Here is a 72089-nt window from a genome sequence, read left to right on the forward strand (position 1 = left end):
TGACACTGAATTTGACTTGGTGATCTTGGGCTAAAAACTGATGATTGAGTTGGATGCGATACCTTACCAATATTAAGTACCCCCACAATACCTGATTATGGGTAAGGCTTAGCTGGAAATTTATGTGTCTTAGTATGGGTTCCCTCTGAACACACATCATAGGGGTTACGCTTGAGGCTGCCTCCGTTGTTGAGAAATGATGTGAATTGAGGTGAATTGTACGGCCAAGCCCTGTGCAGTTCCCGGGTTAACAGTTGGTTTTCACCGGGAGGCCAAGCTCATGGGGAGAGGTGCCTATACTAGGGTGTGTAAGTGAAAGGTTAACGGTTGATGATCCGCGTACTGAGTTACGATTATTCGGGGTTTTATGCCTGACGGATGTAATCAAATGTTGTGGCACAAGTGTGCAACCTCTGCAGAGTGTAGAACTATTTGAATAGCCGCGTCCGCGGATATGGACAATTGGAAAGGCCATACTGTTTCCGTCATCAGAATTTATATCTATGTGACTGGTGTTTTTGAAAAGGGAACTTGAACGGTGATTTGGAATTTCTGAATCACAACTGAGTTGTGGGAATGACACTAATGTTCCCACTTGAGTTAGTTAGCACATGAGGAGTTGTTTACGAAAAGGTTTATCAATTAAAATTGGCTTTATGCAAATAAACTTAGAGCTTAGAACACTCTCAATAGTAATGTTAGTACTTACTTTAGTATTGGTTTGCGAGTACTTAAAGTACTCACGGCTTTGTCCCTGGCTATTCAAATGGCCAGACTATGAAGCCGAGCAGCAGTACGAGGATGATGATCAGCAGGACGTCTACCACAACTAGGAGCTTCTAACGTCAAGCGTTGGCCTGTGGACTAGAGAGTCCTTGTATCTTACGCTTCCGCTATGAACTTGTGTTTGTTCGTTGATCATTAGATCAACTATTTGTGTAACATGGATCATGTGATTCCAATTTGTAAGACATTATGGTTTGTAATGAATGATGACTGTGATACTTAACTATTATGCCTCGCAACAACAACTTCCTGGGATTGCGATGTATGACATAATAGGCATCCGGACTTTAAAAATCCGGGTGTTGACAAGTTGGTATCAGAGCCATTATTTGACCTTAGGAGACCCTAGTTAGAAATGGACGTTCTGAAAAATTAGTTTCAAAAAGGAATGAAGTATTTCTGAAAATTTAAGTCTTTGTCTTCTCCTTGAGTTCTTTGGAAAAACAAGAAGTCATGCTCTTCCTTAGAAATATAACTAAAATTTTGCCACACTTGTTCACGTCTCTAACTTAATCCTTTACTTCACTTTCAGATGGAGCCCGTGAACACGAAGTTTTACCAGCTTGGGAATGGGGGAAGCTTGATCTTCGAGCACGACCTCAACGCTCTGTCCGACCACCTTGGTCGCCCGCACCCGGAGTTCCACGGAACCCAGATCGCGAACCAGCCAGGAGGCGAACTGCAGTGGATCATCACTGCGGATTTGAGGGGCAAGATGGAGCCTCCCACTTCTGAGAGGATCCTCTTCTCCTTCATGGAGAGCAACTGGCTGGACGGACTTGCCCGCGCCCTTCAGGAGGGACTCGCACACTTGTGCGGGATGAGCGGGGAGGCACTCAAGCACCCTCGCTTTTCTCACCTCGCGAGGCGTAATTCTGCTGGGGAACCCATGGACATGTCATCCCACCCGGAGCTGAAGCACCATGTGGAGCATCTCGACTTCATGCTGTACCACACGCAGCAGGATCTCGACCACTCCCGTGAGTACGCCAACCAGACTCACGCCCGCATCATCGAGCAAGGAGACGCCATCAAGATGCTCGCCAACGACCGCAGGACCCTCCGCCAGCAGCGGGCGAAGAGGGATGCCACCATCACTCGCCTCCGCGCGAAGATAGCCGCACTCGAGGCCACTGTCAAGGCCCAGGAGGAGCAGATGAAGAAGATGGAGGAAGATGGAGAAGACATTCAGGGAGGAAGCAACTACCTGAGTGACGACAACAACTTCGAGGAGGATGAGAACACCGAGGGGGAAGACTACGACTTCCTGGACGACGAAGAGGATGATCACACCCCCATCGATGTTGATGAGGATGAGGAGTAGTTCACTTATGCACTATCGTAGGTGTGAGTTGTATCCCGCCCCATGTATCGTAGCTTGGAGAAGAAGGGTTCTTAAAACCCTTAGTGTGTTAGCTTGTAATGTGTGTTGTTTGCTATGAATGAATGTATGTTTGTATCACCATGAAAAGACTGCAAGTTTTAAGCTTTTGAACTCAAACACAAAACAAGCCATAGAAAATTTCCCTCTTATCTCATGATCAATCTAAATGCTCAGATGGCCCCTCCAACTCGCAACGCGAATCAAGACGCTATGATGCAGATGTTGCAAGTTATGCTGGAAGATAGAGAAGCAGAAAGAGCTGAAAGGCAAGCCAACATTGCAGCACTTCAACAGCTTGCCAACAACAATCAAGGCCACCATGACCATCCAGGATCCAAGCTCAAGAACTTCCAGAATACCAACCCGCCAGTTTTCAGCAAGACTGAGGAACCACTTGACGCAGATGATTGGCTCCAAACTATGGAGAACAATCTAGAAGTAGCTGGAGTTGAAGAGAATGAGAAGGTGTTGTTTGCCACACACTACTTAGCAGGACCAGCAAGAGCTTGGTGGACAAGCACCCGTGCCATGAACGTGGGACAGTTTATCACTTGGACTGATTTCAAGCTCAAATTCAGCAAGTACCATGTGCCCCCGGGTCTGATAAAGAAGATGAGAGATGAGTTCCGTGAACTGAAGCAAGGCCGGATGTCCGTGGTGGAATACCGCGACAAGTTTCTCACCCTGTCAAGGTACGCCCCGGATGAGACCGACACTACTGAGAAGAGGAAGGAAAGGTTCCTGAACGGACTGCATGATGAGATGCAGACTGTGTTGATCAACATCCCCTTTGCCGACCTTGAAGCCCTTGTTGACTTCGCCATCCAAATGGAAGGCAAACTGCACCAAGCCAGCGAGAACCGCAAGCGCCGCATGATGAACCAGAGTGGATCAAGCCACCCACAGAAGTATCGCCCTAGCTCAAGCGGAGGTTTCACTCCGAGGAACAACAAGCCACCAATGCAGAACTCGCGCCCCGGTTATCAGAACCGGAGCGGAGGAAACTCGAGGCCAGGAGGCCACTACAACAACAACAACTACTACAACCGCGCCCCGCCGAGAGCCCCCAACCACAACAACAGCAACAACAACACCAACACCGCACCAAGGACCGGGAGCAATGCAATCCCCGTCGCGAACAAGCAGGACAAGACCACCATCACTTGCTATGAGTGTGGTGTAGTGGGGCATTACTCCAATGAGTGTCCCAAGAGGCTCGCCAAGCTCGCAGGCAACCCCGCACCACCAGCTCAGCAGCAACGCCGTGTCTCCACCGGCAAGATGTTCGCCCCCAACAACCCGCACAACCGCGGAGGTCGCCTCTACCACATGAATGCTGAGGAAGCCCAGGAAGCACCTGACGTGGTGCTGGGTATGTTCTCTGTTAACTCAATACCAGCAAGAGTGTTGTTTGATTCTGGAGCATCGCATTCGTTCGATTCTGAGAAGATTTTGTGTGCACTAGTAAGATTCAACCAATCAGCTTGAAACATGTCATGGTAGTTCAAATACCTGGATCAACAACTAAAGCTAGAAAATTTTGCAAAGATGTACCCATCAGAATCCATGAAATAGACTTTTATGCAAACTTGATTGTTCTGGGAACAAAAGGATTGGAAGTAGTCCTAGGTATGGATTGGATGGCGAAACATCATGGATTGATAGACTGCGCCAAGAAGGCCATCACCATGACAAGTAGCACCGGAATAATAATAGAACACTTGTCTGAAAAGCTACCCAGAAATTTCACATGCAACCAAAGTGTAGCTAAGCCAACTTTGGATCAAATCAGGGTCGTTTGTCGATACCCTGATGTGTTTCCGGATGATCTACCCGGTATGCCCCCGGATCGGGATATCGAGTTTATCATTGAGTTAATCCCTGGAACAGGACCTATAGCCCAGAGAGCCTATAGCATGAACCCTGCAGAGTTAATGGAACTGAAGAAGCAACTGGATGATATGCTGTACAAAGGTCTGATTCGAACAAGTGCGTTGCCTTGGAGATCACTAGTTTTGTTTGTGGATAAAAAGGACGGTGCCACTCGTTTGGTTACGGACTATCGTAAGCTTAACGATGTCACCATCAAGAACAAATACCGCTTGCCAAAGATAGAAGACCTGTTTGACCAGCTAACCGGTGCCCAAGTATTCTCAAAGATTGATCTGAGGACAGGTTACCATCAATTGAAGATCCGAGCAACAGATATTCCCAAGACTGCCTTTACCACCAGATATGGACTGTATGAGTACAATGTCATGTCCTTTGGACTGACCAATGCCCCCGCTTATTTCATGAATCTCATGAATAAGATCTTTATGGAATTCCTGGATAAGTTTGTCGTTGTCTTCATTGACGACATTCTTATCTACTCTAAATCAGAAGAAGAACATGAGCAACATTTGGAAGTGGTTCTAGAAACCCTTAGGCAACATCAGTTGTACGCCAAGTTTAGCAAATGTGAGTTTTGGTTGAAAGAAGTGGGATTCCTGGGACACATCTTGTCTGCAGGAGGAATTGTTGTAGATCCCGCAAAAATCAAAACCGTTGAGGAGTGGACAGCCCCAACCACCCAGACTGAAGTCCGAGCATTCCTGGGATTAGCGGGATATTACCGCCGATTCGTTGAAGGATTTTCAAGCATCGCAAGACCAATGACTCAACTGCTGAAGAAGGACCGGAAATTTGACTGGAATGACAAATGTGAAGAAAGCTTTCAGCTACTCAAGCTCAGATTAACCACAGCCCCAATACTGATCATGCCCGATGTCACCAAGCCATTTGATGTCTATTGTGATGCATCCAAGACTGGTCTTGGATGTGTGTTGATGCAAGAAGGCAAAGTGATATCTTACCTATCAAGGCAACTGAAGCAACATGAACAGAACTATCCAACTCATGACTTGGAGTTAGCAGCCGTAGTGTTAGCCCTGAAGGTTTGGCGTCATTACCTCATGGGTAATCGATGCGAGATATATTCAGATCACAAGAGCCTGAAGTACATTTTCACCCAGAAGGAGCTGAACATGAGACAGCGCAGATGGATTGAATTAATCAAAGATTACGACATGGAAATTCACTACCACCCCGGCAAGGCCAATGTGGTAGCGGATGCCTTGAGCAGACTGCCGTGTCAGTTGAACTCCATGATCGCAATAGAGCAACCAAGCTTGTACCAAGAGTTTGAACAATTCAGACTAGAGCTAGTGAGCGAAGGATTCCTCGCCAGCATCGAGCTCCAACCCACTTTGATGAGCCAGATAAAGGAAGCCCAGAAGGGAAATGCCAGCATTGACGGAATCAAGAACCAGATAGCTGCAGGAAAGGCACCAGGATTCACCGTAGATGAAGAAGGAGTTCTTTGGTACAACGAACGCCTGTGTGTACCATCAGATTCAGAGTTGAAACAAGTCATTCTGAAGGAAGCTCATGATACACTGTATTCCATTCACCCCGGAGGAACCAAGATGTACCAAGACCTGAAGGAACAATTCTTGTGGCACGGAATGAAGCGAGAAATAGGAAGCTACATCGCCAAGTGTGATATCTGTCAACGAGTCAAGGCAGAACATCAACGACCCGCAGGACTGTTGCAACCTTTACAGATTCCTGAGTGGAAATGGGACTCTGTCGGTATGGATTTTATTACAGGATTGCCCAAATCTAGCCGAGGAAATGACTCCATTTGGGTAGTCATCGATAGGTTGACCAAGGTTGCACATTTCATCCCTGTCAAGACCACATACCAAGGCCCAAAGCTAGCTGAGTTATACATCTCCAGAATAGTCAGCCTGCACGGAACCCCGAAGTCAATTGTGTCGGATAGAGGATCGCAATTCACCTCAAGATTCTGGCAGAAAGTGCATGAAGGACTAGGAACCCATTTGAATTTCAGCACAGCCTATCACCCGCAGACTGACGGACAAACCGAGAGAGTAAACCAGATACTGGAAGATATGTTGAGAGCCTATGTGCTAGAGTACGGATCCAAATGGGAAGACTGCCTACCATATGCAGAATTCTCCTACAACAATAGCTACCAAGCCAGCTTACAGATGGCCCCCTTTGAAGCCCTGTACGGAAGAAAATGCCGTACCCCTCTGAACTGGTCGGAAGTCGGAGATAGTCAAGTCTTCGGCCCTGATGTTCTCCGCGAAGCCGAAGAAAAGGTGCACAAGATCCGCGAGTATCTCAAGACCGCTCAGTCAAGACAGAAGAGTTACGCCGACAAGAGACGCCGAGAGATGACATTCGAGATCGGAGATTTTGTGTATCTCAAAGTATCACCCCTCAAAGGAATGCAGAGATTCCAACTCAAAGGAAAGCTCGCCCCCAGATATGTCGGACCTTTCAAAATTCTGAGTCGCCGAGGAGAAGTCTCATATCAGTTGGAACTGCCGGAAGAGATGTCCGCCATACACAATGTGTTTCACATCTCACTGCTACGGAAGTGCCTAGAAGTGCCGGAAAAGACCGAAGTATTCAAGAACATCGACCACAGAGCCATTGATATCAACAAGGACCTAACCTACCGCGAAGTGCCGATTCGCATCCTTGAAGAAGCATTCAGGACCACTCGCACCAGAAGTATCAAGTTCCTGAAGATACAATGGAGTAATCACACCGAAGAAGAAGCCACTTGGGAACGTGAGGAAGATATGAAGAAGGAATACCCAGATCTCTTTAGTACCTAGTTTTCTCTAGATCTCGGGACGAGATCTTTTGTAAGGGGGAAGGGTTTGTAACATCCCAAGTTTCAATAAAATGAACAAGAAAGAGAGAGTTCAAGAATCCAAATTTCAGAGCCAACAAAAACATTTTCACATCATATAGGACTATGCATATTAGCTCACCTTATATTTTTTTTTTTGAGTGTGCTTTTGCCATGATGCTTGTTTATGTGTTACTCTCATTCTAAAACCCTAGCCATGATCACTTGATCACCCATATCCAAATAAAAATAAAATAGAAAGAAATTCTAAAAATCCACTTCACACTCACATAAGGCCTATGCCATTTTTACCAATCCTTGATCTAGGCCAAATTGGTTTGCACCATTACTTGTAAATGGTTACTAAACACTTATTAACCCCTTTGGAATCAAGCCAACTCAATTCAAAACAAATTTGAATCAAAATGGAGCTCACATGTGATTATGGTCATATGTGCCATTTTTACCCTGATGCCCACTTTGAGCCCCTGGATTTTTACTTTTCACCTCTACACTTTGTCAACTCTCTGCACCTCATCCAAGACAACATCAAGCACTTCAACTTTGCCCAAAACCATCACCCCAAATTCTTTACCAAATTCAAATGAGAGGCAAGCAAAGTTGGAACAAACTCACATATGCAAGATCATATGCAAAATGTGATTTTGCATCTCAATTCCATTTTGACCACCACCACCACCAAAATTCTCCATTTAATATATGATTGCAACCCACCAAAAAGATTTGCAAAATTCAAAAATTAATTTCTTGCGGGCATTCTATCAAACACCTTGCTGGCAGGGTGAAAAATTGAGCCCATACCTCATTTCTACCTTGGACTTGGTCCAACCTTGACCCTCCCTGCACCCTGGCACCTCCACTTATCCCTCAGCATCAGTACCAGCCACTGTACTCCCTCCACTTGACCTCCATGACCATGGCAGGGCCATGCCCGTGCTCACCATGCCATCCCCATGTCACCTCCCTCTCTGGTCAGCTCAGCACCACACCACCATGTCTGGCCGCTCCCTCTCACCTCCCTGAACACGCCCGTGCACCCCCTTGACCAAGACCACGTGTGCACATGCGGGCATTGGCGCGCCCAGTGGCGCCCAGAACGCGCCCATGCCGCGCCAGAGCGCGCATGGCGCCAACCCTGGACACGCCCGGGGCGTGACGACGCCCACGGCCCTGCGTCCCCTCCACCCTTCCTCTCAGCGCCAGTCGACGCACGATGACTCGCTGAAGCGCCTGGACACGTCCACTAGCCCGCGGGAACGTCAGCCGTGACGACCACGACGACGCCTGCCCGCCATGGCCCGAGCACTCCCATCAAGCGCGCCAGCGCCACAGAGCCTCTGCGGAGCCACGATCACGCTCGTCACCCTCGCCAGTGCACCAGCAACACGCCGCGCCCATCACTTGCCCCTTGGCGCCCTTGGAACGACGACGCCGTCGACGACTGCCGCTCCGCCCCACGGCCACCCTTCACTGCTATAAAAGGGGAGCTCTTCTTCTCAATTTGGACACACCATTCGCTTCTCCTCCTCACACCACCCCTCCTCGACCTCTCCATTCACTCGATTAGCCACTCCACCGCCCCAATCGCTACCTCATCGCCGCCGCCAGTACACGGAGCCCGCCGGCGAAGGAGGCCACCCCTGGAGGCGAGACTGCTTCAGGCTGCTTCCTCTACCTCGCCAACGTCTTCTCCGCGCTTCGCCGACCCTCGCCGCGCCACCGGTGAGCCGTCGACCCCCTGCCATCGCCGCCAGTGCTCGCCCTTCTCGCCGGAGACGACGACGTCTGTCGTTCGTCCGATCCGATTCTAATCCTACGGTCCACCTCCCTCGTACCGATTCGGTGTTTTAAAACACACTGACGTGTGGTCCCCGCACTGTCAGCTAGCCCGCTGCGCTGGACGCAGTACTGGGCCGGCCCATTTCCCTTTTTCTCTGCAGCCAGTTATTTCCCGCGCGAGCCCACGGTTTGAATTCAAATCTGGAATTTAGAAAAATACACTAATCTGATGCAAACTTTGAAATTCAATAGGGATAAATCTACTTGGGCAAATTTTACAAACTTGATATTGTTGGAAAGCTTAGGATTTTATCTACACAATGCCACTGGATAGAACCCTAGATCTATTGTAGAATTAAAGTGACAAAATAAACAAGGCAGGGACTTTTCTGCTTTATAATAATTCTTAAAAATCAACCATAAATGCTTTTCAGTTAATTCCACCTCCAATAATTCAATTTTCACTTATACTAATTGTTTCTACAAAAATATGCCATGCCTACTTTGAATGATCATGGCTTAGTTGATTTAAATGACTTTATGGCTATTTCTAGTCAAAGATATTGTCCAAAACTATTAAGAAATCTTATGAGAGAGTTTCTCTCATTTAAATCTTGTCACCACCATTTCCAAATGAGGTAGAGACTCTGGTCATTTAGGTCTCATAGGAAATGTTGGTGATATTAAATCTTTGTTATGCTAGAATTAAATTGTATGAGGTGCTCACCTCATTTAAATCATTTTCTCCAAATGATAAGTGTGAAGAGGTTGACTTGGGTCAACCTAGGTCACATATTATGCATAAGAGAAATTAAATCTTAATAAGATAATGAGAGGAATTTATTTCTCTGAATAATACAAAGTAACATTTAAGACTAGTATGAGAGGAATTTATTTTTCTTAAATAATAAGAAAAACACATCCACCTACTTAATAGTAATATGTGATGCTAGTTTAAGTGTGTGAACCATGTTTGTGCCTAGTTTAGTAAATTAGTTTTGTGTGATGATTGTGTACCCCGTATTCGTATTCTAGACGCTAGTACCGAGGAGTACCAGGAGGAGGAGGAGGTCTACTTCCAAGAAGAAGAAGACCACTTTGACCAGTTTCCCAACCAAGGCAAGATAATACTCTTGCAAAGTGCAAAGCTCACCATGAGCAAGGCATTACCCCATTTTACTCTATGTTTATGATCCTATTTCCCAGTTTTACTTTACCAGCTTTATTTACCTTTGTTTTATCAAAGTACTTTTGATTTATGATTTACCTAGTTAGTATTGAGTTAGTACAAGAGTATCAAACTTAGCCTAGAAGCAAAGCAAATACTTAGCACCCCTCATACATAGTTGCTAGTGCTAAATTAAAAATGACTACTCTAGATGGGAACATGTGTCTATGAATTGATGATGGTGAAAACCTTGGAATGATGAGTCATTTCCATTGAAAGATTTTGAAGGTGAATATGACACTGAATTTGACTTGGTGATCTTGGGCTAAAAACTGATGATTGAGTTGGATGCGATACCTTACCAATATTAAGTACCCCCACAATACCTGATTATGGGTAGGGCTTAGCTGGAAATTTATGTGTCTTAGTATGGGTTCCCTCTGAACACACATCATAGGGGTTACGCTTGAGGCTGCCTCCGTTGTTGAGAAATGATGTGAATTGAGGTGAATTGTACGGCCAAGCCCTGTGCAGTTCCCGGGTTAACAGTTGGTTTTCACCGGGAGGCCAAGCTCATGGGGAGAGGTGCCTATACTAGGGTGTGTAAGTGAAAGGTTAACGGTTGATGATCCGCGTACTGAGTTACGATTATTCGGGGTTTTATCCCTGACGGATGTAATCAAATGTTGTGGCACAAGTGTGCAACCTCTGCAGAGTGTAGAACTATTCGAATAGCCGCGTCCGCGGATATGGACAATTGGAAAGGCCATACTGTTTCCGTCATCAGAATTTATATCTATGTGACTGGTGTTTTTGAAAAGGGAACTTGAACGGTGATTTGGAATTTCTGAATCACAACTGAGTTGTGGGAATGACACTAATGTTCCCACTTGAGTTAGTTAGCACATGAGGAGTTGTTTACGAAAAGGTTTATCAATTAAAATTGGCTTTATGCAAATAAACTTAGAGCTTAGAACACTCTCAATAGTAATGTTAGTACTTACTTTAGTATTGGTTTGCGAGTACTTAAAGTACTCACGGCTTTCTCCCTGGCTATTCAAATGGCCAGACTATGAAGCCGAGCAGCAGTACGAGGATGACGATCAGCAGGACGTCTACCACAACTAGGAGCTTCTAACGTCAAGCGTTGGCCTGTGGACTAGAGAGTCCTTGTATCTTACGCTTCCGCTATGAACTTGTGTTTGTTCGTTGATCATTAGATCAACTATTTGTGTAACATGGATCATGTGATTCCAATTTGTAAGACATTATGGTTTGTAATGAATGATGACTGTGATACTTAACTATTATGCCTCGCAACAACAACTTCATGGGATTGCGATGTATGACATAATAGGCATCCGGACTTTAAAAATCCGGGTGTTGACACCTCCCACTCAAATACTTCGCTAGAAACAATTTCTCAGAAATAAGAAACATTGACAAACACTTTTTTCTTTGTCTCGTTGGAAGAATTCCCAATCAAATCTCTGGGATAACCAACAAAGACATTCATCCGATTTTGGTTGTAAACTTATTTACTTATGCTATGCATACCAAAATTTAAGAAAGGACTATCAGGGTTCATACCCATGCCATAACTCATACGGTGTCATTTCAACGGATCATGATGATGCTCTATTCAGTGTAAAAGTGGTAGTCACTAAAGCATAATCCACAAAAATATAATGGCGTCATAATATTTTATCTCATCATTAATCCAACAAGGTTTGGATACATCTCTCGGATACTATATCATCATTATGATACTCCAAGAAATGTGAGTTGTAGAACAATTTCATAACTCTCTTAGATGTTCGCTAAAACTCGTAATTCAAATATTTCCACCATGATCCAATCATAGATATTTGACTTTTCTATTACGATGATTTCCACTTCATGCTGAAATTTATTTGAATCTATTCAAATGTTTCAAACTTCTTCCTTATCGAATATATCCACATATATATACTCAATTCATTGTTGGAAGTTTTCATGAAGTAGAAGAATCTCCCGCACACAACTATGCCCAGTGAACCACATACATCATTATGTATGTTTTCACTAAGTTAGTTTCCCGTTCAACTCTTGGCCTATGAACGGTATTTTAGTCATTCTCTTTAGAAAAGATTTGCAATCGCCAAACGATTCAAAAATCAAATGACTCCAAAAATCCAGTTGCATGGAGTTCCTTCATGCGTTTCTTTCTAACATGACCTAAATGGCGGTTCCACAAATAAGTGGAATTCAAATCATTTGCCTTATGGCATTTTAGCTTCAGTGTTATGTATGTGTGTTTCACCATTAAGATTTATAATAACTTACCCATCGTACATGGAGTAATGTCATAATTTGAACAACTTATTGTTTTCATTTGACTAGAGCAAAATAACAATTATTAAGTTCTTTATTATAAATTCTAAGGGCTAGATAGAATGCCAACGATGAACATAATAACACTTTATTTTTGTTCCAGACGTGCATTCCTATCATATTCTTTGTTAGTCACTTAGGCCATTGTATTCTTGTATTGCGTTGTTTTGTATGACACTTCATACCAACCAATATGGTACAAATACCCAAGAATTTCATTGTGTGACCAAATTAGGAATACATCCATAGCATGTATATCATTTATATACACCTGAGCTAGACTTTCTAGTCTTTTCTTTCTTTCTGCCAAAATATATTTTGTAGTTTCTCTTTTAGCTTTCCTCATTATTCAGAAAACACTTCATTTTTAATAACTTCTAGGTTTGTTGGTCAAATACCAATAACTTTGAGGTTCTTACTTTGAAGTTGATCATCATATGACAAGTGTTCTAGATTTCACTATTAGTAACTTTGTAATATGATGAACGATTTCACTCATAATTTTATCCATCAATTCATGACGACTTTCTGAGACCATGTCTGTACATGCTAGGCTCATAAAGTTTAACCTTAGTATTCGCATGTGCAAATCTGGCTTGCACCCGTTGCATGCAATCGTAGAATATATAACACCCGATCATCACGAGATGCTTCGAAACGACGAGTCTTAGCAACGGTGCATACTAAGGACGATCACTTCATAGATATGCGAATATCTTTAGTGTCCAACTTAGTTGGAGGATTGGGACGCCGGGCGTCTTCAACCTTCATACATTCCCATAAAACTTATGAGTTTATGTAGTCTCACTAGATTATATTCTATCATCTTGCAATAAGGTCTTAGATATCACATATATCTCATACCTCGCTTATTTCAAACAGATTTGAACTTTAAGTTTCATGGAGACAAGATGACTTTAGGTACTAATTGAAACCATAGCTCTTTGAATCAGTAATGTGAGGTTTACTAAAAGTTTGCAATAGGACTTAATCATTTCTTGATTCTTTAACAATACGGTACCAGTCCGTAAATTTTCTTGTCAGACTTAACAGTATTTCTATCTCAATTACAAGACTAGCGCATGGTAGGAAACGGATGCCAATTCTACAAATTAATTCAAAATACTACTTAGACTATGTTTATGATAATTAGTTCATGTTTTAATCTAATTACTAATGAACTCCCACTTAATACAACATCCCTCATAGTTGTTAACTGGTACACGATCCAAATCCACTACACCAAAACCGATCATCACGTGAGATGATGTAGCTTCAATGGTGAACATCAACATGTTGATCATATCATCCATATGACTCGTGTTCAACCTTTCGGTTTTCGTTGTCCCGAGGCCATGTCTGTACATGCTAGGCTCGTCAAGCAAACCCAAGTATTCCGCGTGTGCAACATGGCTTACACCCGTTGTATGTAATCGTTGAGTCTATCACATCCGATCATCACGAGATGCTTTGAAACAACGAACTATATCAACGGTGCATACGAGGGGAGAACACTTTGTTATCTTGATATTAATGTGAGGGATCATCTTATAATGCTACCGTCACGTTCTAAGCAAAATAAGATGCATAAAGGATTAACATCACATGCAATTCATATGTGATATGGTATGGCCCTTTAGTCTTTGCGCCTTCGATCTTCATCTCCAAAGCACGGACATGATCTCTATCATCAACGGGCATGATCTCCATCATCGTCGGCGTAGCGTCAAGGTCCATGGCGCCGTCTTCATGGTTGTTCACCTCATGTAGCAACTATTACAACTACTTTGAAATACTACTCAACATGAAATTTAAAGACAACCATCAGGCTCCTGCCGGTTGCCACAATACAATAATGATCATCTCATACATATTCATCATCACATCATGGCCATATCACATCACCAAACCCTGCAAAAACAAGTTAGACGTCTCTAATTTGGTTTGCATATTTTACGTGGTTTAGGGTTTTCGAGTGAGATCCAATCTACCTACGAACATGAACCACAACGGTGATACTAGTGTTGTCAATAGAAAGAGTAAATTGAATCTTCACTATGGTGGGAGAGACAGACACCCGCAAAGCCACTTATGCAATACAAGTTGCATGTCGGACGTGGAGCAAGTCTCATGAACGCGGTCATGTAAAGTTAGCCCGAGACGCTTCATCCCACCATGCTGCAAGATGCAAAGTACACAAACTAAAGACAACAAAGCATCAACGCCCACAAAACCATTGTGTTCTACTCGTGCAACCAATCTATGCATAGACCTGGCTCTGATACCACTGAAGGGATTCGAAGCATAGAAAACAAAAAATTTCCTACCGCGAGAACGCAATCCAAGCCAAGATGCAATCTAGAAGATGGTAGCAACGAGGGGATGAACGAGACTAACCCTTGAAGATTTCCAAAGCCTACGAGATTAGATCTCGTTGTTGCAGAAGATGATCACTTGCCGCTTTCAAAAGCGCGTAGAAGATCTTGACGGTGCCACAATCGGGCAGCACCTCCGTACTCGGTCACACATTCGGTGTTGATGATGATGTCCTTCTCCCTGTTCTAGCAGATAGCGGAAGTAGTAGATCCTCCTCGGAATCCCGGCAGCACGACGGCATGGTGGCATTGGTGGTGGAGATCTCCGACAGAGCTTCGCCTAAGCTATGTGGGAGAGAGAGGGAGGAGGGAACCGCTAGGGTTTCTGGGAGAGGGGGATCTTGGGGGGTGCGGCCAAGGTGGGATTGGTGTGTCCGGCCAGCCCCTCCCCTCCCCTCTTTATATAGGTGGAAAACCCCAAAGATTAGGTCAAAAGTCTCCGAATAAGACCCCAACATAAAACCTTCCATATGACCAAACCTAGGGGGAGTGGGACTCCCCCCTTTCCTTTGGTGGGGTGGCCGGCCACCATGGAGAGGAGTCCACCTGGGACTCCTCCCTTAGGCTGGCCGGCCAAGGTGGGTGGAGTCCCTCTGGGACTCCTCCTTCCATGCTGATTTCTTCAGGACTCTTCTAGAACCTTCTAGAACCTTCCAGAAAAAATACTGGATCATTTTCAAACCTAGAAAATGACTTCCTATATATCAATCTTATTCTCCGGACCATTACGGACCTCCTCGTGATGTCCTGAATCCTATCCGAGACTCCGAACAAAACTTAGAACTCCATAACATATTCCATATCTACTTAAACGACATCAAACCTTAAGTGTGTCACCCTACGGTTCGCGAACTATGCAGACATGGTTGAGATCTCTCTCTGACCAAAAACCAATAGCGGGATCTGGAGATCCATAATGGCTCCCACATATTCAACGATGACTTTAGTGATCAACTGAACCATTTACATACGATACCGATTCCCTTTGTCACGCGATATTTTACTTGTCCGAGGTTTGATCATCGGTATCTCTATACCTTGTTCAACCTCGTCTCCTGACAAGTACTCTTTACTCGTACCGTGGTATGTGGTCTCTTATGAACAATCCATATGCTTGCAAGCTAATTAGACGACATTCCACCGAGAGGGCCCAGAGTATATCTATCCGTCATCGGGATGGACAAATCCCACCGTTGATCCATATGCCTCAACTCATACTTTCCGGATACTTAATCCCATCTTTATAACCATCCATTTATGCAGTGGCGTTTGATATAATCAAAGTGTTCTTCCGGTATAAGTGATTTACATGATCTCATGGTCGAAAAGACTAGGTAACTATGTATCGAAAGCTTATAGCAAATAACTTAATGACGTGATCTTATGCTACGCTTAATTGGGTGTGTCCATTACATCATTCACATAATGACATAACCTTGTTATTAATAACATCCAATGTTCATGATCATGAAACTATGATCATCTATTAATCAACAAGCTAGTTATACAAGAGCCTTACTAGGGACTCCTTGTTGTTTACATAACACACATGTATCAATGTTTCGGTTAATACAATTCTAGCATGGTATGTAAACATTATCATAAACACAAAGATATATTATAATAACCATTTATTATTGCCTCTTGGGCATATCTCCAACATTACCTCACTGTAAAGTAGGAGGTTGTGTTGATCTTATGTAAACAGTTCGTGTGTACTTCTATAGACATACCTTGGACTCGCATATGTTTCTGTTGTACCACTCTGAGGGATGTAATATGAGTGGAACGGTGTTTCACTTATGTTATGTCAACGACTTGTGTACTACACCATGCAGTGGTACGCTGGGTCACCACAATGCCTGGTCCGCCCCGCAGTGGAGAAGGAGGTCTGCGGCAATTTCACGGTACCCGCCCACGTCCACGCGCAGCCTCCTTCGTTGCCCACAGAACCGCATCCCCCGCAGCAGGCGCGCCTCCTTCCAAGGCGGTCGCCCGCGTCCCAAGGCAACCTCCTTTCCCATCGGCTGGAAATCACGAAGGCGTGGGGCTGGAAGCGGTGGCGTGGATTTTCAGCCTAGGCTGCGTCGGCCTGCGGTGGTGCTGCAGTGTGAAGATGGCGACGCTACTGCAGTGTTGCCGACGGGGAGGGAGCCTGGCCTGCGCCGCCGCATCAGGTGCATGAGCTCCTCTGCCGCGGCGAGATCGATACAGAGGCGGCCACACGCACGGCCGACCGCCGGGTCGATCTCTGCCACAAACCTGGCCTGGCCATAGGGGGCTGCAGTTCCTGGACGAATTCGACCAGTACCGCGTGTGCGGAGCCACGCCGTGGAGGATGCGGCTGGCCGGAGCGGGGATGCACGGTGGAGGCTCGAGAGAGGATTTGAGGTGTGGGGTTGGTGGCCGAGTGCTGGGAGAGAGAGCAGGATAGATGTGAGGGGAGTTCGGTTCCGTGGGTGGGCAGGGAAGAATAAAAAAGGTATACTCGGACCGTTAACGGCGTTAGTTAGATCTAGGGTCAGAAATACACTATAGAATGATCCGATGGCTGGATGGCTATGCACAGCTAGCCACCTGGTTAGCTGGCTATTTTCCATATATATATATATATATATATATATATATATATATATATATATATATATATATATATATGTCTGCTATTCTCGAACCGGTTCGAGAATAGCTATTCTCGAACCACTTGTGAACTTCCTGCCTTTTCCTAGTGAACTTCTCGAGGGAATAACAGAATTGTATGTTTGTGCGGACAGTATTTTCATGTTGATTTGCAAACCGTTTATCGGATTGATGTGTATAATACACCGTTGGATTCGTACGGAAATTTCGCAACTTTTTCGTGTTAATGGTTTTCCCAAATTCTATACTATATAAAACTAATTTTAAATATACAAAACACCGTTTTCGCGGATTTCTCTATTTCCGTGCAGTTTTGGAGTTCTAATTTTCAAACCGTTTATCGGATTGATGCGTATGATATGCCGTTGGAAAGCTGGTGGCTAGGCGCACCTTATTCATGAAGAACACTTTTCTAAATTCTTTACAGTTAAAGAGCAGATTTGAAAATACGTGATTCCGCTTTTCGAACTTGTCGGTTTTTCATACTGTTTTTTGGGGCTTGTTTTCGAACCACTCATCGGAATGTTCTAAATGATATTGCGTTGGAAAGATATTGCTTAGGCGCAGCTTTTTCATATTGAACATTTTTGCAAATTATAAACGGTTTAAATTTAATTTCAGAAATATGTAAAATCGGAGACCACCGACACGACAATATTTCGATATTGGCTCATCTAGATTGATTAGGTGTGGCATTGAGGTGTGTTGGAGTATTAATAGAGTTATATTAGTGCTAATTGTACGTGGTGCCAGTCGATTTGCACAATAAGAGGCTTTAAGAACGATTTCTATGCATATGATTTCCGCCCAGAAAAATAGAGTACATGAGTTGCTCGAATATGGAAGTGAACTTCTCGAGATGAGTTAGTGAACTTCCGGTCGCGGTATAAAGTTTCAGGCATGCTCAAAATGTACTTCCTACATGTTCAAAGTGAACTTTCGTGCCGGTACAAAGGGAAGTTTGACAAAAGAAAATTTCCGGTATGTGCATGGTGAACTTCTCCCGTGTTCAAAGTTAATATTAACAAAAATAATATTGGAACTTCCTCCGCGTTCAAAGGTAATATTGACAAAAAAAAATCCAGCTTGGTTAAAGTGAATTTCGAAAAGTGTAAATTTTGGTCATGTCAAAGGTAAACTTCCACACATCACAAGGTGAACTTCCGTTCAGACAAAAGTTATTTTCTATCCTACCAACGTTAATTTTGGCAAAAAAATAAATTTTTGGTTTGTTTAAAGTGAACTTCTGCTCGGTAGAAAGTAAACTTTCGCCTCAACCAAACTGAATTTCAACAAAGATTAACTTTTTGGCATGCTAAAGGTGAACTTCCCCGCGGCAGAAGGTAGACTTCTGCTCATATCAAAGTGGAATTTAACAAAAAAGTAAATTCCCAAGCATGTTCGAGGTGAACTTCTGGTGCATTCAATGTGAACTTCTCGCTTTACAAAGGTTGACCCCAGGTAGCAAAACAACCACGGTAGTGGCCGATAGTCAACCTCTAGAACTGGGCAATCCAATATTTATTCAGGAACGATAAATAACACATGAATGCAGAACATTATTTACTCAAGATCTATAAGAAAGTATGAATGCTACATAGCCACGTTGAAGTGCAGAAAAACTTCTCCCCTAAATACATGAGCTAATTCAAAAATATTATAGTGTCTTCCAGCCAAGCTCTGCAAGTCTTGTTGAATTCATCGCCCAAGCTGCTACCCTGTAATAACATAATTTGTTAGGACTTCTAACATTTAGTAGAACAAGAACTCATCAATACAAGAGTTTAAATAGAGTCTTATTTTCTTGATTAAAAATATATGTATATGCAGAACTTCCTAAGAAATACAAATGAACTTCTTGATTTTTTATTATCTAATTTACTTTGTATTTATAAAACTGATTGGCCAGAGCTGCACGGCGCACTGTATTAGAATCGACATAAAATGTAAGACACAACAACAACAGTTCAGAAGCAGTGCACCATCAAACACAATTGTAATTAACCAACAGCGAATGGTTTTGCCAAAAGAAAATAAAGAACAAAAATAGTAGTGCACAAAGGTGAACTCCCATACAAAATAAAGGCTAATTCCCTACAAGAGAAATGCACATTGTGCAATGCAAGATGTACGCTTAACGAATTAGTAAAAGTGAGCTTCACGGATTAGAAGTGCAAACTAGTCAGCAATCGCACAAGCACTGCACAATAATATGCTAACAAACAAAATTTCTAAAATAGAAATCAAATAGTACACGCCAAGTAGCAGTTCAGAACTGTGCACATGCTGCTACTACTAAACCAGGGTGCCACGTCCACAACCTGGAAGCAGAGTTCTGGGCTTGCACCACGTCCAAAAATCAGCAATTAATATAGCAAAGCTAGCTTCTCACCACTAGCAGAGTTGGTACCCTCCGAGAGAATCCAGAGAGCCGTTTGATTGGGAGAGATGGTACCTGGCGGAGGAGCACGCACCCACTCGCAGAAGGTATCGGCCAAGGAATCAGCAGCACAGGGCCCCGGCCAACAATTTTAGGACATGACCGCCACCAGCGCGGCATGCTACTGCAGAAATCTGCCACGCCAACAAATGGAAGAAAATAGGTTCATCAGTATACTGCATTTTTAAATGATGAATTTTTTCACTCGAAGATGAAAGTGAGCTTTGCAAGTATACTGCATTTTTTTCAAATGATATCCAATGAACATATCAGTCCACTTTGCGATTTGTGAATAGTAGTAGATGTAAACTTTGCGAATTAAGAGAAGTGAGCTTAACATATTAGAAGAAGCGAACTCCTGATGATGCTGTTCCCTGTCGGACATTGCGGACGACATTGATGGACTTCCCATGGCTGCCAGCGATGGACTCCCAGGTCGCCAACACCTGTCATAAAACTGCACTTTGTTGTGTCATAGTTTGAATGGTTTCCGAATCAAATGGCATCATGTCCCCCAATTTATTTAAGAAAAGGTGGTGCTTAAAGTGATTGACATACAATACAAGTGCTAACTCTTTCGTTTTGCCAAATAAACATGGCTCACCTTTGTGCTGCCATGAAAGTAAAATGAATTCCATGCACATGATCGGTCTGAACTTTACATCAATTTGATAGGCAAAATACTGGGGGGAAAAGGTAACTGCATGCAATGAACTTTTTCTGAACCGTGTCTGAACTTCAAACAAACAATTGCTGGAAACTTCAACAGCATGTTGTTGTTCGGACAGTTCAGGAGGGTGGGAGAATGTGGGTGACATTATCGCCCATCCGCACGAGTGGACTGCCTGGTATGCTCCGCATTGCCCCTGTCAAATTACTGAGCTGCAACATAACCAAACTGTCCAAGGATCCCGACCACTACATCCCGGCGCCGTCGTCCCCCAGCGGTAGGTGCGGGTGAACTCCCCGGCGGCGCAGGGCGAACTTCCTAGGAGGAGCGAGACAGGGAAAAGGGGATCCTGGAGTTCTTCGCCAATATTTTTTCTTTTTAATGTTTTTTGATTTGAACTACTATACATTACTAGCATCCGAACTACTATACATTTAAATCTGAACTTCAATTTAGAGATAAAACACAAGTAAAAAATGCACTACAGAAAATAAGGTATGTTCTCGTGTTTTTCATTTGAGAAGTGGAATATCATATATCATTTATATTTTACAGACTGGACTTAGGTTTTTCAGTAAACTAACCGCTCTACCTTAATAGGTGGACTTCTTTTTCTAAGCATACAAACCGGTCTGGAGCTCACGCACAAGACACGACTTCCGAATTACAATAAGCGAACCTCTTGACAAAAATATGAACAATTTTGACTCCACACTCAAGTGGAATTGAATTTCTCCCACGAACAGAGTGAACTTCCATGGATTCCTTTCTAATAAAAAAGTCACCTTTTTCATGGGATTTCTATTTTTTGCTATCAGCCACGCATCAAATATTTGTACTGGTGAGGCTAATTAGAAACCACTACACAGTCAAAATATTACTGAACATTATTACTCATTCCTAATTTCTGTAAGAGAAACATGAAATAATACCAGCATTGTGTATCATACCAAAAGCAATGAAATTTGAAAACTCACAAGACAACACAGGAGGGATTCAAAGAGCAGCGTTACTCGCGGAGCAGATGCAGCAGTGTGGGGCGGCAGCCTTGTCACTGGCGGCGTCGCTGTGCCAAGCGGAAGAGATGCATATGAAGGCACCGACAGGGAAGTCCGGTGGAGCTACATTTCTGCACATGGAGCTTTACAATATCAAAAAGAAATAAAATAATATTCCATCTAGCAAGAATATCTAAACTAAAGTAGCAGGAGATGTGAACTTCACGAATTAGGAGAAATGAACTCCACTAACTAGGAAAAGTGAGCTCTTCATCTCCGCACCTTTATTCCTGTTGTGCATTTGTGCTCGGCTGCTTCACGCAATGAAGAGCATGACTTGCAGTGACAACCGTAGGAGCCAGCCGCAAGAACTCACAGCTTGTTGCAATGCTGCTTGTGGGTACTGTGATGATAGTTAATTAAGTCATATAAAAAAAAGCAAACTTCACATATGGAAAAAGGTGCACTACGTCAATCAAGTAATGTGAACTTCAATAAAGAACTTCCACAGATCTTATTAGCATAAAAATCACAAACTCAAGTGCAGGCTTGTGAAGCTTTGTAGGTTTCAACTACTAGTAATGCTCAATTAGTTGCAGAAAAAATGTCAAATTGTTCTACCTTTTTGCTCTGATATTAATTTGTACAGACTGCACTGGGCAAAATATAGATCTTTCTTAGTGTTAAGAATGAGTATAACAGCATAGAATAGGGAACAGGAATGGAATCTTGAATACGTATGCATAGTTTACTAGATAATTACCTTAAGTTTAAGCGTTGAAATCCCCATGGAGTATTACCGGATCATCATGCCACGTCTTAGATATAGCATAGTAGGCTCGGTCAAGTAGTGTTCCTTACATATAACAAAAAAGGCAGCATAAGGATAATAGTAGACAGTGGTAGATGGTTAAGATCAAACGAAATACTAGATAATGCTTTTATACATCAAAATAAGATTGCAGCAATATGCATTTTTGTTCAAATGAACTTCATTTTATTTGCGGAGTGAACTTCACTTTTACAAAAGTGAACTCACCATTACCATTTTAGCGCCGTAATGGTTGGATCAACATGACATTGCTGCTGGTGTATGTGATGGTGGCCGAGGGTTCTTCGAGGCCTTCCTTAATGGCTGGTAGCCTGGTACTAGGATGAGACCAACAAAAGACTAGTAATAATCAAGAAACTAACATTGGATTGCCTTCAGGTTCGAGCACAGAAACTCAGTAGCAACTTCTTAGAAACTTTGTCACAACTATACCTATTTGTGTCCAAACTGCAGGTATGAGCAAGTGCAATGATTTACTTTTAACATTCTAAAATTTTACAACACAGACTTCCCTGATGTATATGATGCACATGAAATGGACTCCCGCAAAATAAAAAGAGTGAACTTGCCATTTTGAACAAAGTGAATTGTGAGTAGATCTGGAGCGAAACCAACTTACGAATTTAAAAAGAAATTTCACAATAAGGTGAATTGGACCAACAGAACTTCCCAAAAATTAAATGCGAACTTCGCAATGGGTTTAACCCAACTCGTTAACCAAATGTAAATATTTTTACTACCTCACATGAAATACTAAACTTGGCGGGAGCAGAAGTAGACTTTCTACGCGGAATAATTATGAACCGAACTTTCTAACAAAATAAATATGAACTTCCAAAAGAAAAACCAACCAGTCTTTTGAAATACACTCCCAAATAAATCAAGTTTTGTTTTACTGAAAGTGGACTGCCCAGAATCAAGTTTATTTTGTCTTGCAAAAGTTCTACCTTTTTGCTCTAGAATTAAATTGTACAGAGAGCTCTGGGCAGCATATAGACCTTTCTTAACGTTTAGAATGAGTATAAACACATAAGAATAGGTACCTCGAATGTAATCCTGAATGCAAGTATAAATTGTTCACTAGTTAATTACCTTAAGTGTAGTGTTGAAATACCCGGAGAGTATTACCATAGCACCATTCCATGTCTTAGATATAGCATATGCTCGATCAAGTACCTACACAGAAAAAGGGGTGCGTAAGGAGACTAGTGGACATTGGCAAATAGTCAAGAACGAAAATAATTAGGTTTCAGAACCATTCATATACAAGTTCAGATCATTTTTTTTCTAATTTGAAAAAAAATCTCCAACTGTGAACGAATTGAACATTACTAGCACGCTGGAGGTATGGCGGCACAGAGGTAGATCACAGAATGAACTTTTTTTATGTCTTATAGAAATGAGTTGGTTTTATTATTTACAAATCCAACTTCAGTTATTTTGTACCAATTGAACTTCAGTTTATTTGCGGAGTGAACTTCAATCTACACTCGTTCAAATTGAATTTTCTGGAGAGTCCACGCCGGCGCTAGTTCACACTAGCGCTCACGGGAGTTTACAGCAGTGGAGGTCTCCCACCGGTGCGGCGATAGAAGGAGAGGCCGGACAGGAAACAAAATGGGGTCTGCCTTCTCCCTCAAATAAAACAACGCCAAAAGCAGTCATGGTTATGCAAAGCAAATATATACTCAACTCCAAGAATAACCTAGAGGCAGACTATAACTACAGAAGGAAATGGAAGCTAAATAACTACAGAAAACACATACCTAATAACTTAAACTTGAGCTTGATGGTTAGAACAGCCAAAACGACAAAACCGTCCACCCAATTTTCGCACCCAGAGTCATGCTCTTTCTTCCAGAACCGGTGCAGCATATCTGAAATGACACTTTCTTTAAGCTTATGCCAAACTCAACCAAAACAACCAGCCAAACAAGAATAGCAGTATGTATATAACAAACTCTGTAGTGAACCTTGCAGACAAACTCTGTAGTGAACCTTGCAGACAAGAAAAGTGAACCTTATAAGTAAACCTCACATGCATACAAGCTAAACTTCTCGAGCTTACCTACTGAACTTTAACAATGTACTTCATGTACTTTTTTTCAACTATTCGCAAGGAAATTTGACAAAAAAAAGATAGTAGAAAATAGCAGAACCCAATCGGCAGAAGCAGTTCACATCAGCACTCCCCATATATAAGAAATGCACTTTCAAGAGGGGAACAAATTCTTTAAAAAATGAACATCCCGGATTTTTTCTGAAAATTTCTAATGTTCGATTTCATAATGATCGTCCAGTTTTTTTAGAGGTGCCAAACCAATATAATGAACTAGGAATTAGTTTTATGGCTTCAAATTACAACTGAAGACAGCTATACAGATGCAAAAAAAAACAAGGGCAGCACCATCCAAACTTGACATAGGCTAGGCTATCTCTGAACGTCAATCATGTCTAGGTGAACTTCACATTTTTCTATCCGTGAACTTCAAAAATTGAAATAACAGAATAAAATAGAACTTAGAATTTATACTCTAAAGTTCTGGATAGAAAACTTCACTTTAGTTTTTTCTATGGTGAACTGCCCGAGAGTTAAAGAATGAACTTCTATACACAACAAACACCAGGTATTTACCAACAACTACCAACCAACCAGCAAATAATCAAAGCAAAAAATACATAGCAATAGATCTTCACTGATTTTACTCTCTTTTAGTAGCCAATTAAATTTGCTAAACTGTAATAATATAGTAAGGCAACAAACTTAGAGATGCACTTCCCTTACCCCAGGGATTGGATTTAGCAGCTTCAGCAATACAAACAAACAGGAGGATGCAGCAGCAGGAGAAAAACACATAGCTTTGCAGGGGACAACGGTAGAATACGAGCCAATGAGGACAAGTACATACTCACGGTGGTTGGAAATTCACGTCTGCGGCCGCCGGAAGTCCACCTCGCGGTGAGAGGTTTAATTGGGGCAGGTTCAGAGCGGTACTTGGGGCAGGTTCAGAGCGGCGGTCGGGGAGATTCAGAGCTAAACTGGCCACCGTGACCGTGACCATCCGGGATGGAGGTCGAGGTGCAGATCGCCGCCGACCGACCAGGACGCAAGTGGAGGCGCCGCCACTGTTCGGGAAGAAGGGGAGGTGCGGAGGCGCCGCCGGTGCTCAAGGAGGTGGGGCGCCGCAGGGGAGGTGAGGAGGTTGGGCGCCGGCTAAGGAAGAAAGTGTGGCGGGGCGGCGGGCCATCGGCGAAGGAAGAAGGTGTGGCGGGGCAGCGCGGCGCCGGCGAAGGAGGTTGTGGGAGGGCGGCAGCCGGCGGCTCGCAGGAGGTTGGGGGAGGGCGGCTGCGGGCGGCGCGCAGGAGGTTGGGGGAGGGCGGTGAAGGATCTGCCGCAGGGAAGGGGCTCAGGTGGCCGGCCGATCCAGAACGGAGTAGATCGTAGTAGATGGTGCCATGGTGGGGGACAGGCGACTAGGAAGAAGCAAGGCGGTAGTTGGGGGCAGGGGGCGGGCGGCGCCGTGCAGGAGTTCAGTCAGTGGTTTCGTGGGTTTTCTCTCCGATTCGGGAAAGGTGGGTCGGGTTCGGTAGAAGGTCTTTTTAGGGGGTTGTAGAATAGCTATTCTAGAACCCCTCTTAAGGGGGGTTCGAGAATAGTTGGGCTCTATATATATATATATATATATATATATATATAGGATAAATATATATATATATTGTATATTCCTCTTGAATTCTTCTTGTTTCTTTGAAATTGTACATTCATATGCATGTATATAGTAGCGTAGAATATGTGTACTGAAACTCCTTCAAAATTAGAATAAAACACAAAATAAAATATAAAAGAAATAAAACAATACAAATTAAAAAGAAACCAGATTTAGGGAGGGGTTAAAACCCTAAACCTGCGGAGACCTTTATTCGCGGTTGGCCAGACGAACCGCGACTAAAGGTCCTCCGCCCCGACGGACGGCTGGCGCCCATGTGGACGGGCCTTTAGTCGCGGTTCGTAAGCAACCGCGACTAAACGGGGGGGAGGGGGGGGGGGGCTTTAGTCCCGCATATTTCATCCCGGTTGCGCAACCGGGATTAATGCCAGTTGCGAACCGGGATTAAAGGCCCTTTTTCTACCAGGCGATTAGCTTGTCATTTTTTTTCTTTACAGTTAAATCATACATATTCATCTTTATTACTTTTTTTCACGCACTCTACACAAATCTTATATCTTCCTTAGTTTCTACACAAGGCCTTTTTCTACAGTTCCTTAGCAGCTTATTTATTTGTTGCCTTTGCTGTTTGTACGTTTATGCTGTCAGGTGATTCATACCTTTAGTCAGCCATATAGCCCAAGCCAGAATGCGTGTTACACGTACCATACAACGGTATTCTCTTCAAATGTTTGGTGCACTCGAGATACATGCTTCATGTACTACCTGGATGGATAGAACTGGAATGAAACTACACATAGCTCATTTTGATTGCTTCCTGATGTATCATTAAGTTACTATGTTTACTATATGCTCGTTCATATTTACATGTTGTCTTCTATATCATATAGCTCCGTTTCGTCGCACTTTGACTCAAAGTGGACATGCCCAGATTTTTTTTTTAGCAGAAAAGTATGACCTTTATTTAGAAATAGACACGGTTACAAGTGAAGACATCGTTTTCAGTTAGAGCTCCATGGTTAAGATCTTCCACTTTGATCTTTCAGACCACGTGTAGACGATGCCAGCTATTCTTGCTTGTATGCTTATGGCCAACTCACTATTCCTTAATTTCCGAGTCATGCTATGTGGAGTTTATACAAGTATTGTTGTTTGGAATATGAACTGCTAGCTTGATGAGTCAGCTCCACGAACTTGGATATCAGTGTAATACCTCCTGTAGAAAGGTATTGGAGATTGCACATCACAAATAGGGTCGGCTGGTCATGTATATATAGGAGGACACATGTACAATTACAGGTACAATCCTGACAAAACACGGGGACCTATACCTAGTACAATATGTTACTCAACACCCCCCGCAGTCGAAGGGTCGGCACCGACACATAGACTAGAGCGAAACTCAGGAAAAGTCGTGGATGGCAATCCCTTCGTCATGATATCGGCAAACTGCTGAGACGTCGGTACGTGCAGAACTCGAACGCGACCGAGGGCAACTTGCTCACGAACAAAGTGGATGTCCAACTCGATGTGCTTGGTGCGCCGAAGATGAACGGGGTTGGCGGAGAGGTAGACAGCCGACACATTGTCGCAGAAGACCACCGTAGCCTTTTTTTTTTTTGAGAAAACCACCGTAGCCTTGGGACAAGAGAGCTCGGACAGAAGCTGACGAAGCCACTGGAGCGAGAGACGGTGGGCTGCCTCTTGGAGGACCAAGAGACGAGCGACGAGCCGAGGTAGACGCAGTATCCGCTGGTGGAGCGTCGCGTGTCCGGGCAGCCCGCCCAGTCCGCGTCCGAGTAGGCAACGAGGTCGGTCGACGTCGAGGGCGAAGCATGCAGCGACAAGCCATAGCCCATGGTGCCACAAACGTAGCGGAGAATCCGCTTCACCGCGGCCCAATGAGCATCCCGAGGGGCATGCATATGCAAGCACACATGCTGCACAGCGTACTGGAGCTCCGGACGTGTCAGCGTCAAGTACTGGAGGGCACCGACGATGGAGCGGTACAACGGCGCGTCGGAAGCCAGCGACCCATCACTGGCTGAGAGCTTGGCCTTCGTGTCGACAGGAGTCGGGGCAGGGTTGCAGTTAAGCATCCCTACACGCTCGAGGAGCTCGTGGGCATACTTCCGCTGATGAAGGAAGAACCCGTCCGCACGCCGGACAACCTCGATGCCGAGGAAGTAGTGGAGCGGTCCGAGATCCTTCAATGCGAACTCAACGCGAAGACTGTCGGTGAGCTGTCGAAGAAGACCAGCGGTGGAGGCCGTCAAGATGATGTCGTCGACGTAGAGCAGCAGGTAGGCCATGTCGTTGCCGGTCCAGTAGACGAACAACGACGCATCAGAACGTGTGGAGCGGAAACCGAGCTGATGCAGGAAGCCAGCGATGCGCTGGTACCAGGCGCGGGGCGCCTGCTTCAGTCCATACAAGGACCGAGAGAGCAGACACACGTCATCAGGGCGCTCGGCGTCGACGAAGCCGATGGGCTACTGGCAGTACACCTGCTCCGACAGGTGGCCATGAAGGAAGGCGTTGGAGACGTCCATCCGATGCACCAGCCATACGCGAGAGGCGGCAAGGTGCAACACCGTGCGGATCGTGCCCAGTTTGACAACCGGGGCGAAAAAGCCGCGCACAACCCAGCGCGCCTTGTAGCGCTCGAGAGTACCATCGGAGCCAAGCTTGTGCTTGAAGACCCATTTTCCGGTGATGACGTTGGCACGAGGGGGTCGGGGAACCAGCTCCCAGGTCCGGTTACGCTGCAGCGCATCGTACTCCTCCTGCATGGCAGCGCGCCAGTGTGGGTCACGCAAGGCAGCGCGAGCCGAGGTGGGCACAAGTGATAGGGCGGACGTGGACGGCTCAGCAGGTGCTGGTCCGGTCGAGGGGCCGGTTGGACCGGCCTGGTGGCCGGGTGGGCCTGCCGGTGGTCCGGTTTGACCGGGCGACCGACCGGGCGAGGGGGCGGAGGCCCCTGGACACCACTCCGGTTGGCACCGGTGTTAGGGCAGGTTGCATGGCCGGTCCGACCGGGTTCGGGGCCGGCCAGGCCGGTCGTGGGGCCGGTTGGACCGGCCTGGTGACCGGGTGGGCGGCTGGGAGGTACTCCGCCATCATGCGACAGGACACTGTTGCCGCTGGCCCAGAAGGCAGAAGCGGCGAACGGGGACGCCGTGCAGACGTACTGGTCGGTGGGGTAGCGTGTTGACGGTCGCCGCACGCCCGCACGTGCGCGGGTGAGCATGGGCTCAGGGGGCGCAACTACGGGCGGCGAGACGGGCGACGAGGCGGGCGATGAAGAGGCGGGCGAAGGGGGCGCCGGAGGCGCCTCGGGTGACGGGGACGCCGAGGGACCAGGCGGGGCCGGCGCAGAGGGGGCCGCCGCGGTCAGTCGTCGGCGTGCTGCCACAAGAGGGCCAGCGGGGGCCGGGGGCGTCGTCGGAGGTGTTTCCAAAAGTCTCTGCTGAATCGGAAAAACCAACTCGTCAAAGTACACGTGCCGGGAGGTGAGGACACGATGGGAGACTGGGTCGTAACAGCGGTAGCCCTTGGTGTTGGCGGGGTAGCAGAGAAACACACAAGGGAGAGAGCGCGGTCCAAGCTTATGCGCGGCGGTGGCAGCAGTGTTAGGATAACACCGACAGCCGAAGATGCGAAGGTCATCATAGGCGGGCGGCGCACCGTAGAGTAGGTGATGCGGCGTGTATGACCAACGCACGCGACACGGGCGGATGTTGACGAGGAGAGTCGCCGTGGCAAGAGCATCCGGCCAGAATCGTGGGGGCATGTATGCATGGAATAGAAGGGTGCGGACGCACTCGTTGAGGGTACGAAGCATCCGTTCGGCACGACCATTCTGTGGAGAGGTGTATGGACACGTGAGGCGGAAGACGGCGCCATGGGCGGCGAGAAGTGAGCGAATGGTGATGTTGTCGAACTCTTTGCTGTTGTCGGTTTGTAAGGCGTGGATGGGGCGACCGAACTGAGTGGAGACGAAGGCGAAGAAGGCGGTGAGGCTTGCGGCAACATCGGATTTACGACGAAAGGGAAAAGTCCATACAAAATGCGAGTAATCATCAAGAATCACTAGATAATAATTATAACCAGAATTACTCGGAACATGTGAGGTCCAGACATCACTATGAATAAGTTGAAACGGAAAAGACACGACTATGGAGGAGGAACTAAACGGGAGACGAATATGTTTGCCTAGACGACATGCTTCACAAGAGTGGGCATCCGTTTTATTACAAGTAAAGGAGAAGCCTTGCATTATTTTACGCAGAGTGGCGGAGCTAGGATGGCCGAGGCGGGCGTGCCAGAGGTCGACACCGGCGGAGACGGCGAGTGGGCTGCTGGCGGTGGTGGAGGCCGAACCAACAGGGTACAGATCGTCGGGGCTGTCACATCGGTGGAGGAGCATCCGAGTATGACCATCCTTGAAAGAAAAACCAAAGGCGTCAAATTCCACAGTCACAGGATTATCACGACAGAAAGACTTAACGGAAACAAGATTTTAATCAAGTCAGGAGAAACAAGAACGTTATTTAGAGAGAGAGGAGTGGAAGTGGAAGGAAAAGAGACGGAACCGGTGTGAGTAATGGGAAGAGCATGACCGTTGCCAATGATGATGCGAGAGGAAGTGGAAGCGGGTGTAGGAAACGAGAGGTTACCGGGGTGCGCAGCCATATGCGCGGAGGCGCCGGTGTCCATGAACCAGTCGCCACCGCCACCATACGCCCCAGCGGAGGGGACGCTCTGGAGGGTGGTCAGGAGCGCGGGGTCCCACGAGGCCGAGCTCGGGGGGCGTAGGCCGGGGCGGGCTGGGGCGCTGCGTAGAAAGCCTGGTGCGTGGCCGGACGCGTCCCCATGATGCCCGGGTAGGGGGCGCGCGGCACGGGCATGGAGTAGGCATGAACGACCCCGGTCCACGGATTGTGACCGGCGGTCCATGGCGGAGGGGCGTTGTGCTGGGGTGCACGGGGCATGGGGGCGGTGGCATTGGCGCCACCATTGCCACCGCCGTTGCCACCACCGCCACGACGACGACATCTGTCGTCGTGGCGAACGAGCAGATGCCATGGGATGGCTTAAGTTGGGGCCGAATGGGCGGAAGAGGATTCGGGGGAGGGTTTGCGACTAGGTAGGACGAACTTCCGGATGCTTTCCTCAAGAACACAACCAAAGGCCGGTATGCAAGAAGAAAGACAAGAGGAAGAACTCTGCTCTAGATCGCTAGCTTCATTGATCTAAACATGGTTACAAGTTTCTGGGCGTACATGAGCGTCTAGGGATCGACCATCTCACCTCCCGGATACGGGGGTGCCCGCTCTCCTTATATAGGGGAGAGGCTGGCTTACAGAGCAAGAAACCCTAATGGCATCCTTGACTGGACAAACTACTTTACAAAGCTACTTTAATCATGGATGACGCCGGGGTCTTCTTTAATCAGGAACGCTGACGTCCTCCGGCTTCTTTCAGCGTCACCCCTCTCTTTGGCGCCAGGGCTCCGATTAAAGTCACTTTGCTTAGCTCATCCTTGTCTTCTAGCTCTGAAGAGAATCTTTGACCGGTCTTGCCGACATGCCCTTCCTTCCGGTATCTTCTTCATCCGGTTCCGGTATACCCCTCTGGGGATACCGGTCTTCCTTTACTTAGCCAAGCTCTTATCTTTGTGCTCCGGTAGGAATATTAAACCGGTATCTTAATGGCTCAAACCATCCGGTTTGGCATGCCTTTGGCATACCGGGGGTCATCCCCCCAACATTAGTCCCCGAAGCTGGTATAGTCTGACGGATTCTATCCTACAGACCATGCCAGGTTCTCATGTTTTTAGGATACCGGTTTAATCTTTCCGGCGTTTAACTTGGATCCGGCATCTTTGCTCGGACTTACGTTTTCTCTCTTTACGTGGTATCTCCCGGCATCTCTTTGTCCGGTATCTTTAGCATTTACTCTTTCCTCGGCGAAGTCGAGAATTTCTCGGGCCCCGCGCCTGTCAGTGACATGCGCACTGTTAACTGTCGCGCCAGTGTCAGGGGTCACTTCCCTTCGACTTCTGCGCGTGTATTAAATGCTCCACAGCGGATCCCAGTCACTGTTCCGGATCCTTGTGCACCGTCCTGTGGCCTTTCGTTTCCTTGCGTGTATCACCGCGACATGTGGCGGCCCGTGGTGCGAACCGTCGCGGCCCGCGGAGCAAACCGCTGCGGCCCGACGGTTTTCGGCCCACTTTCTCTCTTCCTTTATAAGGCAGAACCGCCCCCTCTTCTTCCTCTTCTCGCATTCTCCGCTCTTCGCGCACAGTGCCTCTTGCTCTCTGCGCCTCCGCCGCTTCTTCGCCGGGCTTCACCGTGCGGAGGTTCTTCGCAGTGCTCCTGTTGCGACCGCTACATTCACGCTTCCTCGAGCTCTTCTCCGCTCCGCCGTCGATGGAACTCCTCGGCGACCGCAGGCCCACTACTTCACCGGCGAACCTCTTCTGCAGTGACTGCGCCGCCTCAGGTTAGGTCTAATCTGAGTTTGCTTCCCTTTTGCTCGTTTTCTAGATCTTAGGTCGATAGTGTATTTATTTCCCCTTTTCTTTTGATTTTTCTCTTACTCGTAGATCTTCGCGCGGGGGCAAACTGTGGGATTCCTGTTTTTCTGCACCTAACCTTATGTCTAGCGAGGAGTCTTCCTCTGCCTCCTCCTCTGCTTCTTCTTCCGGTAGCCGGCATAGCCAATCCTCTGATAGATCAACCGCCGATCTTGTTCCGATGGATACCGACTCCGGTAGCCACCAAGAATCCGGTAGCTCTAGCCAAGCTTCCGGTGTAGATCCTTCCGGTGTGACACGTGGAGCCTGGATGGGCTCCAATGTTACCCAGTATGAGATTGACTGGCTATACCGGTCCCGTAGGATTCCGGAGGGAGTAACCTGCCGGCTTCCTGGCAACGAGATTGAACCGGTGCTTCAGCCCGGTGAATATGTTGTTTTCCTCGCTCACTTTGAGCGCGGCTTCGGCCTTCCTGTCTCCGAGTTCTTCCGGAAGTTCTTAGATTTCTACGAACTTCAACCTCACCATCTTCCCGGCAATGCCGTTTTTTACCTTTCTTGCTTTGCCACCTTCATGGAGGCTTATATCGGCATTCATCCCATTCGCGAGACGTTTGCCCGTTTCTTTGCTCTGCGGATCGATTCCGTTCAGGGCAAGGAAATTCCTAAACCCAAACCCCCCGTTCAATGCGGGTCTTGTATCATCGGCTTCCGCCAAGGGAGCCCTTTCTTCAAATTTTCCGGTCTCGAGTCATGCCGGCTATGGCAAGGGACCTTCTTCTACGTGAAGAACAACGGCGCCGCAAATCTCATCGATCTGCCGCCTTTCAACCCGACGCCGCCCAGCAGAGCCAACTGGAGCTACAACCCGAAGTCGGATCATATCGAAACCAACCGGGTGGTACGCTTCATGGCGAACCTGATGAAGGAGACCAACATCTGCTCCGATGATATTATCCGCACCTTCATCTCGCGCCGGGTGCTTCCTCTCAAGCGCCGGCAGCATAGGATGAGTGAGATGTATGGTCCCGGTGATCCCACCAAGATTACCGGCCTTTCTCTCAGCAAAAAGGACGTCGTCCGCAAGGCTAAGCAGATCTGCCAGACTGCCATGCCGGATGATTGGGAATGGGGCCTCCTGCCTCTCAGTACTACTAACCCTCCGACCCAAGAAGTAAGAGATTACGCAACTCGGGTCGGCTTGCCGGTAACTTTTTGCTGTTGTTAACCTTCTTTTTGCTTGTTTCAGGCCAAGGACCGCTTCCCCACTATTCACGCAGAGCGACGTGGCCCCTGTGTGAAGCGCGCCCTAGATTCTTTTGACCCGGATCCTTACATCCGTTGGCAGGACCTGAAGATGGGCAAGACCAAAGCTTCGCGCCTCGGCCCGTCCGTGCCGGAACCAACCGGTTCCTCGGACGACCTGACTGTGCTCGAGGTACTTTTCTTTTTCGATTTCTTATACTTTTTTCATTATTGCTCCTTAGTAGATGTTCTCTTAGCTATCTCGAACCTGCAGATCCATGAGCACGCGCCACCCCTACGAGCCGAGGCCGGTCACGAGTTCGTGGACAAGCTCATGGCCCAGGGCCAGAAGAACAAGGTGCCGGCATCTGACGCCGGTTCCAGCCAGGCCCCTCCCCCGAAGCGCTTCCGGACGGAGCCTTTGGGGCAGAAGGAAGTAGGTGTGAGGCGCTACAAGCGCAAGCAAATGCCGACCTCCTCTGGGTAAGCTTTCGTTTTCTTGCCTGTTTCTTTTTGCCGAGTTCTTTTGCCGGTTGCTTTTTTCCAACTCTTTTCTTTTTCTTTCGCTCAGCCCTGCGCTCAAGCTTGGCCCAAGACCTGAGGGCTCTGAAGGTACCGCGAAGACCTCAACCCCTCCTCCTCACTCAAGCCCGGCACCATCTGGTGCCGGCAACATCTCTGCCTCCCCTCTGGGGGGCACTTCAAGTTTGGGGCGCGCGGCCCCTACACCGCCAGAACACCGCGCGGAGGAGGACTTTGTCTCTCCTCCAGAAAATCAAGACACCGGCGCCAGCAACATCGGCACTGAGGAAGAAGCTGCCGGGCGGGCGGAACCTTTGGTTCCTCCCGTCCTTGAAAATAAGAAGAAGACTTCCGCGCCGGAAACTTCCGTGCCGGAAAGTTCCAACTTGGGTGGCGCGCCTAGCGCTCCCCCTTCTCCAAGAACTGCTCCAACGCCACCGCCGGATGCTCCTCGCACCGAGCCAGCCGGCGCCACTCCTACTCCGCCGCCGCCCAAGACTTCAAAGCTCATCAAGGGAAAGGCGACGGCCTCCAGCGCCCCCTCCGGCGGTCCACAGCCCTTGGTGCTGCACGTTTCTCGCGCCGCCAGCACAGCCAGCGAGAAGGCCACCGGCCTGCTTGGCCGGATCACTGAATTCCAGCGCGAAGGCCGGGAGCTGGGGCATCTGCTGCCCTACGCTCAGAAGTGGAACGCTGCGAACATGACCCCGGCGACCGCGGTATGGGCAAGGACAGGTTGCCGGCGCCTGATCCTGTTGGAGATCAGTCCTCCGAGGAGCACTTCATGCGGCTTCGTCGAGCCGTCAAGGAGCTGGATAGCGTGTGGTATGACGCCACGAACAACTTGATGGTAAGTTCCACCAACTCTTTTCAACTTTACCTGTTTCCCTGCTTCCGGATCTTTTCTGTCTTTTCTTTAATTTCATGCCGGTTTCTCTCTTTTTTGCTGAATCTTGTCTATCTTCCCAGTCCCCGAGTTTTGTGTTGAGAGCGTAGCTCTTAGCACGAAACTTAACTTAAAAACGCACGAAACCGGCATAGCCAGTCCCCGAGTTTTGGGTTAAGATCTTTGTTCTTAGCGCGAAACTTAGCTTAGAAACGCGCGAAACCAGCATAGCCAGTCCCCGAGTTTCGGGTTAAGAACCTTGTTCTTAGCGCGAAACTTAGCTTAGAAACGCGCAAAACCGGCATAGCCAGTCCCCGAGTTTTGGGTTAAGATCTTTGTTCTTAGCGCGAAATTTTAACTAATCTCTTTTTCTTGAACAGCTCACGACTGACGCTCGGAAGGTCCTCTTTGAGGAGCTTCTATGGGAGCACCGGGATCTTGCTGAGGCACATGACAAGTGCCAAGGTAAACTTTTTGTTCCTCCGGCATCTTCTTACCGGAAAGCTTTCTTTCTCTTAACACTCATGATTTTTGTTTAACAGTCATCCCGGAAACTTCTATTGAGGCCCTCAAGGCGCAGCTCGCCACCGCCCAACGTACGACTTCCTGTTTTCCAGTTGGCTTGCTCCTTCTTCATTTTACCGGTGCAACTTTTACTAACATTTTCTTTCCAGGTTCCAGAGGAAAAGGACCAGCTTATCCGGCAGCACCAGGAGGAGCTGAGCGCCCAGAGAACCAGCTACCAGGAGCTCAAGGGTGAGATCATCCAGCTTGGTCTTGACCATGCCAAGGCGCTGAAGGCTGCCAAAGCCGATGCGGCGACCAAGCTGCATGAAGCGCTGGAGGATGCCGGCAACTCCAATGCGGTGTTGCAGGCTGAGCTGGAGGAGCTTGCCAAGGCACGGAAAGCTGCTGAGGATAAGGCCACGCGGCTGGAGGCGGAGCGGAAGGAGTATGACCGGCTAGTCATGCAAACTGATGCACATGCCTTCCGTAAGTTTCTTCCTTTTTCCTTTTCCGGTTTCTGCTTATAAGCTTGTTTCTTCCGGTTGTATTTTCTTAGCTTCTTTCCTTCTTTGGGTAGGTCTCTTCCCGGACTCTCAGGCGTTTGCCATGAAGAGGGTTGAAGAGCATCGTGTTGCCCAGGCCCATGAGAACCTTGGTGCGCCATGGGACCCCTACGACCATCTGGTTGCGCTGAATGCGCGGGTCTCCCATATGCGCGCCATTGATCGGAATCTTTCCGACATTCCTGATGTAGCTACCCAGCTCTTCAGGACTCTCTGGCCTGGAGAAGTGGTGCCAGACACCTTCTCCCTCATCAGCGACCGCCTCAAGGGTGCCGGCAGAAGGATCAGGGAGTGGCAGTGCTCTGCTGCCCGCGCTGGGGCAGACTCTGCGCTCCGCGTCGCCTGCTCCTGGTACCCGGAGCTGGACCTGGACGCCCTCACCGGAGTGCGCGAAGATGCTGAAACCGATCTGGACCCGGTCCTCACCGCTAAGCGGCAGGATCGTGCATACCACATCGCGGAGTACGCCGACGTGCGCACCTTCATCCCTCCCCCTCCAGACGTCAAAGATTATCTCAGCGACGAGGAGGAAGGTGAAGCTGACGAGGAAGCCGAAGCTGGTGATGCGCCTCCAGAGGGTCCTGGTGCTGGCGATGCTCCCCCTGAAGCCCCTGTTGCTTGAATGCCTGATGTTACTCATTTGCCTGTGATATGTTCGTTGGTCCTGCTTGACTTAAAACACTGCTTGTTAAATTCTACCCCGGTATGCCGGGGTTCATGATGTAAAACTTTAAGTTCCCTTTTGGTTGTGGCACAACAGTTTATGCCGGTATGCTATACCGGTAGTTAATTATCTTATGTTTGGCATAACATATTTGCTTATTGTTTTGCTTTTATCCTGCACTGCAAAGATTTCGGAATTGTTTCCGCATCCAATCCGATGCATACTTGGTTCTTTTGCCTTGGCTCTGCCTGCCTTCTCTGGGCGTTCTTTGGCGTATGAGCACAAGGTTCTTTTACCAAACAAGCATTTTCTTGAACTTAGAAATAACTTCGAAATTTTGCAAAAAACCGGCTTAACCGGGGTTAGTTAAACTTTTCCGGATTGTTTGTTCCCACTCCCTCTTTTCGCAGTTCGCGTGCTTAATTGCTACCAGTTTATCTTGCTTGCCATGAAGCCGGTTTGCGGACAGCAGCAGAGTCGAAGACTCCGGTAGGTTTAGCACGCTACTAAACCGGAAATAAAAAAATGTTCACTGAGCAACCGGTGAACTGAAAAAATAAACATGTTTTATGCAACTTAGGTAGGGGTAGTCCCCGAGACTCATTCGAGGTTCCGACATCTTTTTATTCATAGCATATAAGGTACAAAAAGGAACTTCTTACTCCACAACTTCAAGAGTAGAAAGGACGCAACAGAGCTACGTTCCATGGACGCTTGCTCTCCTCTCCGGACCTGTCCGCCTTTCCTTTTTTCCACTCATGTGCATCGATCAAGTAATAAGCATCATTGTGGAGAGCCTTGCTCACCACGAAGGGACCTTCCCATGGTGGTGAAAGCTTATGCCGGCCTTCAGTGCGCTGCACTAGGCGTAGCACCAGATCTCCTTCCCAGAACACTCTCGGGTTAACTTTTCGGCTATGATAGCGTCTGAGGTTTTGCTGGTAAATGGCTGTTCTTGCCAATGCCAACTCTCTTGCTTCTTCTAGAAAGTCCACATCATTTTCTCTGGCCTCCTTGACCTCTTGCTCAGTATAGAGCTGTACCCTTGGTGAGTCATGGATGATGTCGGTTGGTATGACCGCTTCTGCTCCGTATACCATGAAGAATGGAGTGTATCCGGTGGACCGGTTTGGAGTTGTTCTTATGCTCCACAACACTGATGGTAGCTCATCAAGCCAACACCCTGGTGACTTTTCCACTGCTTCAATGAGCCTTGGTTTGATACCGGAAAGTACCAAAGCATTCGTTCTTTCCACTTGGCCATTGCCTAGTGGGTGTGCCACTGAGCACAAATCCAACCGGATGTTGTTGTCCTCACAAAACCTTTTGAACTCACCTTGAGCAAAGTTGGTTCCATTGTCTGTGATGATGCTATGCGGGTAGCCATACTGCAAAATGACATCTTTCAAGAACTTCACCGCTGTACGCCCATCACACTTTGCGATAGGTTTCACTTCTAGCCACTTGGTGAATTTATCCACCATGACCAAGATGTGAGTCATGCTGCTCCTCGCAGTTTTGAATGGGCCAACCATATCAAGGCACCAAACAGCAAATGGCCATATTAGCGGTATTGTTTTTAAACCGGATGCTGGGGTATGATTTTGCTTGGCGTACCTCTGGCACCCATTGCATTTTCTTACCAAGTCCTCACGTTCTCCAAAGCAGTGGGCCAATAGAACCCATGCCGGAACACTTTTGCTACCAGCGCCCTTGATGAAGCGTGATGCCCACATTCCCCTTGGTGAATTTCCTCAAGCATTTCTTTTCCTTCTTCCGGTTCCACACACCTTTGAAGGACACCGGTTACACTTCTCTTGTACACCTCGCCGTTGATGGTGGTGTATGCTTTGGACCTCCTCTGGATCCTTCTGGATTCATTTTCTTCATCCGGTAGGGTGCCGTTGATCAGCAATTCCTTAATAGGTTTAACCCATGATGGTGCCTCTCGAACCAGAAACACCGGTGCATCTATCTCCATGTTATCCACTAGCATTGTCTCTTCCAGTACAACTGCAACAGTCCCCGAGCTTGCCGGTGCAGTCCCCGAGTTTACCGGAGCAGTCCCCGGGTTTACCGGAGCAGTCCCCGGGTTCCTTTCATCGATGTCCATGGGTACTATTTGTGACTCTGGTACAAAAATTGATTCTGACTCCGGGCTTGGTTTGATCGATGGCACCCTTAAGTGTTCCAAGGCTATTCCGAGAGGAATTTCTTGCCTGGATGAGCCCAGTTTGGACAAAGCATCCGCGGCTTCATTTTCCGCTCGCGGTACATGATGAAACTCACAGCCCTCAAAGAAGCCGGCAATCTTTTGCACGTGAAACCGGTACGAGGCCATGTTTGCATCCTTCGTGTCCCAATCTCCAGAACATTGTTGCACCACGAGATCTGAATCCCCATAGCAAATGATCCGGTGCACACCGATTTCTTTTGCTACTTTAAGCCCATGAATCAGAGCCTCGTACTCAGCGACATTGTTTGATGCCCTGAAATGCACTTGCAGAACATACCGGAGATGATCTCCCTTAGGCGAGGTAAGCACCACACCAGAACCTAGACCCTCTTTAAGTTTGGATCCGTCAAAGTGCATCTTCCAGTACTCTATCCTTTGATCTGGCGGCTTGTATTGTATTTCCGCCCAATCAACAAGGAAATCAGCCAAAGCTTGCGATTTTATGGCATCTCTTCTTTCATACACCGGCACATACGGTGATATCTGAATTGCCCACTTTGCAATCCTTCCGCTAGCATCCTTGTTACACATGATATCGGAAATGGGCGCCTCGCTCACCACTTTCATGGGGTGTTCCTCAAAGTAATGCTTAAGCTTTGTGGCGGCCATGTACACGCCATAAGTCATCTTTTGGAAATGAGGGTAGTTTTGTTTTGAGAGGGAGAGCACCTCGCTCAGGTAGTATACCGGCCTCTGGACGGTTTTTCCTTCCTCTTCTCTTTCAACCACGACTACCACACTCACAACCCGGTTTGTTGCTGCTATGTATAATAGCATAGGCTCTCTCTCTAGAGGTGAAGCCAGTATAGGCGCTGTGGCCAACATTGTTTTGAGATCTTTGAACGCTGCATCTGCCTGGGGGGTCCAGACGAACGTATCAGATTTTTTCATGAGAGCGTAGAGCGGCAGAGCTTTTTCTCCCAACCTGCTTATGAACCGGCTTAGCGATGCCAAGCTTCCGGTAAACTTTTGCACGTCTTTGAGATCGCGCGGTATTGTCATTCTTTCAATTGCCCGGATTTTTACCGGATTGACCTCAATGCCCCGGCTTGATACGAGAAAGCCAAGCAACTTGCCGGCAGGGACACCAAAGGTACATTTTGCCGGATTGAGCTTCATCCGGAATCTTCTCAAGTTATCAAATGTTTGCCGGAGGTCGTCGATTAAAGTTTCTTTTACCTTGGTTTTTACCACGACATCGTCCACATAGACTTGCACGTTTTTTCCGATTTGGTCAAACAAGCATTTTTGCATACAGCGCTGGTACGTTGCACCAGCGTTGCGCAAACCAAAAGGCATAGTGACATAGCAATAAGCCCCGTGCGGGGTAATGAACGCAGTTTTTATTTGATCTTCCTTTTTCAAGGGGATTTGGTGGAAACCGGAATAAGCATCTAAGAAAGACAACAGCTCACACCCCGCGGTGGAATCAATCACTTGATCGATCCGAGGTAAAGGGAAAGGGTCTTTCGGGCAAGCTTTGTTCAAGTTGGTGTAGTCGATGCACATGCGCCACACCTTTGGAGCTTTTGCTTCCATGTTCTCTTCTTTCTTCTTCTCGACCAGCACCGGATTGGCTAGCCACTCAGTGTGCAGTACTTCCACGATGAAACCGGCAACCAGTAACTTTGTCACCTCTTCTCCAATGATCTTTCTCCTGTCTTCAGCAAACCGGCGCAACGGCTGCCTTACCGGCTTTGCATCTTTCCGGACATTCAATGAGTGCTCAGCCAGCTCCCTCGGAACACCTACCAAGTCATCTGTAGACCAGGCAAACATATTCCGATTCTCACGGAGGAAGCTGACGAGTGCGCTTTCCTATGCCTCATCCATGCCGGCACCGATACGAACGGTGCGCTCAGGGTAAGCCGGGTCCAGCACAATGTCCTTTGTTTCTTTTGTCGGCTTGAATGCCGGTGTGCCCAGGTTTGCACTCATTGCCACTAAACTCAGCTGTGAGGACTGAGCCAGCGCAACTGCAGTTTGCATCCTCCTTTTTTCTTCAGCGATCACCAGCGATTCTGCCAGGTTTGATCCGGCGGAAGCTGTTTCCAGTGAGACTTTGTAGTTTCCCACCACAGTCAAGGGTCCACGAGGTGCCGGCATGTTCATCTTGAGATATGCCGTGTGAGTTGAGGCCATGAAAGCAGCCAATGCCGGTCTCCCCAGCAAAGCATGGTAAGGGCTATCTAAGTCCACCTCCTCAAACTCAAGGTTTTCAACCCGGCAATTGTCACGTCCTCCAAACAACACATCCACCCGGACTTTTCCAACCGGTGCGCAGGACAGGCCCGGAACGATTCCATGGAACGTCGTGCGCGTTGGCTGAAGCATGTTTTCTGTTATGCCCAGCATGTTCATGGTGTGCCGGTACATGATGTTTATGCTGCTCCCATTGTCTATCAGCACCTTGCTGAACTTGACTCGTGCGTTTGGCCCTTGCATGATTGGGTCCAAGACGAGAGCATAGCCACCCGGGTTAGGCATGATCTTAGGGTGATCCTTGAACGACCACGAGATCTCTTGATCAGACCACAACATATATTTTGGTACTGCCAGCATCACCGTGTTCACTTCCATAGAACGGCGATGCAGGCTCTGTCTATCGGTTGGCTCAGTTACGAACACAACGCAGTACATATCTGGGTCATGGTAAACATTCCGGCCCAAAGGTCCCGGTGGAGGCGGTTGGCCATTGCCTTCTCCCACCTGGTTAACCTGCTGGTATTGCTGCCGGTTTGGCTGTACCGGTAAGGCGTTTGCCCCGGTAAGCGGTGGTGGTGGCTGTTGTTGCCGCGGCATGTCTTGCGGTGGTTGTGCATCTTTTACCGTTCCCTTTTGCATCAAGTACTTGGTCCAGGTACAATCCTTCGTCAGATGGTTTGACGGGTGTGCCGGATTCGGTGTGTGCCACCGGCAAGGTTGGTCCATGGCAGCTTCCATGGTGTACTTCGCGGGTTCTTGCCAGTTCTTTTTCTGGCCCCAAGGTTTCTTTTCTACCCATTGTTTCTTAGGACCTGCCCATGGCTGCGATCCGGTTCTCTGTCTCTGACTGCCGCTGGCCTCAGAGTTTTCTTGTACAGCAGCAACTTGCTGCGGACCGTACCTTCAATCCGGAAAATCTTCCCTTCTTTTGTTGTTCCGGTTATCCCGGTGTTGCTCTTGGTGCTGCTGTTCCGGCTCAGGTTGCATCGCCGGCTGCGTTGGGTCTCCCAACGCATAGCTATCCGCCACACGTATCATCTCTGCCAACGTTGTCGGCATGTTCCGCTGCAGCTTTTGCCACAACGGTGAACCTCTTCTGCACCCACTGCTAAACCAAGCAATGGCTTGTGCCTCTATCACCCCTTCACAGGAGTTCCTTGTAGTGTTCCATCGGGCCAGATAATCCCGGTCTGTTTCATTTGGGCGCTGCACGCACAAAGCGAGCTGCTGCGGCCTGTTTGGCCTTTGATAGGTGCTGCTGAAATTGCTTACGAAAGCTTCCTCAAAGTCCAACAAACCATTTATACTTCCCGCCTGCAAGTTGTTCAGCCAAATTTTTGCCGGTCCTACCAAGAATGATGGTATGATTCTCATGGCCCAACGCCGGTTTCCTCCTCCTGCTACGGTTCCTCCGCCGCCTGCGACGTATACCGCGGTCACGTAATCCGCGAGCCAGTCTTCCGGCTTCGTGGTGCCATCGTATGTTTTTGTGTCACGGGGCAACATAAAGTTGCGAACTGGTGGCTTTTCTTTCATGATCCTTGGGCCAAAACACTTTGGGCCCGGGGGACCTTCTTCCTTGATCATTTCTGACAAGTATACTCTATCCAGACGGTGCCTCGCATCCCGTTCCGGTAGGTATCTTTCTCCCAGACGTTCCCCCAACGGGTTCCGGTATGCTGCCGGTCTTGTGGAATCAGCTTCATCATAACATTCCGGTACCGCGGCCCTTGCCTGTCGGTACCTTGGGGGATCTATTTCCTCCTCATCGTACGCCGCCCTTGCAGCTCGATAATTTTGCCCGGTTTCTTGTCTACCGGCATGATTGTTTCCGGCATAGCCTTCTTTGGCGTAGCCTCTGTTTGCCCCTTGGCCTTTTCTACCGGCATCATATTGCCCGGCTTGTTGTTTTCCGGCAAGGACCGGATCATACACAGTCATCTGTTGCGCATTCATTTCTTTTTCTCTTCTTCTGTCCAGATGGGGGGACGAAGCCTGCCCATTGGACTTGCTACCGGCATTCCTTGTCGAACGCGTGGATTTTGAAGCCACAGCCTTGTTCAGCTTATCAAGCTGCTCAGCATTTTGATGCTCGATAGTTTCAAGAAGTTCCCGGACACGCTCTTGTTGTTTTGCCAGAGCGTCCCCGGAAAGCGATTAACACAGTTGCACAGCAGCTTTTGCAGCTTTTATTGTTTTATCCGGGCTACTGTACTTAGGTTTTTCTACTATGCTCACAGATGCAGAAGTGCTTTTGCCGGCAGCAATTTCTTTGCGCAGATCCTGGTCTAGATTGCGAGCCTTAAGCCGGTTTTCCGGTATCCTAGCAGCATGAGCACCCCTCTCTTTGGCGCCAGGGCTCCGATTAAAGTCACTTTGCTTAGCTCATCCTTGTCTTCTAGCTCTGAAGAGAATCTTTGATCGGTCTTGCCGACATGCCCTTCCTTCCGGTATCTTCTTCATCCGGTTCCGGTATACCCCTCTGGGGATACCGGTCTGCCTTTACTTAGCCAAGCTCTTATCTTTGTGCTCCGGTAGGAATATTAAACCGGTATCTTAATGGCTCAAACCATCCGGTTTGGCATTCCTTTGGCATACCGGGGGTCATCCCCCCAACAACATCCGCGGAGACTACCGCCAGAAGGAGTCGCCTGCCCGGTCCAGGGTCCGGTCTAACCGGCCTGGGCGCCGGCTGGACCGGTCCATGGCCCGGTCTGGCCGGCCTGGTGACCGGACTGGCCGGTCCACGGCCCGGTATGGCCGGCCTGGTGACCGGCTACGGGGAAACCCGGCAGTGGACCGGTGGGGCGAGGCGCGGGAGTCTGGGCACCGCGGGAGAAGCCGACGATGAAGGCGGTATGGGCCGCCCGAACCCGGAGATGCTTGAGGCGGCGCTCCTCGAGGCGCAGGAAGGCCACGGCCTGCTCGAAGGTGGGCGTTGTGAGGAGCGTGAGGTTGGAGGCGACGTTGCTGAGATCCTCGCCGAGACCCGCCGACAGGGTGGAGAGCATGATCTTGTCATCGATCGGAAACTCCAAGTCACGGAGCTCGTCGGAGAGGCTCTTCAGCTTGAGGACGTACTCGTCGAGAGACTGGTCGTTCTGGTGGGTGCCGAAGAACTCCTGCTGGAGGAAGGTGACCCGCTGGATTTTGTTGTCGGTGAAGAGGCCGGTGATCTTAGCCCAGACCATGTGTGCGGAGTCGCCGTCGCGGACGATGGTGCTGAAGATGTCATTGGAGACGGTCTGGTAGAACCAGGGGATGATGGTGGCGTCGATCGCGAGCCACTCAGGGTCGTGCGGCATGGCGAGAAGGTCGATGGTGCCGTCAACGTGATCGAGGAGATCATACTCGCGGAAGAGCAGCCCGAAGTACGTCTTCCACGGGAAGAAGTTGGCAGCGGTGGTGGAGAGCTTCACCGGCACGCGCTCAGCGATGGGAATGTCGCGGATGACGGCGATGGAGGGGCCGATGAAGGGGTTGCTGCTACCGGAGTGGGAGGAGTTGAAGGGGTCGGAGCCGGAGGAGGAGAAACCGGCCATGGCGGAAACGGTGGTGGTGATGGGAGGCGGAAGCGGCTAGGGCTAGGGTTGGGGTGGAGGCCGGCGGCGCCCGGGGTGAGGAGGGCGGCGGCTGATACGTCTCCAACGTATCTATAATTTCTGATGTTCCATGCTTGTTTTATGACAATACCTACATGTTTTGCTCGCACTTTATAATGTTTTATGCGTTTTCCGGAACTAACCTATTAACAAGATGCCGAAGTGCCAGTTCCTGTTTTCTGTTGTTTTTGGTTCCAGAAAGGCTGTTCGGGCAATATTCTCGGAATTCGACGAAACGAAGACCAAATATCTTATTTTTCCCGAAAGGCTCCAGAACACCGAAGGGGAGTCGGAGGCGGGCCAGGGGGCCACCACACCATAAGGCGGCGTGGCCAGGCCTGGGCCCGCGCCAGCCTATGGTGAGGAGGCCCCAGGCACCTCCTTGCGCCGCCTCTTCGCCTATAAGACCCCTTTCGACCTAAAAACGCAAGACGAATTGACGAAACTCCAGAAAGACTCCAGGGGCGCCGCCGCCATCGGGGGACAGAATCTCTGTTCCGGCACCCTGCCGGGACGGGGAAGTGCCCCCGGAAGTCATCTCCATCGATGCCACCGCCTCCATCATGCTCCGTGAGTAGTTCCCCCATGGACTACGGGTTCTAGTAGTAGCTAGTTGGTACTCTCTATCCCATGTACTTCAATACAATGATCTCATGAGCTGCCTTACATGATTGAGATCCATCTGATGTAATCGGTATTGTGTTTGTTGGGATCCGATGGATGATACATTATGATTAGTCTATCTATAAAGTTTGTGAAGTTAATGTTGCTGCAATATTGTTATGCTAAATGCTTGTCACTAGGGCCCGAGTGGCCTGATCTTAGATTTAAGCTCTATAATTATTGCTTAGATTGTATCTACAAGTTGTTTGCACATATTGCTGTCCGGAACCCGAGGCCCCAAAGTGACAGAAATTGGGACAACCGGAGGGGAAGGCTATGATATGAGGATCACATGTTTTCACCAAGTGTTAATGCTTTGCTCCGGTGCTCTATTAAAAGGAGTACCTTAATAGCCAGTAGATTCCCTTGAGGCCCGGCTGCCACCGGCTGGTAGGACAAAAGATGTCATGCAAGTTTCTCATTGCGAGCACGTATGACGATATATGGAAAACATGCCTACATGATTAATAATCTTGATGTTATGTCTTAATGATTTCAATCCTATCAATTGCCCAACTGTAATTTGTTCACCCAACACTTGTCACTTGTTATTGGAGAGTTACCACTAGTGTAGATCGCTGAGAACCCCGGTCCATCTCTCATCATCATATACTCATTCTATATGTCATTGAAAGTAGTATTAACTATTTTCTGGTGCCATCGCCTCTGTGTTATTGCTACTGCTGCTGTGTTATTGTTAGTATTGCTCTCATATTACTGCGGCTTTCACATCACCCCTGTTACTAGTGCTTTTCCAGGTGCAGCTGAATTGACAACTCAGTTGTTAAGGCTTATAAGTATTCTTTACCTCCCCTTGTGTCGAATCAGTAAATTTGGGTTTTACTTCCCTCGAAGACTGTTGCGATCCCCTATACTTGTGGGTCATCAGCGGCTAGGGCTAGGGGTGGGGTGGAGCCGGCGGCGCCCAAGGAGGAGAGGGGCGGCGGCTAGGGCTAGGGAGGGGAGGGGCGGCGGCGCCCAAGGGGAAGGGGGCGGCGACTAGGTCAGGGCCGGAGGGCCTCTGATACCATGTAGAAAGGTATTGGAGATTGCACAGCACCAATAGGGCCGGCTGCTCATGTATATATAGGAGGACACATGTACAATTACAGGTACAACCCTAACAAAACACGGGGACCTATACCTAGTACAATATGTTACTCAACACCTCCCATGATCCATATTAAGTGTTGTTGATTTCGTACAAAGTTGTACTAAACAGTGGCACTTAATATGGATGAGAGAAGTGCTAATTAATTATACTTGATGTTGTATCTGCGGTATATTTTCCGAGCTTGTATGCACAATTTGTTCAAAAATACTACCTTGGTTCATATCGACCACTTCTTAACGTCTGACTGGAGATTGATATTGATGGGGATAGTTTGATGCAGTTTTTCTCAAATACTTATGTCATTCTTTACTATTTTAAAGATGGACGGGCGTGGCAACGTGCGCTTTCATGTTCTAATACTAATTGAAAAGAAAATCATATTGTAGAAAACAAGGTGTCCAAGGGCCCATAGCCAAATTTGGCCTAAGTTACTATCAAGGAGGTCCATTATGTAGCTGGGGCACTCGGATCCATCCGACGGAATCGATTACTGTTGTTGATCCCAGCCGAATCAAGAAGGAAAACGCTAACTTCCAACCAGTTGTAGCCATAGCCGGTTGTAACATCCTAGGTTTTGACACCAGAAATTGAGAGGAACGGGTGTGTGCATTGCATTTATGCATATAAAAATTTAGAAATTTTTGCTATTTTATCTAAATCGTCAAAGTGATCGAAGTTTCTCTTATATTGATGGGAACTAACTTTGGTCATTGACATGAGTGCGATAAATTTTGACATGACATTTGCTGAATTATTTTAGTTGTGGGAGAAATAATTTAAATTGAATTCAAAATATGAATTCAAACAAGAATTTGAATTCTAAACAATAATGCAATATACAATATTAAAGATAAAACACAATGGAAAAATTATAATGGATAAATAATTTAATCTTTATTACGTTTATCATTATCCAATTATTTGCAAGTCCCATAAAATAAATCAATATACAAATAATACAAAAACAAAGAGAGACAAAGAACAAAGACAAAGAAATGGGGAGTTATGTTAAAATGTTTCTCTCCATATTTTTGGGGACATTTTTAATATTGAAGACTAGCTAAAGGAATCAAGAATTAGTCTTCATCCCCAAAGAGTGATTAGAGAGAATTATTTCTTAGACAGCATCAGGAACAAATGGATCATATAAGGAACATGTGGGTCATTTGGATCATGGGACATTCATCAAGATGCAACCACGGAGTAGAGGCAATAGTAGCTTATCCATATCACAAGGCAACATTATTTGAGGCAACAAGCTATTTTAAATTTTCCTCTAAATTAGCTAGCAACCATGAAGGCTCACAAGTTTATTTAAAATCATCATTTTTTACAATAAAAGGTCAATATGATCCTTACCAATTATTAGAAACCACTTAATTAAGCAGAGCTTAATTAATCAAGGGTCACACTTGATCTGTTAGTGCATCCACACCTAGTTCAGACACTTAAATATAAATGATAAAGCTCATACGTATAGTTTGACATTCAACCAATATGAGATGTTGTGGGTATGACTAACGTGTATCCAACAGTACTGTCAGTAATCCGGCAAGCCCGGGTGGCCCACAGATGGTAGTTGTGTCATATGGTCCACCGGACGGCCCAGTTGTTGTTGATTAAAGATGGAAGAAGTCCAGCCCATGAACGAGGAGCCGGATCCATCCAAGACAACGCAAGTCGGATCTAGAAGGTTCTCCGAAGGAGCCGGATCTTGGACGACAAGTTAGGAATACGTGGATCCTTGGTGTGCACGGCAATGTAATATTCCATAGTTAGTTATCTTTTATTCCAGGTAGGACTCTCCATAGAAACCCTAGATCTGGGCGCCTTTATAAGCCGGGTCCTAGGAGCCCTAGAGGCAGAACCACAACTCATTGTAACAACGCGAAAGCTTCCATATAATTCCTGAAAAGCAGCAGACGACCCTACCTCCGTGCAGCATGTTCCGACGCTGGATAACTCGCGTACCCCTGTCCCGATGGCTCTCCGCCCTATGGCCCCATCTTCATTCCCCTCCGTGAGGATCCCTCCTCCGGGTATTGTCGAGTAGGCAACGACAGTTGGCTCCCGCTGTGGGGCTAGCGGCGTCTGGAGGCCGGAACCGGGCGGGTTCCGCATTTGGAGGCGTCGGTGACACAATCGCCGTGGGGCGTGTCTTGTACGCTGGCAACTTTCCAATTGTCCCTCCGGACGAGTGTTGGATTCCGGCTAGGACCGACCCCGTCAAGCTCTCCATCATCCCGATCGGCGGGATACACATCTTCATCGGCGAAACCGTCGATTCCGACGGAAACGCCCTAGTAGGTACTACAACTACAATCGCCGCTGAGCTGGATGCAGTTGCAACGATCCAATCCGAGTCGCTGGAATTCCGTAAGGAAGATTCCGCCTTAGATCTAGAAATTTAGGTGTTAGAGAAGCAAAGGTGTCACTTTGTGCACTTCCTCGCACATACACCAGGATCGGCCTCTCCTTAGGAAGGTGCCTGACTGATGCAACTAGAGGATGCCGGAGATAGAAATGGATCCAAGAACCTAGAAGGTGCCGGAAACAACGATGATGCTTTGCTCGATAGCCTCAGCCCAATCTCAGAAGACGTCTCCCGCATGGCTTCGGAAGAGTACGAGGCATATTGTAAGGAGTTGGACATTGTTGAGGAAGCTGATGGTGAATGATATCGGCCAAAGAAGGTTTTCGCAACCTTAGCTTGCCTAGATGAGGAGGAGCAGGATGTTTCAGAGAAGACTCCGCCTCAAGCAGCAATCCCGGATCTAGTGCTTCCTGATGCTCCGCCACGGGTCCGCACCAGTAGGACGGATCAACCGATAGGTCGGATCCTGAACTTTCAAGATAGGTAAGTAGCTGAAACGCTCATGCAGATGGCAGGCAAGAATGGAGAAAGCATCCAGCAAAAATAAATCATGACCAATCCGATCACCCCATAGGTAGTGGCGGATCCGAAAGCCTTCGAGCTAGACGGAAAGAACTCCTGGCGGAAGCTCAGAACTTGGTCAAGCTTAGCTCAAATATCCTAAAGGACAAGGTTGACATGGCCAAAAAGTACGAGAAAGCCCGCGAGCTCGAGCAGATGGCGGAGGAAGAATATGAGAAAGAGGTAGAGCTCGTGGAACAATGGGCAACACACATGAAGTGGACCGAGGAGGAAGCGAAGCAGAATAAGACGAGGTGGAGAGATGCTATCCCCCCTTGCAACATCAACTTTGACGGCGCAGCTCACCGCAAAACTCTGGCAACTCCAATAGACAACATGCAAAAAGCGGCGAAGCTCCTGGCCAACGATGACGATAAGGTCGACCTTGAGTACCTCGGGGAAATCGTTGGCACTGCCATGAAGCAGCAGAGCGAGGAGGATATTTTGCGCAGGCTAGCTTCCAACCCGGAAAGCAACACGAGCACCGCAACGACCAATCGTGCACCGGCTCAACAGAGCGCCGGAGAAAGACGAAGGAACACCCAAATCTGATCCCCATACCTTCGGATACACCTAAGGACAAAGCTAAGGGGAAAGATCCAATGTTCACTGGCAAGGACAAGTACCGTAACACCTCACCACCAAAGCATCTCTATGCACCACCGCGCCCTCGCCAACGTAGTCCAGCCGGAAACACCAGACCCCATGGGCCTGGTGGAATTAATATATGTGACAACGTTGAGCCTAGGAGAAGCCGGAACGACGACCGCTCAACTGAGGACAGGAAATCCCGACGCGAAGGAGGTAGCCGCCAAGATGGCGGAGGAAGCCACCGCAGCCGGAGCCAGCACCGCCAAGATGGCGGAGGAAGCCACCGCAGCCGGAGCCAGCACCGCTAGGAGGGACACGGAGAATCGGATAGCGGAAACAAGAGGTATCACAAGCCCCCGTACGGCTCTCCGTCACCACCACCCAGTAAGGGAGGCGGAGGCAGAAGGTCAAAATCTCGCTCCAGCACCCCTGCTGGCAGGTGGAGTGTACGAGATACTCGGGAACGCCTGAATGAATACCAAGTTGGCTACATTGGCCCCAAGTGCTTTGGGAAGAGGATCTGCGAGGAAAAAACGCCAAAAGGCCTGAGCCTCAAGCTACCCGGAAAGTTGAAGCATGTCGTCGTGGTGAACGAGCAGATGCCATGGTATGGCTTAAGTTGGGGCCGAATGGGCGCTAGAGGATTTGGGGGAGGGTTTGTGACTAGATGGGATGAACTTCCGGATGCTTTCCTCAAGAACTCAGCCAAAGGCAGTGGTACAAGAAGAAACACACAAGGAAGAACTCTGCTCTAGATCACTCTCTTCATTGATCTCAACAGGATACAGGTTTTTGGATACAAGGTTCATCTGGTGATCGACCATCCCGGATACGGGTGTGCCCCCTCTCCTTATATAGGGGAGAGGGTGGCTTACAGAGCAAGAAACCCTAATGGCATCTTTGACTGGACAAACTACTTTACAAAGTAACTTTAATCATAGATGACGCCGGGGTCTTCTTTAATCAGGGAGGCTGACGTCCTCCGGATTCTTTCAGCGTCATCTTCCTCTTTGGCGCCAGGGCTTCGTTTAAAGCTACTTTGCTTAGCTCATCTTTGTCCTCTAGCTCTGAAGAGAATCTTTGACCAGTCCTGCCGACATGCTCTTCTTGCCGGTAGCCCGGTGTCTTCTTTATCCGGTTCCGGTATACCCCTCTTGGGGATACCGGCTGAGCTTTACTTAGCCAAACACTTATCTTTGTGCTCCGGTATAAACATTAAATCGGTATCTTGATGGCTCAAACCATCCGGTTTGGCATGCCTTTGGCATACCGGGGGTCATTCCCCCAACATTAGTCCCCGAAGCTGGTATAGTCTGGTGGATTCTATCCAACAGACCATGCCAGGTTCTCACATCTTAAGGTACCGATTTAATCTTTCCGGTGGTTAGCTTGGATCCGGCATCTTTGCCCAGACTCACGTCTTCTCTCCTTGCAAGGTATTTTCCGGTATCTTATTCTCCGGTATCTTAGTCATTAAACCTCTCCTCGGCGAAGTCAAGAATTTCTCGGGTACAGTGCCTGTCAGTGACATGCGCACTGTACCTGACGCGCCAGTGTCAGGGGTCACTTCCCTTCGGCTTCTGCGCCCGCAATAACTGCGGCACATCGGATCCTGGCTGCCGTTCCGGATCTGTGTGGCTTCCCTGTGGCTTTCCGTTTTCCGCGCGTGTATCTTTGCGCCACGTGGCGGCCCACGGAGCGAACCGCCGCGGCCCAGTGATACGTCCAATTTGCATCACTATTTTATATCATAATTTGCTGTTATTCATTGATATATTTCATATTTGGAGATGATACTTATGTTATTTCATCTATTTTGCATGATTCATGATTATTGGAGGATCGCGCACCGGAGTCAGGATTCTGCTGGAAAAAGCGCCGTCAGAATGCAATATTTCGGAAGATCAACAGTTGACGGAAATTATATGAAAAATCCTATTTTTCCAGAAGACGAAGGGAGCCAGAAGGGGGAGCCGAGGGGACCCGAGGTGGGCCCACCTCATAGGCCGGCGCGGCCCAAGGCCTGGCCGTGCCGCCCTATGAGGAGGGGGCCCACAGCCCCCTCTCGCCTCCTTTTCTTCGCGAACGTCTTCGCCCCGAAAACCTAAGCTCCAGGGGATAGGTCGCGAAGAGTCACAACCGCCTCTGCGAGGCGGAGAACACCAGAGAGAAAAGAGCTCTCCGGCAGGCTGAGATCCGCCGGGGAAATTCCCTCCCGGAGGGGGAAATCGACGCCATCGTCACCGCCATCGAGTTGGACATCATCTCCATCACCATCATCATCATCTTCATCATCATCACCGCCGTCTCCACCGCTGCACATCGTCACCGCTGTAGCAATTTGGGTTTGATCTTGATTGTTTGATAGGGGAAACTCTCCCGGTGTTGATTTCTACTTGTTATTGATGCTATTGAGTGAAACCGTTGAACCAAGGTTTATGTTCAGATTGTTATTCATCATCATATCACCTCTGATCATGTTCCATATGATGTCTCTTGAGTAGTTCGTTTAGTTATTGAGGACATGGGTGAAGTCTAAATGTTAGTAGTGAAGTATGGTTGAGTAATATTCAATGTTATGATATTTAAGTTGTGGTGTTATTCTTCTAGTGGTGTCGTGTGAACGTCGACTACACGACACTTCACCTTTATGGGCCTAGGGGAATGCATCTTGTACTCGTTTTCCAATTGCGGGGTTGCCGGAGTGACAGAAACCTGAACCCCCGTTGGTATATCGATGCAGGAGGGATAGCAGGATCTCAGAGTTTAAGGCTGTGGTCAGATTTATCTTAATTACTTTCTTGTAGTTGCGGATGCTTGCAAGGGGTATAATCCCAAGTATGTATTAGTCCTAGGAAGGGCGGTACATTAGCATAGGTTCACCCACACAACACTTATCAAAACAATGAAGATTAATTAGCCGTATGTAGCGAAAGCACTAGACTAAAATCCCGTGTGTCCTCAGGAACATTTGGTCATTATAAGTAAACAAACCGGCTTGTCCTTTGTGCTAAAAAGGATTGGGCCACTCGCTGCAATTGTTACTCTCGCACTTTACTTACTCGTACTTTATTCATCTATTACATCAAAACTCCCTGAATACTTGTCTGTGAGCATTTACAGTGAATCCTTCATCGAAACTGCTTGTCAACACCTTCTGCTCCTCGTTGGGATCGACATTCTTACTTATCGAAGATACTACGATACACCCCCTATACTTGTGGGTCATCAAGACTATTTTCTGGCGCCGTTGCCGGGGAGTGAAGCGCTATTGGTAAGTGGAATTGGTAAGGGAAATTTCTACTGTTTGTGCTGATTTTATTTCTGCCTGCTGCCATAATTCATTATGGAGAGATCTTCTCTTGAGTGTTTATTTGGGAAATCTACTACTACTGCAAAGGTAGTGGATGAGGCGCCAGGTAAGGAAGAAATACCATACAAAATACCTATGAAAATTATTGAACGTGTAGTGGATAACCGTTATACAGGGGATGGAACTGTCCACCCTGGAGATCATTTACTGTTCTCACATGAATTATGCGGTTTATTCAAGTGTGCAGGTATTGCTATGGATGAAGTAAGGAAGAAACTATTCTCTATATCGCTGTCTGGTAAAGCGGCGCATTGGTATAAATTACTGGATAATGGGGATTCTCTTGAATGGAATGATATTGTGCCCCGGTTTTATTCTAAGTTCTATCCTCCAAGTGAAATTCACAAGGATCGGAACCGCATATATAATTTTTGGCCTCATGATGGAGAGAGTATTGCCCAAGCATGGGGGAGATTGAAGTCTTTAATGCTGAAATGCCCCATTCATGAGCTTCCTGGTAATGTTATTATTGACAATTTCTATGCAAGACTTTCTTTTGAAGACAAGACCTTGCTGGATACTTCTTGTTCTGGATCATTTACACGCAACAAGGAAGAGTTTAAAAGGGACCTTCTTAATCGGATCCAGGAAAATACTGAAGGATGGGAGAACGACAAAGATAGAGAATCAGGTATAAATTATGATTATAAATGCATTGAAGCTTTTATGGATACTAATAAATTTCGTAATATGAGTGCTACTTATGGTCTTGATTCTCAAGTTGCTGCAAATCTTTATAAAGCTTTTGCCTCTCATTATGAATTGCCTAAGAAGAATTTTGATAAGTATCATACCGTATAAAGATAAAATTGATTCATCTATAAATAAATGTGTTGTAGTTGAAACTGTTGATCATGTTATTCCTGAAGCTTATATTCAAAAAACTCCTTTCCCTGCTAAAATGAAGGAGTACTCTGTTATAAATAGTGCGGTTCATAAAAGTGAAAAGAAACCTATAGAACCCGAAGAACAAATAAAAGTTGAACCTGTTGTTGCAATAGTTAAAGATCTTGTGACTGAAAATGTGGAGGATGGTCATATTATTTTCTGTGAAGATGCTTCTAATATTGTTTCACATCCTGATGGCGTGTAACTCACACGTTCGTTGGGAACCCCAAGAGGAAGGTATGATGCGCACAGCAGCAAGTTTTCCCTCAGAAAGAAACCAAGGTTTATCGAACCAGGAGGAGCCAAGAAGCACGTTGAAGGTTGATGGCGGCGGGATGTAGTGCGGCGCAACACCAGGGATTCCGGCGCCAACGTGGAACCTGCACAACACAACCAAAGTACTTGGCCCCAACGAAACAGTGAGGTTGTCAATCTCACCGGCTTGCTGTAACAAAGGAATAACCGTATTGTGTGGAAGATGATTGTTTGCAGAAAACAGTAGAACAAGTATTGCAGTAGATTGTATTTCAGTATAGAGAATTGGACCGGGGTCCACAGTTCACTAGAGGTGTCTCTCCCATAAGATAAACAGCATGTTGGGTGAACAAATTACAGTTGGGCAATTGACAAATAAAGAGGGCATGACCATGCACATACATATCATGATGAGTATAGTGAGATTTAATTGGGCATTACGACAAAGTACATAGACCGCCATCCAACTGCATCTATGCCTAAAAAGTCCACCTTCAGGTTATCATCCGAACCCCCTCCAGTATTAAGTTGCAAAGCAACAGACAATTGCATTAAGTATGGTGCGTAATGTAATCAACAACTACATCCTTAGACATAGCATCAATGTTTTATCCCTAGTGGCAACAGCACAACACAACCTTAGAACTTTCTATCACTGTCCCAGGTGTCAATGCAGGCATGAACCCACTATCGAGCATAAATACTCCCTCTTGGAGTTACAAGCATCTACTTGGCCAGAGCATCTACTAGTAACGGAGAGCATGCAAGATCATAAACAACACATAGATATAACTTTGATAATCAACATAACAAGTATTCTCTATTCATCGGATCCCAACAAACGCAACATATAGAATTACAGATAGATGATCTTGATCATGTTAGGCAGCTCACAAGATCCGACAATGATAGCACAATGGGGAGAAGACAACCATCTAGCTACTGCTATGGACCCATAGTCCAGGGGTAGACTACTCACACATCACTCCGGAGGTGACCATGGCGGCGTAGAGTCCTCCGGGAGATGATTCCCCTCTCCGGCAGGGTGCCGGAGGCGATCTCCTGGATCCCCCGAGATGGGATCGGCGGCGGCGGCATCTCTGGAAGGTTTTCCGTATCGTGGCTCTCGGTACAGGGGGTTTCGCAACGGAGGCTTTAAGTAGGCGGAAGGGCAGGTCAGGAGGCGGCACGAGGGCCCCACACCACAGGGCCGCGCGGCCAAGGGGGGGGGGGCGCCGCCCTATGGTTTGGGCGCCTCGTGGCCCCACTTCGTCTCCTCTTCAGACTTCTGGAAGCTTCGTGGCAAAATAGGCCCCTGGGCGTTGATTTCGTCCAATTCTGAGAATATTTCGTTACTAGGATTTCTGAAACCAAAAACAGCAGAAAAACAGAATCGGCACTTCGGCATCTTGTTAATAGGTTAGTTCCAGAAAATGCACGAATATGACATAAAGTGTGCATAAAACATGTAGATAACATCAATAATGTGGCATGGAACATAAGAAATTATCGATACGTCGGAGACGTATCAGCATCCCCAAGCTTAGTTCTGCTCGTCCCGAGCAGGTAAAACGATAACACAGATAATTTCTGGAGTGACATGCCATCATAACCTTGATCATACTATTTGTAAAGCATATGTAGTGAATGCAGCGATCAAAACAATGTATATGACATGAGTAAACAAGTGAATCATAAAGCAAAGACTTTTCATGAATAGCACTTCAAGACAAGCATCAATAAGTCTTGCATAAGAGTTAACTCATAAAGCAATAATTCAAAGTAAAGGCATTGAAGCAACACAAAGGAAGATTAAGTTTCAGCGGTTGCTTTCAACTTGTAACATGTATATCTCATGGATATTGTCAACATAGAGTAATATAATAAGTGCAATATGCAAGTATGTAGGAATCAATGCACAGTTCACACAAGTGTTTGCTTCTTGAGGTCGAGAGAAATAGGTGAACTGACTCAACATTGAAAGTAAAAGAATGGTCCTCCATAGAGGAAAAGCATCGATTGCTATATTTGTGCTAGAGCTTTGATTTTGAAAACATGAAACAATTTTGTCAACGGTAGTAATAAAGCATATGTATCATGTAAATTATATCTTATAAGTTGGAAGCCTCATGCATAGTGTACTAATAGTGCCCGCACCTTGTCCTAATTAGCTTGGACTACCTCTATGCCACCTGTACAAAGGTCTAAGGAGAAAGCTCGCATTGGATTTCTCGCTATTGATTATTCTCAACTTAGACATCCATACCGGGACAACATAGACAATAGATAATGGACTCCTCTTTTATGCATAAGCATGTAACAACAATTAATAATTTTCTCATATGAGATTGAGGATATATGTCCAAAACTGAAACTTCCACCATGGATCATGGCTTTAGTTAGCGGCCCAATGTTCTTCTCTAACAATATGCATGCTTAATCATAAGATGGTAGATCTCTCTTACTTCAGACAAGACGAACATGCATAGAAACTCACATGAAATTCAACAAAGAATAGTTGATGGCGTCCCCAGTGAACATGGTTATCGCACAACAAGCAACTTAATAAGAGATAAAGTGCATAATTACATATTCAATACCACAATAGTTTTTAAGCTATTTGTCCCATGAGCTATATATTGCAAAGGTGAATGATGGAATTTTAAAGGTAGCACTCAAGCAATTTACTTTGGAATGGCGTGAAATACCATGTAGTAGGTAGGTATGGTGGACACAAATGGCATAGTGGTTGGCTCAAGTATTTTGGATGCATGAGAAGTATTCCCTCTCGATACAAGGTTTAGGCTAGCAAGGCTTATTTGAAACAAACACAAGGATGAACCGGTGCAGCAAAACTCACATAAAAGACATATTGAAAACATTATAAGACTCTACACCATCTTCCTTGTTGTTCAAACTCAATACTAGAAATTATCTAGACCTTAGAGAAACCAAATATGCAAACCAAATTTTAGCATGCTCTATGTATTTCTTCATTAATGGGTGCAAAGTATATGATGCAAGAGCTTAAACATGAGCACAACAATTGCCAAGTATCACATTACCCAAGACATTTATAGCAATTACTACATGTATCATTTTCCAATTCCAACCATATAACAATTTAACGAAGGAGAAACTTCGCCATGAATACTATGAGTAGAAACTAAGGACATACTTGTCCATATGCTACAGCGGAGCGTGTCTCTCTCCCATAAAGTGAATGCTAGGATCCATTTTATTCAAACAAAACAAAAAACAAAAACAAACCGACGCTCCAAGCAAAGCACATAAGATGTGATGGAATAAAAATATAGTTTCAGGGGAGGAACCTGATAATGTTGTCGATGAAGAAGGGGATGCCTTGGGCATCCCCAAGCTTAGACGCTTGAGTCTTCTTAATATATGCAGGGGTGAACCACTGGGGCATCCCCAAGCTTAGAGCTTTCACTCTCCTTGATCATGTTGCATCATACTCCTCTCTTGATCCTTGAAAACTTCCTCCACACCAAACTTAGAACAACTCATTAGAGGGTTAGTGACAATAAAAATTAACATATTCAGAGGTGACACAATCATTCTTAACACTTCTGGACATTGCATAAAGCTACTGGACATTAGTGGATCAAAGAAATTCATCCAACATAGCAAAAGAGGCAATGCGAAATAAAAGGCAGAATCTGTCAAAACAGAACAGTTCGTATTGACGAATTTTATTAGGCCACCAGACTTGCTCAAATGAAAATGCTCAAATTGAATGAAAGTTGCATACATATCTGAGGATCATGCACGTAAATTGGCTTAATTTTCTGAGCTACCTACAGGGAGGTAGACCCAGATTCGTGACAGCAAAGAAATCTGGAACTGTGCAGTAATCCAAATCTAGTACTTACTTTACTATCAAAGACTTTACTTGGCACAACAAAACACTAAACTAAGATAAGGAGAGGTTGCTACAGTAGTAAACAACTTCCAAGACACAAAATAAGAACAAAGTACTGTAGGTAAAAACATGGGTTGTCTCCCATAAGCGCTTTTCTTTAACGCCTTTCAGCTAGGCGCAGAAAGTGTGTATCAAGTATTATCAAGAGACGAAGTGTCAACATCATAATTTGTTCTCATAATAGAATCAAAAGGTAACTTCATTCTCTTTCTAGGGAAGTGTTCCATACCTTTCTTGAGAGGAAATTGATATTTTATATTACCTTCCTTCATATCAATGATAGCACCAACAGTTCGAAGAAAAGGTCTTCCCAATATAATGGGACAAGATGCATTGCATTCAATATCCAAGACAACAAAATCAACGGGGACAAGGTTATTGTTAACGGTAATGCGAACATTATCAACTTTCCCCAAAGGTTTCTTTGTAGAATGATCAGCAAGATTAACATCCAAATAACAATTTTTTCAGCGGTGGCAAGTCAAGCATATTATAAATTTTCTTAGGCATAACGGAAATACTTGCACCAAGATCACATAAAGCATTACAATCAAAATCTTTAACCTTCATCTTAATGATGGGCTCCCAACCATCCTCTAGCTTTCTAGGAATAGAGGCTTCGCGCTCTAGTTTCTCTTCTCTAGCTTTTATGAGAGCATTTGTAATATGTTGCGTGAAAGCCAAATTTATAGCACTAGCATTAGGACTTTTAGCAAGTTTTTGCAAGAACTTTATAACTTCAGAGATGTGGCAATCATCAAAATTCAAACCATTATAATCTAAAGCAATGGGATCATCATCCCCAATGTTGGAAAAATTTCAGCAGTTTTATCACAAGCGATTTAGCGATTTTAGCGATTTTCAGGCAGTTTCTCGCGCTTTGCATTAGAAGTGGAAACATTGCTAACACCAATTCTTTTATTATTAATAGTAGGAGGTGCAGCAACATGTGTAGCATTAGCATTACAAGTGGTGGTAATAGTCCAAACTTTAGCTACATTCTTCTCTTTAGCTAGTTTTTCATTTTCTTCTCTATCCCACCTAGCACGCAGTTCAGCCATTAATCTTATATTCTCATTAATTCTAACTTGGATGGCATTTGCTGTAGTAGTAATTTTGTCATGATGATTTCCATTAGGCAAAACTTTCGATTTCAAAAGATCAACATCAGCAGCAAGACTATCAACTTTAGAAGCAAGTATATCAATTTTCCCAAGCTTTTCTTCAACAGATTTGTTAAAAGCAGTTTGTGTACTAATAAATTCTTTAAGCATGGCTTCAAGTCCAGGGGGTGAATTCCTATTATTGTTGTAAGAATTCCCATAAGAATTACCATAGCCGTTGCCATTATTATAAGGATATGGCCTATAGTTGTTACTAGAATTGTTCCGGTAAGCATTGTTGTTGAAATTATTATTTTTAATAAAGTTTACATCAACATGTTCTTCTTGTGCAACCAATGAAGCTAACGGAACATTATTAGGATCAATATTAGTCCTATCATTCACAAGCATAGACATAATAGCATCAATCTTATCACTCAAGGAAGAGGTTTCTTCGACAGAATTTACCTTCTTACCTTGTGGAGCTCTTTCCGTGTGCCATTCAGAGTAGTTGATCATCATATTATCAAGAAGCTTTGTTGCTTCACCAAGAGTGATGGACATAAAGGTACCTCCAGCAGCTGAATCCAATAAATTTCGCGAAGAAAAATTCAGTCCTGCATAAAAGGTTTGGATGATCATCCAAGTAGTCAGTCCATGTGTTGGGCAATTTTTAACCAAAGATTTCATTCTTTCCCAAGCTTGAGCAACATGTTCAGTATCTAATTGTTCAAAATTCATTATGCTACTCCTCAAAGATATAATTTTAGCAGGGGGATAATATCTACCAATAAAAGCATCCTTGCATTTAGTCCATGAATCAATACTATTCTTAGGCAGAGATAGCAACCAATCTTTAGCTCTTCCTCTTAATGAGAAAGGGAACAATTTTAATTTTATAATGTCACCATCTACATCTTTATATTTTTGCATTTCACATAGTTCAACAAAGTTATTAAGATGGGCAGCAGCATCATCAGAACTAACACCAGAAAATTGCTCTCGCATAACAAGATTCAGTAAAGCAGGTTTAATTTCAAAGAATTCTGCTGTAGTAGCAGGTGGAGCAATAGGTGTGCATAAGAAATCATTATTATTTGTGGTTGTGAAGTCACACAACTTAGTATTTTCAGGGTTGGCCATTTTAGCAACAGAAAATAAAGCAAACTAGATAAAGTAAATGCAAGTAACTAATTTTGTTGTGTTTTTGATATAGCAAACAAGATAGCAAATAAAGTAAAACTAGCAACTAATTTTTTTGTATTTTGATTTAGTGCAGCAAACAAAGTAGTAAATAAAACTAAGCAAGACAAAAACAAAGCAAAGAGATTGAGAAGTGGAGACTCCCCTTGCAGCGTGTCTTGATCTCCCCGGCAACGGCGCCAGAAAAAGAGCTTGATGGCGTGTAACTCACACGTTCGTTGGGAACCCCAAGAGGAAGGTATGATGCGCACAGCAGCAAGTTTTCCCTCAGAAAGAAACCAAGGTTTATCGAACTAGGAGGAGCCAAGAAGCAAGTTGAAGGTTGATGGCGGCGGGATGTAGTGCGGCGCAACACCAGGGATTCCGGCGCCAACGTGGAACCTGCACAACACAACCAAAGTACTTTTCCCCAACGAAACAGTGAGGTTGTCAATCTCACCGGCTTGCTGTAACAAAGGATTAACCGTATTGTGTGGAAGATGATTGTTTGCAGAAAACAGTAGAACAAGTATTGCAGTAGATTGTATTTCAGTATAGAGAATTGGACCGGGGTCCACGGTTCACTAGAGGTGTCTCTCCCATAAGATAAACAGCATGTTGGGTGAACAAATTACAGTTGGGCAATTGACAAATAAAGAGGGCATGACCATGCACATACATATCATGATGAGTATAGTGAGATTTAATTGGGCATTACGACAAAGTACATAGACCGCCATCCAACTGCATCTATGCCTAAAAAGTCCACCTTCGAAGTTATCATCCGAACCCCTCCAAAGTATTAAGTTGCAAAGCAATAGACAATTGCATTAAGTATGGTGCGTAATGTAATCTACAACTACTTACTTATACATAGAATCAATGTTTTATACCTAGTGTCAACAGCACAACACAAACTTAGAACTTTCTCGTCACACTGTCCTGTGTCAATGCAGGCATGAACCCACTATCGAACATAAATACTCCCTCTTGGAGTTACAAGCATCTACTTGGCCAGAGCATCTACTAGTAACGGAGAGCATGCAAGATCATAAACAACACATAGATATAACTTTGATAATCAACATAACAAGTATTCTCTATTCATCGGATCCCAACAAACGCAACATATAGAATTACAGATAGATGATCTTGATCATGTTAGGCAGCTCACAAGATCCGACAATGATAGCACAATGGGGAGAAGACAACCATCTAGCTACTGCTATGGACCCATAGTCCAGGGGTAGACTACTCACACATCACTCCGGAGGCGACCATGGCGGTGTAGAGTCCTCCGGGAGATGATTCCCCTCTCCGGCAGGGTGCCGGAGGCAATCTCCTGGATCCCCCGAGATGGGATCGGCGGCGGCGGCGTCTCTGGAAGGTTTTCCGTATCGTGGCTCTCGGTACAGGGGGTTTCGCAACGGAGGCTTTAAGTAGGCGGAAGGGCAGGTCAGGAGGCGGCACGAGGGCCCCACACCACAGGGCCGCGCGGCCAAGGGGGGGCCGCGCCGCCCTATGGTTTGGGCGCCTCGTGGCCCCACTTCGTCTCCTCTTCGGACTTCTGGAAGCTTCGTGGCAAAATAGGCCCCTGGGCGTTGATTTCGTCCAATTCCGAGAATATTTCGTTACTAGGATTTCTGAAACCAAAAACAGCAGAAAACATCAACTGGCACTTTGGCATCTTGTTAATAGGTTAGTTCCAGAAAATGCACGAATATGACATAAAGTGTGCATAAAACATGTAGATAACATCAATAATGTGGCATGGAACATAAGAAATTATCGATACGTCGGAGACGTATCACATCCTAATAAGTCTAAGAAAGCTAGTGTTCCTATGCTATCTGTTAGAATTGGAGATCATTGTTATTATGGTTTATGTGATATTGGTGCAAGTATTAGTGCTATTCCTTATGAGCTTTACACGGAGATTATGCACGAAATTGGTTCTTGTGAACTTGAAGATATTGATGTAGTTATTCGGCTGGCTAATAGAGAAACTATCTCTCCAATATGTATCGTTCGAGATGTGGAAGTTTTATGTGGTAAGATTAAATATCCTGCTGACATTTTGGTACTTGGTTCTGCTGCTAGTAAATATTGTCCTATCATTTTTGGTAGACCTTTTCTAAATACTTGTGGAGCTATTATAGATTGCAAGAAAGAGAAAATTTTGACTAAATTTGCTGGTGAATCTTATGAGTTTAACTTCTCTAAATTTACCAAAACTCCTTATAAAGCTGATTTGCCTAATAATGATTTTAGAGTTGAACAGTGTGCATCTATTGCTCTTGCTCCTAATAATCCTTTACAGCAACATTTGGAGAGTAGTGAGAGTGAAGTTTTTAGGGAAGAAAGAGATGAGCTTGATGAAATTTTCCTTCGTCAACCTATTCTTAAGCATGATTTACCGGTAGAAGATCTGGGTACAACACCACCACCGAAGGAAGATCCTGCCTTTGATTTAAAACCATTGCCTGATAATCTTAAATATGCTCATATTGATGATAAGAAAATATATCATGTTATTATTAGTTCTAAGCTTTCAGAGTTTGAAGAAGAAAGGTTATTGGAAATATTGAAGAAACACCGAGGAGCTATTGGCTACACTCTTGATGACTTGAAGGGGATTTCTCCCTCTATTTGCCAACACGCCATTAATATGGAAGATGATGTGAAGCCTGTTGTTGAACCTCAGCGTCGTCTAATTCCTAAGATGAAGGATGTGGTAAGAAATGAGGTATTAAGACTTCTTGAAGCTGGTATTATATATCCTATTGCTGATAGTAGATGGGTTAGTCCTGTGCATTGTGTTCCTACGAAAGGAGGAATGACTGTTGTGCCTAATGATAATGATGAGCTCATACCTCAAAGAGTAGTTGTAGGGTATAGAATGTGCATTGATTATCGTAAAGTTAATAAGGTTACTAAGAAAGATCATTACCCTTTGCCTTTTATTGATCAAATGTTAGAAAGGTTATCCAAAAATACTCATTTTTGCTTTCTTGATGGTTATTCTGGATTTTCACAAATTGCTGTTAAAACTAAGGATCAAGAGAAAACCACTTTCACTTGTCCCTATGGAACTTATGCTTATAGACGTATGCCTTTTGGTTTATGTAATGCTCCTGCTACTTTTCAAAGATGCATGTCTGCTATTTTTCATGGCTTTTGCGAAAGTATTGTAGAGGTATTCATGGATGATTTTTCTGTCTATGGGAATTCTTTTGATAATTGCTTGCGGAACCTTGATAAAGTTTTGCAGAGATGTGAAGAAACTAACCTTGTTATTAATTGGGAGAAATGCCACTTTATGGTTAATGAAGGAATTGTATTGGGACACAAAATTCCCGAGAAAGGTATTGAAGTTGATAGAGCTAAAGTTGAAGCAATTGAGAAGATGCTCTATCCCAGGGATGTTAAAGGTATTCGTAGTGTTCTTGGTCATGCTGGGTTTTATAGGAGGTTTATTAAAGACTTCTCCAAGATTTCAAAGCCTCTTACTAATCTTCTTCAAAAAGATGTACCTTTTGTTTTTGATGATGATTGTAAAGAAGCTTTTGAAACTCTAAAGAAAGCCTTAACAACTGCTCCTATAGTTGAACCTCCCGATTGGAACTTACCATTTGAAATTATGTGTGATGCTAGTGAATTTGCTGTAGGTGCTGTTCTTGGACAGCGAGTAAATAAAAAATTGAATGTTATTCATTATGCTAGTAAAACTCTTGATGCTGCTCAAAGAAATTATGCTACTACTGAAAAAGAATTGTTAGCTGTAGTCTTTGCTTGTGATAAGTTTAGATCTTATATTGTTGATTCAAAAGTTACTATTCATACTGATCATGTTGCAATCAGATACCTTATGCAAAAGAAAGATGCTAAGCCAAGGCTTATTAGATGGGTACTTCTGTTGCAAGAATTTGATTTACATATTGTAGATAGGAAAGGTGCTGATAATCCTGTTGCTGATAACTTGTCTAGATTGGAAAATATTGCTTATGATCCTGTTCCTGTTAATGATAGTTTTCCAAATGAACAATTGGCTGTAATAAAGGTGAGCTCGCGAGACAGTCCTTGGTATGCTGATTATGCTAACTTTATTGTTTCCAAGTACTTGCCTCCAACCTTTTCAGCTCAGCAAAGGAGGAAATTCTTTTATGACTTGAGGCATTATTTCTGGGATGACCCACACTTATATAAAGAAGGAGTGGATGGTATTTTGCGAAGATGTGTTCCCGAATATGAACAGCAAGAGATATTGAGTAAATGTCATGGTAGTGCTTATGGAGGACATCACGCCGGAGATAGAACCGCGCAAAAGGTTCTACAATCAGGTTTTTATTGGCCAACTCTCTTCAAAGATGCAAGGAAGTTTATTTTATCTTGTGATGAATGTCAAAGGGTTGGTAATATCTCCAGACGCAATGAAATGCCTATGAATTATACTCTTGTTATTGAACCGTTTGATTGTTGGGGATTTGACTTCATGGGACCTTTTCCCTCTTCAGAAGGTAACACTCATATACTTGTTGCTGTTGATTATGTTACTAAATGGGTGGAAGCCATACCTACAAAAAGTGCTGATGGTGAGACCTCTTTAAGAATGCTTTTAGATATTATTTTTCCTTGATTTGGAGTTCCTAGATACATTATGACTGATGGAGGTTCTCATTTTATTCATGGTGGTTTTAGAAAAACTCTTGCTAAATATGGTATTAATCATAGAATTGCTTCCGCTTATCATCCTCAAACTAGTGGGCAAGTAGAACTATCAAATAGAGAAATTAAATCTATCTTGCAAAAGACTGTTAATAAAACTAGAAAGAATTGGGCTAGTAAATTGAAGGAAGCACTATGGGCTTATAGAACGGCTTATAAAAATCCCATGGGAATGTCACCTTATAAAATGGTTTATGGAAAAGCTTGTCATTTACCTTTAGAACTAGAGCACAAAGGTTATTGGGGTGTTAGAGAATTAAATAAAGATCCTAAACTAGCTGGTAATAAGAGGTTGCTGCAATTGAGTTCTCTAGATGAATGGAGAAGTGAAGCTTATGAAAATGCTAAACTCTTTAAAGAGAAAGTTAAAAAATGGCATGATAGAAGGATTATCAAAAGAGAATTTAATATTGGGGATAAAGTCCTATTATATCGGTCTCGTCTTAGATTCTTTGCAGGGAAATTACTCTCGAAATGGGAAGGACCATATGTTGTTGAGGAGGTGTATCGTTCAGGAGCAATTAAAATTAGCTCTCTCCAAGGCAATGCCACACAAGTGGTGAATGGACAAAGACTCAAGCATTATATCTCAGGTGATTCTTACAATGTAGATGTTGATGTTATTCGAGTGGAAACACCGGAGGCTTTCATCAAAGGTCAAATTGACAGTCCGCCAGAACTCGACTTTGAATAGGTAACAGTACTTGTAATAAAAAGTTCGCAATTTACTTTCCAAACAATGTTTTTGCTGTTTTTGGAAAATATGAAAAATTACGAGATCGAAACGGAGAGGAGGAGACGCACGAGGGCGTGCCCTCATAGGCCGGCGCGGCCAGGCCATGGCCCGCGCCGCCCTATGAGCTGGCTGCCTCGTCGCCTCTCTCCGACTCTGGTTCGACCTGGTACTTTCCTTATGACATACAAATTCCTGCTATATAATCCCCCGAACCCCTGGAGGTCCGTATATCGTTTTCTCGACGTGTTTTGTTTCGAGCTGTTTCTGCCAGGATTTGTTTTCAATCTAGAAGTACCATGGCCTCCAACAACAAGGGCAAGGGGCTTTCGGAGGAAGAAGTGAAGAGGGTGTCTTCAAAACAAGAGCAACAAGCCGTTGGGAGTAAGCAAATCTTGGTGGGATCTGTTGACACTCGACGTTCTTTTTCTCATAACTTGCAGGGACCCTTACCACCTGCTCTTAGCCTCGGCTCTTTCCCTGTGTTGGAAGAAGCTCTACGGGCTACTGATGAATTTTGTGATCAATACCGTGCTCTAAGAAGAGAAGTGGAGATACTTCAGGAGGAGAATTATCGCCTCCGTAGAATGCTGGAATATTACTCGATTCCCATCACAAGGCCGCCACCGCCAACTTCAGATAACAATGAATCTCTTCGAGTCTTAGTGCAGAATTGCCAAGCTGAGAAACTGAAGCTGAAGGAGATCTATAAGAAGCGCGGGAGGAATCTATCACCACCATCGTCGAAGGAGTAATTCATCATCGGTATTGGCATCCCCTTGGTTTGTTCCAAGCTTGGGGGAGTGCCGTGGTATCACATTATCACTACCTTTTACTTTTTACTATCAAGTAGTGTCATATCATGAGTAGGGAAGTTATCATATAAGATAGGTTGCAGTGTGGAAGTATCTCTCCTTTAGTTGGTTGTCTATGTATCCCTTGGTGTGAGTTATCGTTATGGAATATTAATGAGAAGTCTTATCATTTACATATTGCACATCTTATTTTAGTTTGCAATCCTTATTATATGATTGGTCTTGTTATTAGTATTGGTATCACTTTGGGAGCACTGAATAAATCTATTTGGTTTTGGCAAACTTAGCATTGGTCAATAGCAACAACACTTTGAGGTTTAAGTAGAAAAGAGAAATACATGTAGTTGTTTCATTATCTTTCTTTCTTGTTAGCTCATAGCTTATTATTCTGAAGTTAAAATTGTTTGTGCTTATAAGGAAGCTGCATGATTGTTTCTATCACATGTATATTTGTTTGTTTCCCTCGACTCTTATGCTTGCTAATTAACCTTGCTAGCCAAAGACCTGTACTGAGAGGGAATACTTCTCGTGCATCCAAACCTTAACCCAAAACCTATGTCATTTGTGTCCACCATAACTACCTACTACATGGTATTTCCTGCCATTCCAAGTAAATACTTCGTGTGCTACCTTTAAACAATTCAAAATTTACTATCTCTTATTTGTGTCAATGTTTTATAGCTCATGAGGAAGTATGTGGTGTTTTATCTTTCAACCTTGTTGGGCAACTTTCACCAATGGACTAGCGGCTTCATCCGCTTATCCAATAATTTTGCAAAAAGAGCTGGCAATGGGATTCCCAGTCCCAAATTAATTAACCTAAATAGACACTCCTCCATGGTATGTGATTGATGGACGGCACCCGAAGGATTCGGTTAGCCATGGCTTGTGTAAGCAAAGGTTGGGGGGAGTGTCATCATAATAAAACTAAAATAAAAAGGCACTCCTTCATGGTATGAGATTGTTGGCAGGCACCCGAGGATTCGGTTAGCCATGGTTTGTGAAAGAAAGGTTGGAAGGAGTGCCACACAAAAATAAAATGGGAGCCGCTCTTTGAAGGTTTGTCTGGCAAGGGGTTAGAGTACCCGCTACCAGTCGTTGACAACAACAAACACCTCTCAAAATGTTATTTTCATTCTCTTTATATGATTTCAAAACTGAAAAAGCTCTAGCACATGATTTAATCCCTGCTTCCCTCTGCGAAGGGCCTATCTTTTATTTTATGTTGAGTCAGTAAACCTATTTCCCTCCATCTTAAGCAAGCATTTGAGTTGTTGTGATCGAACTACTATATTGTGATTTACCTCATCATGTCTTTTATTCTTCCTTGTTTAGTACAAGTTTTATCTGAATGAATATAGCTTTGAAAGTTATCAATGATCATGAGGAGATTATTATGACTGACTATGCAAGTTGTGCCATATAATCTTTAACATAAGAGCGCTGCTCGATAGATAAGTATAACCTGTTAACTCTTCTTTGACCAAGAACGAAGTTTGCCATCACCAACTAAGATTTCTTATGCGCCTTTATTTGTGATTACCTTATACTTGTTTCAAGTTGAATTATATGAGGAAGTTGTTTACTAGAATGCCTTGTGTGAATGAATATGATGCTTCTTGTCCGTATTTTATTTATCGACTCTTCACTCCATAAACATGTGGTCCTGTTTACCGAGTTCAGTTTCGCTTGGGGACAAGCGAAGTCTAAGCTTGGGGGGAGTTCATACGTCCAATTTTCATCACTATTTTATATCATAATTTGCTGTTATTCATTGATATATTTCATATTTGGAGATGATACTTATGTTATTTCATCTATTTTGCATGATTCATGATTATTGGAGGATCGCGCACCGGAGTCAGGATTCTGCTGGAAAAAGCGCCGTCAGAATGCAATATTTCGGAAGATCAACAGTTGACGGAAATTATATGAAAAATCCTATTTTTCCAGAAGACGAAGGGAGCCAGAAGGGGGAGCCGAGGGGACCCGAGGTGGGCCCACCTCATAGGCCGCCGCGGCCCAAGGCCTGGCCGCGCCGCCCTGTGAGGAGGGGGCCCACAGCCCCCTCTCGCCTCCTTTTCTTCGCGAACGTCTTCGCCCCGAAAACCTAAGCTCCAGGGGATAGGTCGTGAAGAGTCACAGCCGCCTCTGCGAGGTGGAGAACACCAGAGAGAAAAGAGCTCTCCGGCAGGCTGAGATCCGCCGGGGAAATTCCCTCCCGGAGGGGGAAATCGACGCCATCGTCACCGCCATCGAGTTGGACATCATCTCCATCACCATCATCATCATCTTCATCATCATCACCGCCATCTCCACCGCTGCACATCGTCACCGCTGTAGCAATTTGGGTTTGATCTTGATTGTTTGATAGGGGAAACTCTCCCGATGTTGATTTCTACTTGTTATTGATGCTATTGAGTGAAACCGTTGAACCAAGGTTTATGTTCAGATTGTTATTCATCATCATATCACCTCTGATCATGTTCCATATGATGTCTCGTGAGTAGTTCGTTTAGTTCTTGAGGACATGGGTGAAGTCTAAATGTTAGTAGTGAAGTATGGTTGAGTAATATTCAATGTTATGATATTTAAGTTGTGGTGTTATTCTTCTAGTGGTGTCGTGTGAACGTCGACTACACGACACTTCACCTTTATGGGCCTAGGGGAATGCATCTTGTACTCGTTTGCCAATTGCGGGGATGCCGGAGTGACAGAAACCTGAGCCCCCGTTGGTATATCGATGCAGGAGGGATAGCAGGATCTCAGAGTTTAAGGCTGTGGTTAGATTTATCTTAATTACTTTCTTGTAGTTGCGGATGCTTGCAAGGGGTATAATCACAAGTATGTATTAGTCCTAGGAAGGGCGGTACATTAGCATAGGTTCACCCACACAACACTTATCAAAACAATGAAGATTAATTAGCCGTATGTAGCGAAAGCACTAGACTAAAATCCCGTGTGTCCTCAGGAACATTTGGTCATTATAAGTAAACAAACCGGCTTGTCCTTTGTGCTAAAAAGGATTGGGCCACTCGCTGCAATTGTTACTCTCGCACTTTACTTACTCGTACTTCATTCATCTGTTACATCAAAACCCCCTGAATACTTGTCTGTGAGCATTTACAGTGAATCCTTCATCGAAACTGCTTGTCAACACCTTCTGCTCCTCGTTGGGATCGACATTCTTACTTATCGAAGATACTACGATACACCCCCTATACTTGTGGGTCATCACCCAGCGGTTTCCGGCCCACTACCTCCTCTTCCTTTATAAGGGGAAACCACTCCTTCTTCTTCCTTTCTTCGCATTTCCAACCTCCTCGCGCACAGAGCTCTTCGCCCTCTTGCGTCTTCGCCGCTTCTATTCGTCGCCCGAGCTTCGCCGCCCGGCGAACCTCCGCCGCTGCTCCGCCGGTTCTTGTCGAGCTTCGCCGCGCGGAGAATCCTCGCGGTGCTTCCCTCGCGGCCGCGGCATTGGTGCTTCGTCAAGCTCTCCTTCGCCTCTCCGTCGCCGGACTCCCTCGGCCGCTGCGAGCTCGCCGCTCCACCGGCAAACTTCTTCCCCAGCAACTCCGCCGCCTCAGGTTACACTCAACTCGCTATTACCCCTCTTTTCCTTGCTTTCCAGATCTTAGGCCGGTAGAATATTTACTTCCTCTTTTCTTTTGCTTTTTCTCTTACTCGTAGATCTTCGCGCAAGGGTAGATCTTGGGGATTCTGTTTTTTCGGGTCGATTCTCATGTCTAGCGAAGAATCTTCCTCCGCGTCATCCTCTAGTAGTCACCATAGCGAATCTTCCGACGGGCTAACTGCCGATCTTGCCCGGATGGATACCGATGCCGGCAACGATCTAGAGGCCGGCAGCTCTAACCGAACCTCCGGAGTAGATCTTTCCGGTATCACACGCGGAGCCTGGAAAGGTTCCGACGTCACCCAACACGAGATCGAACCGGTACTCTGACCCGGTGAGTTCGTCGTCTTTCTCGCTCACTTCGAGCGCGGCTTCGGCCTTCCTGCCTCCGATTTCTTCCGCAGCTTTCTTGATTTTTACCAACTCCAGCCTCACCATCTTCCCGGCAACGCCGTTTTCTATCTTTCTTGTTATGCCACCTTCATGGAGGCCTACATCGGCATTCGTCCCACTCGTGAGACGTTTGCCCGCTTCTTCGCTCTTCGGATTAATTCCATTCAGGGCAAGGAAATTCCTAAACCCAAACCCCCTGTACAATGTGGGTCTTGTATCATCGGCTCCCGCCAAGGGAGCCCCTTCTTCAAATTCTCCGGTCTCGAGTCATGCCGGTTATGGCAAGGGACCTTCTTCTATGTGGGGAACGACGGCGCCGCAGATCTCATTAATCTGCCGGCTTTTAATCTGGCGCCGCCCAAAAAGGTCAACTGGAGCTTCTATCCGGGGACGAATCACATCGAAACGAACCGGGTAGTAAGCTTCATGGAGAAGCTGATGAAGGAGACCAACATCTGCTCCGACGACATCATCTGCGCCTTCATTTCACGCCGGGTGCTTCCTCTTACGCGCCGGGCTCACAAGATGAGCGAGATGTACGATCCTGGCGATCCTACCAAGATCACCGGCCTTCCTCTCAGCAAGGAGGATATAGTCCTCAAGGCTAGGCAGATCTGCCAGACTGCCATGCCGGATGACTGGGAATGGGGCTTCCTGCCTCTCAGTTCCACTAACCCTCCAACCCAAGAAGTAAGAGATTATGCAACTCGGGTCGGCTTACCGGTAACTTTTATGCTGCGGCTAACCTTCTTTTCTTTTGTTTCAGGCCAAAGACCGCTTCCCCCGCATCGAAGCGGATCGGCGAGGCCCTTGCCGGAAGCGCCCTCTGGACGCGGTGGACCCGGACCCCTACATCCATTGGACCGATCTGAAGATGGGCCGGACGCGCACCTCGCGCCCCGGTAACTCCTCTGAAGCTCCCG

General features: G+C 46.0%; 1 protein-coding gene across 1 annotated transcript; it reads right to left on the bottom strand.

The window, feature by feature from the left end:
- Positions 1–36744: 36744 nt before the first annotated feature.
- On the bottom strand, positions 36745–44759 carry LOC139832463 (uncharacterized). Its single transcript, XM_071822231.1, has 2 exons — positions 44091–44759; positions 36745–36756 (listed from the first exon to the last, which is right to left on the bottom strand). The coding sequence occupies exons 1-2, from the start codon at positions 44757–44759 to the stop codon at positions 36745–36747; spliced, it is 681 nt and encodes a 226-aa protein (XP_071678332.1).
- Between the last annotated feature and the right edge of the window lie 27330 nt (positions 44760–72089).

This window comes from Lolium perenne, chromosome 6, assembly GCF_019359855.2.
Source record: "Lolium perenne isolate Kyuss_39 chromosome 6, Kyuss_2.0, whole genome shotgun sequence".
Lineage (NCBI taxonomy): Eukaryota > Viridiplantae > Streptophyta > Magnoliopsida > Poales > Poaceae > Lolium > Lolium perenne.

Bases quoted from the DNA above. Each gene is read 5' to 3' on its own strand.
- LOC139832463 (XM_071822231.1), bottom strand. From the start codon at position 44,759: ATGGCCGGTTTCTCCTCCTCCGGCTCCGACCCCTTCAACTCCTCCCAC.